The sequence below is a fragment of the Lithobates pipiens genome, unplaced genomic scaffold (assembly GCF_037356315.1).
Source record: "Lithobates pipiens isolate NorthernLeopardFrog02 unplaced genomic scaffold, aLitPip1_a1.2 Scaffold_13, whole genome shotgun sequence".
NCBI classification, from domain to species: domain Eukaryota; kingdom Metazoa; phylum Chordata; class Amphibia; order Anura; family Ranidae; genus Lithobates; species Lithobates pipiens.
Window position 1 is genome coordinate 223,302,474 of NW_027507718.1, and position 72,089 is coordinate 223,374,562.

Consider the following 72,089-nt stretch of genomic DNA (forward strand, 5'->3'; position numbering starts at 1 on the left):
TATATTCTATGAGGCATGGGCTGCAAATAGGTACTCGGTTACTCTGATGGGCTGCAGATAGGTACTCGGGTACTCTGATGGCCTGGTGACAGGTACACAGGTACTCTGATGGCCTGGTGACAGGTACTCGGGTACTCTGATCGCCTGGTGACAGGTTCTCTGATGGCCTGGTGACTGGTATTCGGGTACTCTGAAGGGCGGTGAAAGGTACTCATATGGACTGTGACAGGTACTTGGGTACTCAGATGAACTGTGACAGGTACTCATGAATTGTGACAGGTATTCAGGTACTCAGATGGACTGGGACAGGTACTTGGGTACTCAGATGGGCTGGGTCAGGTACTCGGGTACTCAGATCGGCTGGGACAGGTACTCAGGTACTCGGGTACTCTGATGGGCTGGGACAGGTACTCGGGTACTCTGATGGGCTGGGACAGGTACTTGGGTACTCTGATGGGCTGTGACAGGTACTCAGGTACTCTGATGGGCTGTGACAGGTACTCGGGTACTCTGATGGGCTGGGACAGGTACTCGGGTACTCTGATGGGCTGGGACAGGTACTTGGGTACTCTGATGGCCTGGTGACAGGTACACGGGTACTCTGATGGCCTGGTGACAGGTACTCGGGTACTCTGATCGCCTGGTGACAGGTTCTCTGATGGCCTGGTGACTGGTATTCGGGTACTCTGAAGGGCGGTGATAGGTACTCATATGGACTGGGACAGGTACTTGGGTACTCAGATGAACTGTGACAGGTACTCATGGATTGTGACAGGTATTCAGGTACTCATGGATTGTGACAGGTATTCAGGTACTCAGATGGAATGGGACAGGTACTCGGGTACTCAGATGGAATGGGACAGGTACTCGGGTACTCAGATGGGCTGGGTCAGGTACTCGGGTACTCAGATGGGCTGGGACAGGTACTCGGGTACTCTGATGGGCTGGGACAGGTACTCGGGTACTCTGATGGGCTGGGACAGGTACTCGGGTACTCTGATGGGCTGGGACAGGTACTTGGGTACTCTGATGGGCTGTGACAGGTACTCGGGTACTTTGATGGGCTGTGACAGGTACTCGGGTACTCTGATGGGCTGGGACAGGTACTCGGGTACTCTGATGGGCTGGGACAGGTACTTGGGTACTCTGATGGGCTGTGACAGGTACTCAGGTACTCTGATGGGCTGTGACAGGTACTCGGGTACTCTGATGGCCTGGTGACAGGTACTCGGGTACTCTGATGGGCTGCAGATAGGTACTCTGATGGCCTGGTGACAGGTACACGGGTACTCTGATGGCCTGGTGACAGGTACTCGGGTACTCTGATCGCCTGGTGACAGGTTCTCTGATGGCCTGGTGACTGGTATTCGGGTACTCTGAAGGGCGGTGATAGGTACTCATGTGGACTGTGACAGGTACTTGGGTACTCAGATGAACTGTGACAGGTACTCATGGATTGTGACAGGTACTCAGATGGACTGTGACAGGTATTCGGGTACTCAGATGGGCTGGGACAGGTACTCGGGTACTCTGATGGGCTGGGACAGGTACTCGGGTACTCTGATGGGCTGGGACAGGTACTCGGGTACTCTGATGGGCTGGGACAGGTACTCGGGTACTCTGATGGGCTGTGACAGGTACTCGGGTACTCTGATGGGCTGGGACAGGTACTCGGGTACTCTGATGGGCTGTGACAGGTACTCTGATGGCCTGGTGACAGGTACTCGGGTACTCTGATGGGCTGTGACGGGTACTCAGGTGGACTGTGACAGGTACTCGGATGGACTGTGAGTGACATGGGGGGGGGGGAGGCAATCAGTGTGATTGGTGTACACCGTAAGCGGTAACGAGATGTTACAGCAATCTCCGATCGTGTGTGAGCAGGAGAACCCGGTAACATCTCGTTACCGCGGTTTGTTTACATTTAGTGATCGACTGTGAAACGATCACAGCCGATCACGTGGGTAAACAGCCAGCCAATGGCTGTTTACCAGCATCGGTGATGAGCAGTGTTCCCAGGAACACACCGCCACTGACGTGCACGTGATCGTGCCGTGCACAGTGGCCGTGTAACCATCTATGATCAGCCGTGACTTCATCACGGCCGATCACGTGGTAAACAGCCATACCCAATGGCTGTTCACCCCCCCTCGGGGGCGAGTGTTGTCTCCATGACGCGCCGCCACCGAAGGAACAGGGATGCACACGCATTCCCTGTTTAAATGGGAGGACGTCATTTGACAGCTGCCGGTCGGCAAGCAGTTAAACAGTGTACTCTCTATAGCCTCTGGTGAGCCATAACATCTATCCAGTCTGTTCCAGATGTTTGCAAGGCCTATCTCAGGGTGGTTTATGTTAATGTCTCTGATCCTTTGGCATGTTCAACAGAATCATTGCCAAGCCACATTACGAGGAGGTTTATCTGGTCCCTGCAGGATAGATCTAGACCTTGAATGGCACTCTGGAAAGGGGATCACCGCGCCCTGTAGTGTTGGGGGCGATCAGTGAATTTGACAAGACTAACTCTCTTTTGGCGAGGAACTTGGCAAAGTCTACAGCAGGCTGATTGGCATAGGGGTAGTCTGCTGGGGTATTATGGTGCGGTGTAAAGGCATACCTGGTAGAAGTCTCTTCTTTAGGTGTGCTGGGTTCAAACTTGCATAAGGTTGGCAGTTTGTACCGGCTTGTTGCATACACCTTTGGAGTGAAGACTGGTGTTTGAGGTTTGTATGAAGGCTGGGTACCTTGTGGAGTAGAAAATTTGGTTGCGACTGGAAAGTCGTTGTCAGTTTTTTCTTGCTTGTAGCACTGGGTTTCAAGGTCGTCTTGTTGCTGCTTTATTTGATGTCACTCACTGACATCATGTTTAATTTCTTGTTTTGGGATGCTACTTGGGTCACAGTGCTGGCAGACATAATCTGATATGCATTGCGAAGAATCTTGTTGGTCCTCCTCTAGCCCTGGTATGCTGCTGCCTACTCTTGGCTCATCGTAGACGGCTGCTTCTAAAGCTTCTGCCAGCTTCTCCATGTTGGCTTCTAAGATAGCTTGCTGCAATTTCAGAGATGCCTCCTGTTGAGCTAGCTTGACCTCCAGGCCTATTCTTTGTTGTTCTCTCTTGTTCAATGAGTACTTTTTCTTGTTCAATGCGTACTCTTTCCTTCTCTCTCTCTCTTGTTCCCGTCTCACCCTTTCTGCTTCAAGGTGGGCCTTTTCTTTTATCATCTGCAGCTCTTGGTCTGTGAATATGGCCCTGGCTCTTGCTGCTTGAACGGGCAATAGCTGCTGCATTTGCGACAGATGACCTTGCTTGTAAACGTGTTTTGTAAGATGTTCCACTGTGAAACATGACTGCGGGGAAGAAGCTGTCTTGCTGTAGAGATCGTTCTAGTGTCGATGCTGCTTGACAGAGTGCATCTCTGTGTAGCGTGGCTGCAAGCTTTGCCTGCCGCAGGCCTGTTACTTTAAGGCTTCTGATTGTATGGATACTGCTTGGCCTCGGAACTGCATCTGGTGTGAACTGGCCCTTAAAGAAAACTTAAGTTAATTTTAGGGCACACAATGCCTCCAAGCACAAACTCTCCGGTGTCACTATTAAGCATGGAAAAAAAAAAAATGAAAAAAAAAGAATATAGTGCTCTCTGCCAGAATGGATATTTATTACGTATTAAAAGAGAATAAAACTTACAAGTGCGGCACTGTAACCCAGTGCCAGGTATACAGGCATATTCTCTTTTTATATGCACTAAATACCCATTCTGGCAGAGAGCACCATATACTCTCTTTATTTCATGCTTAATCATGACACCAGAGAGTTTGTGCTTGGAGGTATTTGTAATGTGCAGAAGATTTGTTTCTTCCATCAACCTATCCTGGTGAGTCTACACAGCATTACTCACCCCATTTGGGGAAGGGCTTGTGACCCTATTCCTACAGGGGTCCACTTTGGGAGGTGAGCTGCTAATGTTACCAGCGGTGGAGGTTCTTCACAAAGTCACCTTTATGATTGCTCAACATCAGCACATTATATGGACACCTATCACTGGTGCTTGTGATGTTATTTGATATTTTTAGATTTGGCACTGCACTGTTCTTATTTATAGGATTACTTTGTTGGATTTGATAATCTGACCTGAGTGTGCAGCAGCTTAAAGTTATGATTGTAATTGCACTGATTGATATTTATCTGCTTCAGTATGCCACAGTACATGTTGGTATTCATGGTTCCCTCAATGGACTGTAATTCCCCAGTGTTGACAGCACTCATGCAGCCCCAGACCATGACACTCAAACTACCATACTTGACTGTAGACACACTTGTCTTTGTACTCTCTTCACCTGGTTGCTTCCACACATGCTTGACACCATCTGAACCAAATAAGTTTATCTTGGTCTCATCAGACCACAGGACATGTTTCCAGTAATCCATGACCTTAGTCTGCTTGTCTTCAGCAAACTGTTTGCAGGCTTTCTTGTGCATCATCTTTAGAAGAGGCTTCGTTCTGGGATGACAGCCATGCAGACCAATATGATGCAGTGTATGGTCTGAGCCCTGACAGGCTGACACCCCCCCCCCCCCCCCTCAACCTCTGCAGCAATGCTGGCAACACTCATACATTAATTTCCCAAAGACAACCTCTGGATATGACCCTAAGCACGTGCACTCAACTTCTTTGGTCGACCAGGGCGAGGCATGTTCTGAGTGGAACCTGTCCTGCTAAACCACTGTATGGTCTTGGCCACCGTGCTGCAGCTCAGTTTCAGGGTCTTGGCAATCTTTTTATAGCCTATGCCATCTTTATGTAGGGCAACAATTTTTTTTCAGATCCTCAGAGTTCTTTGCCATGGAGGTGCCATGTTGAACTTCCAGTGACCAGTATGAGAGAGTGAGGGTGATAACACATCTGCTCCCCATTCACACCTGAGACCTTGTAACACTACCGAGTCACATGATACCAAGCAGGGAAATGGCTAATCTGGCCAAATTTGGAAATTTTCACCTAGGGGTGTACTTACTTTTGTTGCCAGCTGTTTAGACATTAATGGCTGTGTGTTGAGTTATTTTGAGGGGAAAGCAAATTTACACTGTTAAACAAGCTGTACACTCACTACTTTACATTGTTGCAAAGTGTAGTTTCTTCAATGTTGTCACATGGAAAGATAAAATATTTACAAAAATGTGAGGGGTGTACTCACTTTTGTGAGTATATACATATACACACACATACAGTTGTGCTCATAAGTTTACATACATAACATACCCTGGCAAAATTTAGGATTTCTTGGTCATTATTCAAAGAATATGAATGACACAAACTTTTTTTTTCACTCGTGTTTAGTGTTTGGCTGAAGCCATTTATTATCAAACAACTTCTCTTTTTAAATCATAATGGCAACAGAAACCAAACGACCCTGATCAAAAGTTTACATACCCCAGTTCTTAATACCGTGTATTGCCCCCTTTAAAATTAATGACAGCTTGAAGTCTTTTGTGGTATTTGTGGATAAGGCTCTTTATCTTCTCAGACGGTAAAGCTGCCCAGTCCTCTTGGCAGTTCCTGTAAATTCTTGGGCTGTCTTGCATGAACTGCACGTTTGAGATCTCCACAAAGTGGCTCAATGATATTGAGGTCAGGAGACTGAGATGGCCACTCCAGAACCTTCACTTTATTCTGCTGTAGCCAATGATAGGTCAACTTGGCCTTGTGTTTTGGATCATTGTCATGCTGGAACATCCAAGTATGTCCAGCTTCCTGGCTGATGAATGCAAAATGTTCCTCCACTATTTTTTGATAAAATGTATTTATCTTTCCAACAATTTTGACCACAATTCATGTGCCTTTGTAGCTCACACAGCCCCAAAAAAAATCAGTGATCCACCTCTATACCTTTCCTCATAGGCCTTGTTGACTCCTCTCCAAATGTAGCTTTTATGGCTGTGGTCAAAAAGCTAAATTATGGTCTCATCACTCCAAATGGCTTTGTGCTAGGTTTGAGGCTCGTCTCTGTGCTGTTTGGCGTATAGTAAGTGGGATACTTTGTGGCAATTGCGTAGAAATGGCTTTCTTCCGGCGACTCCGCCATGCAGCCCATGTTTCTTCAAGTGCCTCCTTATTGTGCATCTTGAAACAGCCACACCACATTTTCAGAGAGTCCTGTATTTCACCTGAAGTTATTTGTGGGTTTTTCTTTGCATTCCAAACAAATTTCCTAGTAGTTGTGTCTGGAACTTTAGTTGGTCTACCTGACCGTGGTTTTGTTTCAACAGAACCCCTCCTCATTTTCCACTTCTTGATTAGAATTTGAACACTGCTGATTGGCATTCTCAGTACCTTGGATATCTTTTTATATCCCTTTCCTGTTTTATACAGTTCAACCACCTTTTCCCACAGATCCTTTGACAATTCTTTTGCTTTCCCCATGACCCAGAATCCAAAAACGTCAGTGCAGCACGGGATGAAAGATGCAAGGGTCTGTCAGGAGTCCAGAAACTCATTGACCTTTTACACGCACACGCACGCTAAATTACAAGCAAACAGATCACAATTGAAGATGGTTACCTTTAAAAGCCATTCAAACCCCTTTGTGTCAACTTGTGTGCATGTTATAAGGCCAAAATCACCAGGGTATGTAAACTTTGATCAGGGTCATTTGGGTAGTTTCTGTTGCCCTTATGAATTTTAAAAAGAGTAAACACCATTGATTAATAAAATGGCTTCAGCCGAACACTAAACAATGAGTGAAAGAAATTTTTTTGTGTTATCATTCATATCCTCTGAAAAATGGCCAAGAAATCATAAATTCTGCCAGGGCATGTAAACTTATGAGCACAAATATATACACACACACACACTTGTCAAAAGTAATGGGACGCCTGCCTTTATACGCATATGAACTTTAAAGGCATTTTAGTCCGTAGGGTTCAATATTGAGTTGACCGACCCTTTGCAGCTATACCAGCTCCAACTAATCTGGAAAGGCTATACACAAGGTTTAGGATTGTGTCTGTGGGAATGTTTAACCATTCTTCCAGATGTGCATTTGTGAGGTCAGGAACTGATGTGGTACAAATCATTTGGTGGTGGTGGGTTGGGGTTCTTTTTCAGGGGCTGGGCCCCTTAGTTCCAGTGAAGGAAACACTCAAGGCATCAGCCTACCAAGACATTGTGGACAATTTCTTGCTCCCAACTTTGTGAGAGCAGTTTGGGCATGGCCCCTTCTTGCTCCAAAATGACTGTGCACCAGTGCACAAAGCAATTCATTGTAAAATGGAGATCTTCTTCAAGACACCTAATGTTCCGCAAAGTTCCATATTTTACGATAATCTTCGTTTAGTCACTTAATCTGAGCTTAAGGACTGCTATTTAATAACAGGTAGTACTTCCTGAAAAAGCAGAACTATAACTTTGCAGAAGGTTGATCCAATCCCCCCCCCCCCCCCTATTTTTGGTCTTCTAATTGAACTTGATGGATGTTGTCAACCTATATGACTATATGTAACTTTAGTAAAATTGGCTTGTTCACTCTTACTAGTGAGAATTGTATGCCTATAAGCAGTTTTTTTTAGATCAGGTCAGGCCGTCAGTTTTTCATACTGAACTGATCGATCCCTCCAGTCTCTTCTATGGGGCTGCAGATGTCCGCTGACACCCACCGCCATCCAATCCACAAAAAAACAGACAGATGGTGGTCCTATATTCCCCGTCTGGCTGATCGGATAGATTTTCTCAGAAGGAAAGTGGAACGGTGTCTGTGTCAGCTCTGCATAGTGGAGCAGACACAGACCTGTCATCCACCTGCTCAGCAGGGAGATCCCCCGCATGAAAGGGGCCTTAGAAGCGTCACGTTAATGTAGAACTGATGTGTTTAAAATGCACCACTGACCCAAGTTAGGAAAAAGAGAAGTTAGAAAGACTGGGATGCCATAGTTAGAAATTAGACACGCAAGAGACTTTTCATTTGGAAAAAAAAAAAAAAAAAAGTTTATGGAGTTGGAAAATGTAGCACAAAAGTAAGGTTAAAATGTACAAAATTTCACATAATGTCCCAACTCAACTCAAAAATGATCATTAGCATGAATCCTAAACATTTTGCATTATGCCACATTGAAAATAAGCCATCAGATCCATATAAAGACATATCAAATAAACACATTCTTTGTATAAGCAAACACAAAATATAATTACAGGTATTAAAAACCATACTGGCACAGCCTAAACAGTCTGTTCCCATTAAAGAAAAGGTATTCTTCTGTATTAAGGTTTCCAGAGTTTCAGAAGTCCATCCTCACTATAAGTGCCAATCAAATTCTGATGAGGATGATGTGCAATTCCTATGACATCCTTCTCATGGACCTGAAATAATAAAAGGCAGAACAACATGTAGTTATAAACAAAATCAGCGCTTTCAAAAAGCATACTGCATTTTTTTTCCGTTTTTGTTTGGTTTATAAAATACCTAGCCCATAAAATATGCTATTAGAAAGCAGTTTCTGTATTCCACTTCCCACCCGTAGGACGTCATATTATTTGCTTTTTTGAGTGGAGATATCTGAATGATGCCTGCAGCTACAGATACCTTTTTCAGCAGGCGATTCCCTCACATGTAAAAGCCATCTTAGCGGCTGTTTAGTCGGTTGATTGCTTTTGCAGATGGCGCCAAGAGGGTCTCTCCTGTGCAATCGGGGAGCCGGAGAATAAATCCGTCGGAGGCGGTTTACTACAGAGCTGGCTGTGGACCAGATGGGCCCTGCCATCTCTATGACCCTTAGAGGCCGGAAGAAACTTCCAGCTCTGGCAGATGTAAACACGTTTTAAAACAGGTTTTTTTTTTTTGCTGGAAAGCCTGAGAGATTGTTTTTTTTTTTCCCCTCCCAGGCTTTCCAGCATTGAGAGATGTGGGGACTTATAGACCCCCCCCAGATCTTTCCATAAAGAGGACCTGTCATACCGTATTTCCAGATCGGCACAAGCCACGCTCTGCAGTCTCGGCCTTAGGAAAGGCCACGGCTTCGGCCCATTTCCGAAGCGGCAGTCATCTTGGTGCACCCGTCTGGGTTTACAATGTGATCGCTGCGTCCAATGACAAACAAACCATCACAATCACCAACAATCATGATGACGCCGGTTCCTCTCCCCCCTCTGTGTACAGATCTGTACAGTGTAGGGGAGAGATCGGATGGAAGCAGCGCTGTGGGCTGCTCTGTGACAAGTGCAGTCACAGCCATCCCGCAATACCCTGCCAATACTCTGCAATGCAATACCTTGCAATGCAATACCCAGCAATACTCGGCTATAATGCTCAGCCAATATTACAGTGGGGGAGATGACGTGGATATTACAGTGGGGACTATATGGTGGTGGAATTTTCATAGGTTTTTGCAAATTCAATTATTTGCTGATCTGAAAAATGATCTGGTCCGTGACTCTGATCCGAGGAACGATCAGATCCGTGAGTTTTTTGATCCGTTGCACCCCTAGTGGGTATGGTTAGGAATTCCTCTTCTGCATTAAAAGCTGGGTGTGTCAGAGATGCAAACAAAAATAAAATTACTACAGAAATGTCGGGCCCAGTTGCTAAAAAACAAAAAACAACCAAATACTCATTGTAGGCAAGTGTACGTACGATTGTCCTATATATAGATTTTTTTTTTTACTTTTTTATTATTATTATGGCTAAGTGCAGTCTAAATGTAACATACTGGCACCAGAGGGTTGCGAGAGTAGCCGAGATACACAAAGCAGAGTGTACTTCAGCTAGACTCGGCTCCTCTTGCAGTCCCGCCCGACTGTGAGCAGAGCCGAGTCTAGCCGAAGTACACTCGGCTTTGTGTATCTCGGCGGCGATCGCTCCTCTCCCCTTGCAATCAGTGGAGAGGGGCGGGACTGCGAGAGGAGCCGGGTCTAGCTGAAGTACACTCTGTTTTGTGTATGCCGGTGGCGCTTGCTCCTCTCCTCCGATCGGCGCCAATTTTAAATGACACAAGGCTGCATTGATGGGCATTTAAACGTTTTTTCCCTTAATATTCCCTCCTAAACTTGGGGTGCGTGTTATACGCCGATAAACACGGGGTATGTATGTATGTATATATATGTATATATATATATATATATATATATATATATATATATATATATATATATATATATATCTAGCATATGAACCAATCAAGTCTATACTCACAGTCAATGTTCTTTCCAGCTTGCCAGTTACTGTGCTGAAACAGTATAGCACAAAATCCTCTCCAACACAGTAGATCCACTCTCCTCTGGGCGATAGTGTACAGCACACAAAGTCACCACCTTCTCTTTTACCAGAGCTGAAGCTTCTAACAATCTGATGGAACATGGGCAAAATAGATTCTTAGCAAAGAGCATACACCAAGCAAATATTTATCAGAACTGGTGAAATACAGTACTCGGCATCAATGGAGTACACCCCTTTTTAAAAGTAAGATTTTAATCAGTATCTCAATGAACACAAGAACAATTTCCCAAATTTTTACAAAACTGAGTTTTAGAGAACATTTGTTTAGCCAATTACTTGAAAGTAATGTTATTAAAATAACAGATTACAAAATCTTTCAGTTGACCTCCATGATTTGTAAGGACAGCACCAAGTCTTCTAGGCATGGAATGAACAAGTTGACGACATATTGCATCTATCCTTTTCCATTCTTCAAGAACGACCTCTTTTAGAGCCTAGATGCTGTATGGAGAATGATGCTCATCTTGTCTCTTCAGAATTCCCCATAGGTGTTCCATTGGGTTCAGATCAGGAGACATACTTGGCCACTGAATCACTTTCACCCTGTTCTTCGGAAATGCAACAGTGACCTTAGATGTGTGTTTTGGATCATTATCGTGTTGGAAAAGTGCACAACGTGGAAGAGCACAAAGTAATGGTAGCATCTTCTCTTTCAATATAGAGCAGTATATCTGTGAATTCATGATCCCATCAGTGAAATGCAGCTCCGACACCAGCAGCACCATGTTTCACTGTAGGCACCATACATTTTTTCTTTGTACTCCTCACCTTTGCCACACCATACAGTTTTGAAGCCATCAGTTCCAAAAACGTTTATCTTGGTCTCGTCACTCCAGAGTACAGAGTCTCAGTAGTCTTTCAGCATGAGCCCTGGCAAATTCTTGGCTGGCTTTTTTTGTGCACGACACCCATGCATGCCATTACTCTGCAGTGTACACTGTATTGTGTCACTGGAAACAACCACCCCAGTTTGGCTAATTTTGAACTCGCATGGCGATTTTCTTCAACCCTTCTCATCAGAAGGTACTCATGTCAAGGTGTAAACTTCCGTGGAAGGCCTGGACATCTCTGTGAGATGGTTGCAGTTCCATCTTTGTTAATTTTTTTTGTCACTTCTGCTACAGTATTCTGACTGCTTTGCTTTTTTTTGTGTAAAGAAATTATTTTCTGTTTCAGGCCTTGTGACATTTCTCTTCCATGTGGTGCCATTGCTGACATGAAATGGGAAGAGGTTTTCCTTGTTAACTAATGCCCTTTTATAAATCAATTGTCTGCTGGACAACTGTTTAATAAATAGGCTCACCTGTAGTTGAATTCTTGTTGATTAGGATTTTGTGATGTACATTTTTGCAACATGGTCTTGAATACTTTGTGTGTGCAAATTAACAAATCTTGGTTGCAATCAATGGCCCGCATTTGTGGGAGTATTTTGTAGCATGATGTGCCATAGAAAATGTTGATTTTGAAAGGAAAGTAAAGGTTTTCTGGCAACTCTTTAAACTTCAAACACATATCAGCCACAGAAACTGTGTAATTAATGTGTGTTCGGTTTTAAAGGGATGAGCTGGCAACCCCAATGAGGTAAACAGTGTGTTAATTTCTGTGCCTACTACCCATGAGTCTTCATTTGCAGAGTACTGTTCATAGGGATGTTTTAAACTTTAAATTACCCCTATTGATCAGAAATCTTCTGTGGGCTTCTATTGTTAGTACGAGTATAGGAACCTTGCACACAAGGGACCATCTGTCAGAAGTGCATTGGAACTTTGCAACTAAATATTGGGGGGGGGGGGGGGGGGCGGGAGTAATTAACCACATGCCGACCAGAGCACGCCGATGTACGTCGGCAGAATGGCACGGACAGGAAAATGGGTGTACAGGTACATCCCTTTAAATTTGTGCGCAGGTCGGGACCTCCGCGAGTCTGATCGCAGGTCCCATGGACTGTATCGCTGCGGGGATACCCACAATCATCTAATGGGGAGATGCTAATGTAAACAAGCATCTCCCCATTCTGCCTAGAGACAGCGTCACTGATCTCTGCTCCCTGTGATCGGGAGCAGAGATCAGTGATGTCTCACACGTAGCCACGCCCCCCCCCCAGTGCTCACTTAACTCCTACACTGCCACCTAGTGGTTAACCCCTTCACTGCCAGTGTCATTTACACAGGAAATCAGTGCATTTGTATAGCACTGATTGCTGTATAAATGACAATGGTCCCAAAAATGTGTCAAAAATATCCGATGTGTCCGCCATAATGTCGCAGTTCCGATAAAAAAAAAAAAAAAATAAAAAAAAAACACCATTATCGATGGCATTACTAGTAAAAACAAAAATTATTAACAATGCCATAAAACTATCCCCTATTTTGTAAACGCTATAACTTTGCTCAATAATCGCATATTGCGATTTTTTATTACCAAAAATATGTAGAAGAAGAAGAATACGTATCGGCCTAAACTGAGAGAAAAAAAATTTTTTTATATATTTTTGGGGAAAATTTATTATAGCAAAATTTTAAAACTACGTGCCGAATCGCAAAAAGTGCTCTGGTCTTTGGCCTGCAAAATGGTCTGGGGCTTAAGTGGTTAACACTACACTGGCCTGTTTATAAAGCAGTACTTTACACATTTCCTCATTATGTAAATATCATCCTGGTTTAAAAATACTATATGCTACTAATGATGAAAGGGTCCATGCAGGTACATTAACGCCAACATATTTCACTGAAGGCAGCAGTTTGCCTCATGCAAACGATTACTGGATTTTTCTTCTCACTAACAGGCTTATTTGAAGGCAAGCTCCACTCACAATATTTTAGCTTTCTATTACAGTTGACTCGATGATGCCAATGATTACTTATAGTGCCGAGTGGGAAAAAAAAAAAACACACTATTAGGATTATCAGTTGTCCTAAAGTATTGGGCATTTTGTAGTCCGATGATTGTTAAATGTAATAGCATGCCAATCATGGGATTGTAAAACAAACAATTCCAGAATCCATCTGTCATAACAATATTTTTTTTATGGTCTTGTGCGAGGAGATAGACCCAATCAATTCAATCAGAGAGGCGGAGAATTGTGTGTTAGAATTTATGTTGGTGGTCCTCAGAATTCAAAATTGTGAAGTTTAGCGGTCAGAGGTCCGAAAGGTTGGCAAACACTGCTAGAGTGTACACTTTAGAAACCAATAATCTCCCATTGTTTAACCACTTTAAGACCAGCCGCCGCAGTTGTACTGTGGCAGGTTGGCTCTCCTGGGCGGGTTGTGGTCATTGTACGTCGCCCGCTGTAAGAGCTCTAGGGGGTGCAGGAGATGCCGGAGCCAATGCACATGGCCGGCGGCCGTAATGTCCGCCTGCCACCCGTGATAACTCCTAAGAGACAGAATGGGGATCTGTCAATGTAAACAGACAGATCCTCGTTCTGTCAGGGGAGGAGAGAGATCTGCTGTTCCTAGTTATTAGGAACAGCGATCTCTCTCCTCCAGTCATTACACTCCCCCCACAGTTAGAAACACCTCCCTAGGGAACATTTAACACCTTGATTGCACCCTCAATATAAGTTTATTGCCATTTTTTACCAAAAATATGTAAAATACATATTGGCCTAATCTGAAGAAATGTGTTTTTTTCGCTTTAACTGGATATTATAGCAAAAAGTAAACAATATTTTTTTTCCTCAAAATTGTCATTTTTTCTTTCTAGCGGGGGAAATAAATCGCAGGGGTAATCAAATACCACCAAAAGTAAGGTCTATTTTGGTGGGGGGGGGGGGGGGAACACCAAAATAAAAGAAAAAATTGCGACCGCGCAATTGTCAGTTAAAGCCGGGTCGTATCGCAAAAAAAGGCCTGGTCTTTAAGGGGGCAAATCCTTCCGGTCCTTAAACAGATATAATAATTACGAATTCCAAAAATAGGGTTTCTCGTCATTGGTAAATAATCGCCCCCAACCTTTGCAGAGCTATCATAAATGTTACATTTTGTCGCCAAATAAATTGATCAGAATTATGATCTTACATACTACAGTAACAATGACGACATTTACACATGCCACTTACTTGTCCTTGCATATTCATAATCACAACTGTGTTTGAGCGATTGCACACGACAAAGTGCTCTGGATTTTTCGGCAAGAGGATGACACTGTTGACTGTGATGTCTGTTCCCGCAGTGCTTCCAAGTGACTTAAAGGTATTGACACACTCGGTTGTCTTCATGTTCCACATCTTTGTTAAAAAAAAAATAAAAGCGAACAAGTGTTATTATGAATAGCATTACCCCTTACTTGTTCACACGGTGTGGGGAAGGAGGATATCTGGTGGTCCTCTTATGTTAACCACTTCAAGACCAGGCATTTTCACCCCTTTCACCCCTTCCTGCCCAGGCCAATTTTCAGTTTTCAGCGCTGTCGCACTTTGAGGCACAGTTCACACTGGTGCGATGTCAGACATCGGATGTGAATGGCACCGCACTGCAGTACAAATCACATGCAATATCTGTGCGATGCAAACTCAGCCATACAGATTGTATGGCTGAATTCACATTACATTCAGAACTAACTCGCACAGGACATTTTATTTTTGGTCCGCACCAGAATCAGTGCTTGTGAACACCCATGCGATCCAATTGCTGTCTGAATTGACAGCACTGCAAACTGATTTGGGGGTGTCATTAACTTTCTATTGACACTCCTAGCAGTGTGAACTTCCGGCGAGTTGGGTGTGATGTAGGAACCTGCAGTGGATTCACAGGGTTCTCACATCGCACCAATGCGAACCGAACCTGAATGAAAATTGTTATGCAACACTGTACTCATATGGAGTATCGTGATATAGCTTTCTCTGTGGTATTTTTTATTTTAGATTTTTTTTAACATTTTTTTTTATTTAAGAAAGTGAAAGAGGCAGCTTCTCTTGGTGGTATTTAATCACCAATGGAGATTTTATTTATTTATTTATTTTTTTAAGCAAAAAAAATAAAAAAGGAAAGGGTTTTCTTAGTTGCGGTAAATTTTGCAACTAACCAATTTTTCTGCTTCACTAATGTGCGCTTATGAGGCTGCACTGGTGGGCACTGGTAAGGCTGCACTGATGATCAGTGTAAACAATCTGTCAGGTTCGCTGCTTAGACACAGCGCGTGAGGAAAAGACTGCAGATAACCAGCAAGTCTGTTTACACGTGATCAGCTGTGATTGAACGCAGCTGATCACATGGTAAAGGGCCACTGTGATTGGCCCTTTACAGCGATCTGTGAGCAGACTTTCAGCTATGGCCCAGTATTAAAGGGTTTCTAAGGTCAGAAGTTTTTTTCATCTTTATGTATTAAAATAAAAAATCTTCAGTGTGCAGCAGCCCCCCTACCTGATACTTAACTGAGCACTTCTCAATCCAGCGATGCTGCACAAGAGTAACGGCTGCCCAGGGCTCTCCCCCCCCACATCGGCTGAGACAGCAGCGGGGCACCATTGGCTCCCACTGCTGTCAAAGTCAGTGAGCCAATGAGGAGGACAGAGGCTGAACCTCAACTTTGTGTCTGAATAGACACGCCGAGCAGCGGCTCAGCTGCTCCCAGAGTAAGCAAAACCACTGCACAGAGCAGGCAAGTATAACATATTTGTTATTGTTAAATTTTAAAAAATTTGACTTAAGCATCACTTTAACGTGGTTAAAGGGGGCTTCCATATTGATAAACCCCCTTGCTCGTAAATCCAATCATTGAGGAGTAAGTGTATAAAATGCACATTAGAAGAAAGAAAAGGGGGGAAATTAAAACTGATGTCAACATGTTAAAAAAAAAAAAAAAAAAAAAAAGAAGAACTGGAATGCACAAATGTAAAATCATGTCTAGGGGTCAAATCTGCATGTTATTTTAACAGTTTGTATGCATATATGGTGTGAATTAGCCCTATGGAGTTATACTATATATGTGTCTACTGTACAGTTGGGAAAACTATAGATTTTGTAAGTTTGCCTGCTTACAAAGAAATGAAGGTGCTATCGCTATCATTTTTTAATCATAGGTGTATTTTAAACCACTTAAGGACCAGGTCTATATTTTTAAAGATAAAATAGTTTGTTTTTTGCTAGAAAATTTACTTTAGAAATGTTTATATATATATATATATATATATATATATATATATATATATATATATATATATATATATATATATATATATATATATATATATATATATATATATATATATATATATATATATATATATATATATATATATATATATATATATATATATATTTTTTTTTTTTTTTTTAGACAAACTAGAGAATAAAATGGCAGCCTTTATGTCACACTGTTTGGAAAAAAAAATAAAATACGGTCGGCTTATTCTGAGACTGGACGTCCTCCCAGAATGTTGTCCTCCGGCACGCTCCCGGAAATATCGCCAGGTCCAGAAGACACGGCGCATCACGGTAAATGGCCGCTGGTAGTGGCCGTTTACCACGAGATCGCTCCATTAAATGACAGAGTGATCTCTTGTAAACATGATATAACGCCGGTTCCTCCCTCCCCTCTCTGTACCAATCTGTACAGTGCAAGGGGAGAGAAAGTTTGTAGCAGCACTGTGGGCTGGATCTGTAGTGCCCACAGCGCTGCTCAGTGCCAATACTCTGCCAATATTCTGCCATAAATTTTAAACAGTAAGAAAGATTTTTTTTTTATTTATAGTGCAAAAAATAAACTCAGCGGTGATTAAATACCACCAAAAGAAAGCTCTATTTGTGTGAAAAAAGGACAATAATTTCATATGGGTACAGTCTTGCATGAGTAAGTAACTGTCATTCAAAATGTGAGAGCACCAAAAGCTGAAAATTGGTCTGGTTAGGAAGGGGGTTTAAGTGCCCAGTGGTCAAGTGGTTAAACATTTCTACAGGTTACCAGTTTCGAGTTACAGAGGAGGTCTTCTTGCTTGACTTATTGCTCTCGCTTCAGTGATTGCGGCGATACCTCACGTGTGGTTTGAACACAGTTTTCATAAGCAAGCACGACTTATGTATGCGTTCGCTTCTGCGTTCGGAATGTAAACATCCCTTATGATAGGAAAAAAAAAAAAAAAAAAAAAAGCATGACAGAACCTCTTAAATATGAGATTTGGGGTCAAAAAGACCTCAGATCTCACATTTACACTTAAATACAATAAAAAAAATAAAGTCCTCTTTAAGACCATTGGGCGGAAGTAATGTGCGACTTTGCTTCTGTCATCCAATGGTATGGAGTATAGTGGGGGCCATCATTCCCTCACTCGACTGCATGCCTCTGAGGGGACAACAGCGGATCGAATCCGCCACTACCATTGGCTCCAGTAAGCGGCAGAGATGACTGAGACACATGGGAGGGGGGTGTTCACCTCCCCTGCCGCCGATATAAAAGTGATCTTGCAGTGAATCTGCTGCAGAGACCATTTTTATCTGAAAGTGGACCGCCTGCCGTTTTTAAAAAGATACCAGGGTTATGGCAGCCAATTGCTGCCATAATAAGGGTATTCAACATCAAAGTACCGATGTATAACGACGGCGGGTGGTCTGGAAGTGGATAAAATGATAGACAGAATATCAACCAAAAATCCAGAAAAAAAAAAAAAAAAAACACAAAACACAAATGCTATAAATTAAGTTGCAGTTCAGTGAGTAAAAGAAGTATTTGAACCCCAAGCAAAACAAGACTTAGTACTTGGTAGAGAAACCCTTTTTGGCAAGCACAAAGGTAAGACGGTTCTTGTAGTTAGTGACCAGGTTTTCAAACATCTCAGGAGGGATTTTGACCCACTCTTTTACAGATCTCCAAGACCCCTTTTCACACTCACAGTGCAGCCGTGTTAGCAGCACTTTACGTTCCCCTTATGGCCGCTAGCGGGGTACATTTAACCCCCCGCTAGCGGGCGAAGAAAGTGTTAAATTCGCCCGAAAAGCGCAGCTGAAGCGATTTGGCAGCGGTTCCCATTCATTTCTATGGGCAGGGGTGGTGAAGGAGCGCTGTATACAGCACTCCCAAACTGCTCCAAAGATGGTGCTTGCAGGACTTTTTCCAACGTCCTGCAAGCGCACTTCAGTGTGAAAGCTCTCGGGCTCTCACACTGGGGCTGCCTGGTGAGGCGTTTAACAGGTGTTATTTTTAGCCCTTTAGCACTGGAAAAATACCTTTAGTGTGAAGGGGGTTTAAATCTTTAAGATTTCTTGGCTGTCACTTAGCAACTCGAAGTTTCAGCTCCCTCCATAAATTTTCTATAGGATTAAGGTCTGGAGACTGGCTAGGCCACTCCATGACCTTAATGTGCTTCTTGGTCTTTCCCATGATGGTGAGGTTTGAATAAAGAAAAATTCTGTGGACAGGTGTCTTTTATACATATAACGAGTTGTCATTAGGCGCACCTTCTTAACCACTAGAGATCCGCGCTATAGCCGAATGACGGCTACAGCGTGGACCTGCTTTGCCGGGACGACATCTATTGACGTCGTCCTGTGCATGAGACGGGGGCACGAGCGGCCTGCGCGCCCCCTGAGGGGCGCACGCAGCGTGCTCTGTGATCAGCGAGTCTACGAGACTCGCCTGATCACGGATCGGAGCAAGGGGTCGATTACCATAAGTCCCAATCACGGCCAGCTCATCAGTGCCCCCCTGCCAGTGCCACCTAATAAAAAAGTGGCCCCCCATCAGTGCCCACAGTGCCACCCATCAGTGCCCACAGTGCCACCACAACAGTGCTGCACCCCAGTGCCACATATCCGTGCCCATCAGTGTCATCTACCAGTGCCCATCAGTGCCACCCATCCGTGCCACCCATCAGTGCCCCCTTAGTGCCACCCATCAGTGCCCACCAGTGCAGCCTATAAAAATTTCATTTGGGTACAGTGTTTATGGCCGCGCAATTGTCATTCAAAGTGCATCGGCGCTGAAAGCTGAAAATTGGTCTAGGCAGGAGGGGGGTTAAGTGCTCAGTAAGCAAGTGGTTAAATTGACAGGACTAATCTATGTACCACATTAGCACATACAGTAGCCAGTCTGTGGGAGCCAGAATTATTGTTGGTTGCTTGGGGGATCAAATACTTATTTTACTCACTGAACTGCAACTTAAATTTATAGCATTTGTGTTTTTTCTGGATTTTTTGTCGATATTCTGTCTCTATCATTTAAAATACACCTATGATAAAAATTATAGAGCCTTCATTTCTTTTGTAAGCGAGAAAACGTACAAAATCTTCAGGGGGATCAAATAACTTCCCCCACTGTATTTTAAAACAGTTTCTACTGTGGTTCTGTACAAAGAAATACATATAATGTGGGTAGGTAGTACAGGTCAATACATAGGTTCAGTTAGTTGTAGATCAACACACAGAAATAAAAAATAAAAAAAAAACGGGAGAGAAAATTCCTGCTTCTACAAGCTTGAAATCTATTTAAATACATTTTTGCAGCCAACCTTAGCGGGAACCCGTCATTACAGATATTACCTTTCATACTCCAGCTCTCATTCAGGGATGGAGTATGCACTTCCCAACTCCTGGGCAGGCCACTCAAAAAAGGTTCCCTGAACTTTCTTGTAGATTACTTAAACCAGATTGCACAACAAATATGTCAACATTACAAAATAAAGTGCTAGTGCGCACAACCCTAAAACTAGAAAACTCCCTACCCTAATACTAAAACAAATGTTGAAGGAAGCTGCTAACATAAAATAGTGCTCTCCACACTATCTGATCAAATAAATAAAAAAAAATATGTAGCGCTACCCTCTTTTTAAATAAAGAAAACACCTATCAAGTGTAAATCAATAAACTATAATCAATACATATATTGCCAGTATTATTATTTTTATCACTTTAGTTATTTCTTTTTTGGATTTTTTTGCGATTTAGTCACATAGTGTTTTGCGTTATTTGCACATTCTACGCTATTTGTATGCATCACGCTAGATATAGGCGTTTTTGAACTTTTTTTTTTACACATAATTGTGTTTTGCATGTATATTTGCTATATTTGCACAGCAATATATGTATTGATTATAGTTTATTGATTTACACTTGATAGGTGTTTTATTTATTTAAAAAGAGGGTAGCGCTACATATTTTTTTATTTAAATATGTCAACACATTTCATATCTAACACACCGTGGCCTGTACTGTCCAGACTACACAGTATTCTCTGCAAACAGATTACAGAACTTATGTCTCATACATAATTTCATTTTGAATTAAAAAAAAAAATCGGAAAGAACACCTCCTCCATTCAACAATATCTGATGGCTTGTAGCGAATACTGGTATAGCTTTAGTTTCCTATGCATTAGGCTAAACAGGGAAATAACTTCCCTGCAGGATGTGGAAACCTTGCAAGAAGATCTGAACAAATTAATGGGGTGGGCAACTACATGGCAAATCAGGTTTAATGTAGAAAAATTTAAAATAATGCATTTGGGTGGCAAAAATATGAATCTATACAGTGGGGGGGGGGGGCTCTAGGGGAATCTAGGATAGAAAAGGACCTGGGGGTCCTAGTAAATGATAGCAGCAGCTTGGCATTGCATGCCATTGCTGAGCCCAACAAAGAAAACAGAATACTGGCATGCTTTAAAAAGGGGATCAACTCCAGAGATAAAACGATAATTCTCCCGATCTACAAGACTCTGGTCCGACCGCACCTGGAGTATGCTGTCCAGTTCTGGGTACCAGTCCTTAGGAAGGATATACTGAAAATGGAGCGAGTACAAAGAAGGGCAACAAAGCTAATAAAGGGTCTGGAGGATATTAGTTATTAGGAAAGGCTGCGAGCACTGAACTTATTCTCTCTGGAGAAGAGACGCTTGAGAGTAGAGGTCGACCGATATGGGTTTTTCTCTGGCCGATGCCGATATTTAGAAATCATGGCGGCCGATAGCCGATATATGATGCCGATTTTTTTGGGCCGATATGTTAGGCCGATTTTATTTTATTTATTTATTCATTTTTAATCCCCCTTGATCTAACACACCTTTCCCACTGGGGCGTTTTTCAGGCGCTTTTGGGCTAAAAATAGCGCCTGTAAAGTGCCTGCAAAATGGCTCCCCTGCAGTCTGTGTGAAAGACAGAGTGCTTTCACACTGAGGCGATGCGCTGGCAGGATCTTAAAAAAAAAGTCCTGCAAGCAGCACGTTTGGAGTGGTGTATACCACTCCTCCACCACTCCTGCCCATTGATATGAATGGGCACCACTGCCGAAGCGCATGCAATGCGATTTGGCAGCGGTGCTTCATGGGCGCATTTAACCTCTTCCTTGGCCGCTAGCTGGGTTATATGTGCCCCACTAGCAGCCAAATAGCACCGCTAAAACTTGCGTTTTACCATCAAAGCCTGCCCGCTCCAGTGTGAAAGCAGCCTTCATAAGTGATACAGAAAATTTCTTACATTTAAACATTTATTAAACAAAACAAACCTCCAATCAGTTTACTTGTATGTATGATTTAGATTTAAAAAAAAAAAAAAAAAAAACTATATTTTAAATAAAAACAGGTAGTCAAAACTTTTGGACAAAAAAAAAAAAAAAAAAAAATGGGCTAACTTTACTGTTTTTATTTTATTTTATTTTTTTTAAATAGTGTATTTTTTTCCCAAAATGCATTTGAAAGACCTCTGTGCAAATGCCGTGTGACATAAAATATTGCAACAACCGCTATTTTATTCCCTAGGATCTCTGCTAAAAAAATATATATCATTTTTGGGGGGTCTAAGTGATTTTCGGGCAGAAAATACAGGATTTTTACTTGTAAGCAACAAGTGTCAGAAAAGATTTAGTCTTTAAAATGGTTAAACTGAGAACTTCTACACACAGAGATGACTTCATTCATTGAAGTGTAAACATTGTATCATTTTGTTCTTTTCTTGGCAGCCTGCCCAGAGAGGAAGAAAGCGTTTCTATGAGGACTCAGGCAACTTACACTGACTTCTATACAGAAGTCATTTCAAAGTCCCGCTGTAGTTCTAAATCGGCTTTTTATCAGCACAATCGGCCGATGCTGATTATTTAAAAAAATGGCAAATATCGGCCGATATATCGGTCGACCTCTACTTGAGAGGGGATATGATTTCAATATACCATACTGGTAACGACACGACACAATAGGGATATAACTTTTCTGCCCGCTCATTAAAATTAGAAAAAAAAAAAAAAAAAGAAGAGGTTTAACCTTAAACTACGTAGAAGGTTCTTTACAGCAAGGATGTGGAATTCCCTTCCACAGGCTGTGGTGTCAGCAGGGGGCATCGATAGTTTCAAAAAACTATTAGATAAGCACTTGAACAACCGCAACATACAGGGATATACAATGTAATACTGACATATAATCACACATATAGGTTGAACTTGTGTCTTTTTTCAACCTCACCAACTATGTAACCACAGTGACAATGGCACCTCTTGATTTCATAAGTTATGTTTTAATGGCCAATTCTGATTCAATAAGCCTCCCCCCCCCTTATTTTTTCCCTTAATCTTGTTTTAGGATTTATAGTATCATATTGTCCATACCTTTACTGTTCCATCCGATGATGCACTGATGATATAATGACCATCCTGTGTGAATGTGGCCTCATTCACAAACGAGGAATGTCCTCTGAATTCCTTAAGTGTTTTGCCAGATTTCAAACCATGGATTCTACATAACAGAAGGGTTTAAAAAGAGCATTATAACTTATTACCATACAGATGAGTTGCATTGTAAAATAAAAACAGCAAAATTATATCAATTCGGAGTTTAGATACAATCTGCTGTTGGCAGTACTCATGGTGTGCCGACTTCCCACTGGCAGAACACAATAGCACTGCGGGAGGGATTCCTTCATCAACACTGAATGTGTTGATGGGGAAATCGGGCATTTTTTCTTTCCTGCAACCAAAATCGCATCATCTATGGCTTGTCTTAGACTGGAAGAATTAGGCCCCTTTCACACAGGTGGATAGAATTCAGATTTTAGCTGTGGATAGATCAAGTTATCTACTGCACCTAAACTCACAATGCTGTCCTATGGCCCCAGTCACACGCTGCATTTAGCAACAGTTTCATTACATGGGGTTTGGTTCAGTTAGAAAAAAATAAAATTTGGTCCGGTGTCCAGGACTAATTTATTGTAGCTATCTGCACATAATTGCAGTGTACCATTTCTCCTGCAGATAGCAGCGACAACAAGGAAAGAAACAGGAAGCCCATCAGAAATGGCAAGAATGTCCCACTGCAGCTAAATGGCAGCCGCATGCAAACGCTACTAATCGCAATGTACAACTGAAATTGATCGCTGTGCCTAGAGTCTTGGAATTTCAAAATAACAAAAATGAAGATTTTCTACCTTGAAGCGTAAATTTCTGGTGAGAAAAAAAAAAAAAAAAAAAACAGAAGTTCTCCCCCTTGTAGAAAGGAGACTACTGCTCGGATTGACCCCAATGCGAAAAGAATGGCTCTTTGAGATTCAAAAGGGGTCTGACATCACCGTACGGTTTTAAGAAAATAAAAAAATAGGATTTTTTTGGTACTCAAAATCCTTTTCTCTGTAGTTCACCGACAGCTCTTCTCAGCCCATTGGGTTGTTACGCCACCTTCAGGAGAGGACTAGGCAAAACATGTAATAATAAAACTAGAAATTTCTAGCTCCGCCCAAGGGGCGGTCCCTTAGGTAGCAACCCCACAGCCTGCACTGCAGCTTCAGTACGTCAACAAGCAGTATAACGTAAAGAAAAATATGATGGGCGAGTGCTGTCAGTCAGTGAACTACAGAGAAAAGGATTTTAGATTGATTGGCAACTTGGATTCCTCCACTGACCAGAGGTCCTGGGTCGACTGAACTCCCATTACTCCACCCCAGCCGGTTAGGCTGGCGTCCGTTGTGATCAATATCCATTTCAGAGGTAGGAACGACTTCCCGGGCCGAAGTGCCGGGGACCTCAGCCACCAGAGTAGAGAATCCTTGACTAACTGGCTCACCTGAATCTGCCGGAGATTTGTCCCATTTTGTTAAAATCTCCTTCTGCAGGACTCTGGTGTGAAACCGGGTGTACAGTACTGCCTCGAAAGAGGCCACGAGTCCCATGACTCGCATGCAGAAGCGCAGCGACGACCACATGCGGTTCATCAGCAGTTTTACCACGGCTCTAAGAGTGCAGCTTGTCTGAAGGGAGAAACACTCTCGCTTCCATGGAGTCCAGCAGTAAGCCTAGGTACTCCAAGCGCTGAGTCTGTACAATCACCAACTTTTTTAGGTTTAACAGCCACCCAAATTCCTGCAAGGTCTGCATGGTGATCGCCACATCCTCCTCTAATTCTGAGGCAGAAGATGCTCTCAGGAGGAGATCGTCTAGGTAACTCACAATTGCGATCCCGCAGCAATGTCAAAACAAACTGGTAGTGGGCTTCCCCAACTGCGAATTGCAGAAACCTCTGACGCCGAAGGCATATGGGTATGTGCAGGTACGTATCCTGGATGTCCAAAGACGCCAGGGAATCCCCTTGATGGAGTGCAGAGACTACTGAGCGAACTGATTCCATTCTGAACCTCTGTACTTTTACAAAGTAATTGAGGGCTTTTAGGTCCAAGATTGGACGTGCCCCTTCCTTTTTGGGGACTACAAACAGGTTTGAGAAGAACCCCTGGAAACGTTCCGATTCCGGAATAGGTACTATCACCCCGCGACTCAGCAGGTCCCTTACCGCCCCCAATAGGGCCTCCCGGAGAGCCGTGAGTATGGGTATTCTGGAGGGGAAGGATCTGTTTTGAGGCCAAGAGAGGAACTATCTTGTAGCCTGAGGAAATCAGATCGCAGACCCATTGGTCGGACAGCGGAGAGGCCCACCGATCTGCAAACTCCCGAAGGTGACCCCCCACCCGTGTTGCGGGCAGGGGCAAACCTTCATGCGGTAGCACTTTTGCTCGCAGGCTTGTTAGGCTTACAGTTCCAAGGACGCTTTGGTCCTTCAGAAGTCATCCTGTCGGGCTGGGGACGCTTCGCTGAAGCCCCGGGCAGACGAAAAAGACATTTATGAGCGAAAAATGAGGGCCCTTGCCTACGACGTGGCTCCTTAGCCTTCCTGGCCTGTGGGAGTAGTGTACTCTTACCACCTGTGGCATTTTTTATAATGTCATCCAATGAGGCTCCAAAGAGCCGGTCACCAAGGAAGGGAAGATCCGTCAGGGCTTTCTTAGATGCCTGGTCAGCAGACCAGCATTTTAGCCAAATCAGGCGCCTTAGCACCACTGCTGACACTGAAGCCCTGGACAACAGGGGGAGGGTGTCCAGGGCTGCATCCAAATGTACTTAAGGCCTTGCACTAATTGGTCTGCTAGTTCCACGCAGACAGGGGAGGCCTGTTGCTCTCCCAATTCGCGGTGCAAAAAGTTTTGCCCACTCAGTGAGTGTCTGTGACACAAGTGCGGATGCCAGTACTGGTCACATAGTTGACCCCACAACCGTAAACAAGGAGCGAGCCACTGCCTCGGCCTTCCTGTCCGTGGGGTCCTTAAATGCCGGAGTCCCCTCTACCGGGATCGTGGTTACTTTGTTTAACCTGGATACTGGGGGGGTCCACAAGCGGAGGAGCTGAGAAGGCTCTCCTCAAAAGGGATAACGCTCCGCCATGCATTTGGGGACCGAAAAGGTCAGTTGCGGTCGACCCCATTCCTTGTAAATTAACTTATAGAAATAAGTCAGATACGGGAATACCTTAGGTGAACGGGCTGGCTTACGGGACCCAAAAGGGACATCATCAGTGGAGGGATCTGCTGGCTCCTGAATTTTCAGGGTATCACGCACAGCTGTGATAAGTGCTCCAACAAACGCTTTGTCACGCACGGACCCGAACGGGGGACTCAGCCTCACTGTCAGATTGGTCCTGGTCAGCGTCATCTGAAACGGCAGAACAGGGGTCACCAGCCTCAGCAGGGCCCGAGTCTGCATCAGAGCTCTCCCCGTTTTTTACCACCTTTATGCCCACACACCACCTCCATCTTGGCAATGAACGAATTAAGGACCACTGACAAAGCGTCCAGAGGCACTGCACTGTCTGCAGGTGAACCGGTTGCAATTGCCTGGATTTTGGGGGAAGAAACACCAGTTTCTGAAGCCATGCTGACCCAACCTTGTCTGCCACCTGTTGGGGACTCAGGACAGTGATGGTCCCACCATCCTAACTGCTGCTGGCTGAGGGGCTCTTTCCCACAGCACTCACCACCCTGACTGGTTCTGCGCTGTCCAGCTAATAGTGCCTGTGTCAGCTCCCAGGTGCATAGGAGACCACACTGCGCTGTGCAGAGCTGCTCTGAAACTGACAGTGCAAGAAAAAGGCCGCCGAGCGTCCAGTATAAAGCACATAATCACAGGGAAAATGGCCACAGAGCAAGCTGCTCCTTGGTCACACCAAAAATGGCCGCTGAGCACTGTATACCATGAGGGACAGTGAAAAACAAGCAGAGAAATGGCGGTGAAACAGCTCTGCAGCGAACAGACACAGCCTCCAGACACCTCCAGGGAGAGACCTACACACACCCAGGGCACAGCCAGCCAGCGCAGTCCCCCCCCCCAGTGTGAGCCCCTGTCTATGACACACACACCGCTCAGCAGCCATGCAGCATCCCCCACAGGAAAGAGGGGAGAGAAGATAGGGACAGGGAGAGAAGAGAGGGAGGTGAGAGACCCCCGAATCGATCTCCCAGGGAATGCCCAGCTGCTCAGCCCCCACTGAGGCAGGGAGAGCTGTACTTACCAGTCCTGGGAGCCATTCCATCACAGACCCACTCTCCGATCAGTACAGGGTGGTTGCTGGCCCGGCACACTGACGCAGAAGCCCGGTCCTATGTGTGCCCCAGAGCAATTATGCTCACCGACCGCCTCTGGAGCTGAGGGATGTCGTGGCCGACCCAGCGCAGAGCTCTGGTCTGCACACGCTCGCTGGCCAGGCTGGAGAGACTACAAGGATAAGAGTATCCAGCCGGCTGTTGATAGCAGATCACAGGATCTTTAAACTTGATCAAAAAGCAAAGCTTCTGCAGGAAAAAAAAAACAAAAAAAAAACAAAAAAAACAAACATGGACCGATGGGCCCGTAGGGTTCCTAGGTCCTTCTCCTTCACTAGGCAGAAAAAAACCGAGGCTGCAATGCAGGCTGTGGGGTTGTTACCCAAGGGTCCGCCCCTGGAGCGGAACTAGAAAGTTCTAGTTTTATTATTACATGTTAAGCCTAGTCCTCTCCTGAAGGTGGCGTATCAACCCAATGGTCTAAAGAGAGGAGCTGTGTCAGTCGGTGAACGGAAGAGAAAAAAGGTTAGAAAAACCCCAATTCTTGCTCTACCAAGGGGAACACAGATATCACTCTTTGAGAAAAGAGATGATGATCCAAGCTAGAAAGACTTATTTTCACTGGATCTCTGGGAACGTTTTGATGTGAGAAAACAAGGAGACAGGAACTCTGACATTGTTCCTGCCAGACCCTTGAAAGCTGTAGAAGCCTAGCCCCCCACTCAAGCGAGCGGGGCACCCTTTCATAAAGCTTTAGTATTTTCTTTTGTGGGTTACCTCCCCCAGGTCCTTCTTTGACCCTGGGACTGAACCTGAGGTTTACCTCTTGAATTCTGAAGGTGGAGGCCGTTGTGACTGCCTGGGAGGCAGATGCCCCTGGCAAAAGGAGAAGAAGCACAGCTGCCGAGTGGCGCGCTGATCGCACTTGTTCCTGTCTTTTTTTTTTTTTTAAGACTGGCAGCTCCTTCCCCACCAAGGGGAGATTATATGCACAGGGAGGTGATAAACGGGGAGATGCCCTACTATATTTGTGTCTCCCTCCCCCTTCAGTTGGCATTGCTATGGGACACCCCACATAGTAACTACTATGGCTCTGTGTCCCGTGACGTACAATAAGAAACATACTTTTAACAGCGGCAGAACAGCTGCCTGTGTAAAAGAGGCCTTATGCAAGCTTTCTTGCAAGTTAGAATTTGTTTCTCCAGTACCATTAACAACCACACCTCTCATCTTATAGCAGTTGCTAGCAATAATCGCAGGTAAACCAAGCATGCTGGTTGTGCCCAAGTTGATTGATGAACTTGATACATTTAGCCTGCCCACACAGTCCGAATAGTCAGCCAGTTCCCACTGAACGGGCCCAGATTCAAACAAACAGTCTATGGCCTTGACTTCCCTGATGAGAAACTAACAGATTGCTTCCTCTGTACAGAGCTCTGTGTTGCTTGTCATAGGGCTGCGATTGCACACAGATGATCAGCAGGCCCCGGCCGTGAATCAATGGTCAGGACTTGATGACAGACTCCCGCTGTGTGCAATTGCTGAGAGTGCCAGTGGGGGGGGGGGGGGGGGGGGGGGCTAAATCTGGAAGTAGGCAGCGACATATGGTAACATCACTGTCTGTGAGGGCTGCCTGCCCAATTGGTTAAACAGGCTTTTGGTAAAGATATTACTTAAAAATAAAACCTTTTTTTTTGGCCAAAACAATAAGAGACAGCAAACAAAAAAAAACAAAAAAACTGTTACCTGATAGTTTGGTCAAAAGAAGCACTGAGGATCTGACTGCTGTCTTTAGAGAAGCTAAGGCATGTCACACCCTTACTGTGTGCACGTTCAAATCTCCTTAAACATTGCCCACTCTGAATCTTCCACACCTGTAGGACAAAAAAAAAAAAAAAAGTTTTTCAGACAAAATCTTGACACGTTCTAAAGAAGCAGTTCTGTCTTATTGCAGCCATATAGCTGCTGGGGGTTGGAAAGGGGAAACACACACACTCCACAAGTGCATGCATTTATAAAAGACCTGTGCAGTGCTTTACAAATGTACTACAAGTAAAGCCTAATAAAAACAAAATGAAAAATAAGGGGAAAAAAGTCAGAAGGTAAAGCGCTTGGATACATGACCTGTCAATTATGTGACAGGCCCTACTCCAACCATAAAGCATTCTCTGCATTGGGAAACAGAAAATATTCAATGAACACTATAGGCTCCACATCGTGGCTTGCCTTTCACAAATTACTGGTAAAATGCAGACACTGTGCATAGTAAACTCTGCCTAGTACATAACTGATTGGGTAGTAATATCCACCCTCTGTTAAGAACTGGCCACTTACTATGAGAAGGAATTTAACGTTACCTTGATTTTTCCATCCTGGGCTCCTGTAGCCAGCATTTCAGTATCCCTGCTAAAACACATGCACAATACAGCATCATCCATCATCATGAAGTTATCTTGAGCCTGGTATTTCAAATCCTAAAAAAAAAAAAAAAAATATAAAAAAAAAAAAATTTTTTTTTAGAATTCTGTGTCCACTGACACATTTGATATCCAGGTTTTTCCAACGTTGTACCTCAATGAAAGCCAAGAGCTTTTATTTTTAATTCTACACAAATAAAAAATGGTTATATCTGTGATTTCATTTTCTTAGGTTTAAGTGATTGTTTATTTTGATAACTGTATGGGACGTGTTAGGCTTCATGCACGCGAGACGCAGATGCAAACGCTGCTGGACACATGTTGAAACCGGCGTTTAGAAACGCGCGTTTTGCCACGATTTTTACTTCGATTTAGCGGCGTTTTACCGCGTTTGCGTCTAGAAGCGTTTAGTTAAGCTAACATCATAGACCCTCCCCAGCTCAAAAAAAACAGTATTATTAACTATTTCAGCAATTTTGTGAGACCAGAATGAGTAGCAGCAGCTGTGAGAGCTGCAGTGTACTTGTATTTAGCGTGTCACTTGCCACGGCACCTGCCACAAGTTGTGGATTGTCCACTTGCCACGTCCCTTGCCACGTCATCTGCCACAAGTTGTGGATTGTCCAACTGCCACAAGTTGTGGATTGTCCACTTTCCATGTCACCTGCCATGCCACCTGCCACAAGTTGTGGATTGTCCACTTGCCACGTCACCAGCCACATCACCTGCCACAAGTTGTGGATTTCCACTTGCCACGTGACTTGCCACATCACTTGCCACGTCACCTGTCACAAGCTGTGGATTGTCCACTTGCCACGTCACTTGCCACAAGATGTGGATTTTCCACTTGTCACATCACCTGCCACAAGTTGTGGATTGTCCACTTGCCACATCACCTGCCACATCACCTGCCACAAGTTGTGGATTGTCTACTTGCCACATCACCTGCCACGTCACTTGCCACAAGATGTGGATTGTCCACTTTCCACGTCACCTGCCATGCCACCTGCCACAAGTTGTGGATTGTCCACTTGCCACGTCACCAGCCACATCACCTGCCACAAGTTGTGGATTGTCCACTTGCCACACCACTTTCCACGTCACCTGCCACAAGTTGTGGATTGTCCACTTGCCACGTCACCAGCCACATCACCTGCCACAAGTTGTGGATTGTCCACTTGCCACATCACTTTCCACATCACCTGCCACAAGTTGTGGATTGTCCACTTGCCACATCCCCTGCCACAAGTGGATTGTCCACTTGCCACGTCACTTGCCACGTCACCTGCCACAAGTTATGGATTTTCCACTTGCCGCGTCACCTGCCAGGTCACTTGCCACGTCACCTGCCACAAGTTGTGGATTGTCCACTTTCCACGTCACTTGCCACAAGTTGTGGATTGTCCACTTGCCACGTCACTTGCCACCTGTTGTGGATTGTCCACTTGCAATTGTTTAAAATATTTTTCTAATGGTTTTTCATCATTTGCAATCATTTTTGAGATTTTAAATGTAAAAAAAAAAAGGTCACCTTTAAAAACGCATATAAACGCAAACGCGGCTAAACGCGGTAGAGGCGTTTTGCTGCGTTTTACGTCTGAAACGTGGAAATTTTTGCTTCTGAACGCATTTTTTTGCTTCTGGAAAAACGAGATTAAACGCAACTGCATAAAAAACGGGAAAAAAAACGGGACTGTGTGCATGGACACATAGGATAACATTGAATGAGTTCAGGGGCAGTTGAAAAAACTGTCCAACTGCATCTGAACGCGCGTTTAACTGCGTCTCGTGTGCATGAGGCCTTCATTTCAGCGACAAAATGAACACTATTTTAGTCAACTAAAAAACAATTCAGATAACTAAAAGTACAACTAAAACCAAAACAATTTAATTTTAGTCAAAAGACTAGGACTAAAACTAAAATCGAAATTTGACGTCAAAATTAAACATGGCACTAACACATAAAGTTGGGGGCACCTACTAAGCTTCTGAAAGAAAAAAAAAAATTTCTCAATATTTAATGTTGGTAACATCAGGTACTATGTACAATGGCCTTACAACCAATAGAGTTTTTGGGGGCTTTTTATATTTTTAAGTTGCATTTCTGTTTGTCAAAAAAGCAATGTTCTTGTAACGAAACCTGGTTTTAAATTTATAAAGATGTTCTGACAGCGGCTAAATCTGTGTCTGTAGCGTATGTTTAAGCCTTAATACCATAAATAACATGTTATTAGATTTTAACTTCAGGAGTATACGTGTTTGGCAATTCTAGAGAAATGCTTGAATAATGCATTACAATTTAACTCATCAGATTTTAGTATACTAAAATGAACTTTCAGTGGTTTTGATTTTTGTGGACTAAAAAACACATCAGAAGACTAAAATATGACAAACTAAAATAGCATTTAAGGCGAACGACAATGACTAAAACATATTCGAAATTTGACGTCAAAATGAACACTGGTACTAGCAGTATTCCGTAGACACGTTATATTTTGTTAACATTTTCAACCAAGGTGTTCAATAAAACTGACAAAGGGCACGACAAACTATGAAACCGTCAATACACAAGCTATACCACTGTACTCTGAAAAATAAATCTGTAATAGCACTTGCCTTTCTGATCTTTCCTGTAGTAAAGTTCCACACCTCGATAAACCCATCTACAGATCCGGTAACCAAATACTGACCATCGGGTGAAAAGCGAGCACATTCCACGTGCGATTTCTGACCAAACTGTAAAAACACAAAATTAAACCGTGTTATCAAACTAAAAGTAATAAAAAAAAAAAAAAAAAATATTATATATATATATATATATATATATATATATATATATATATATATATATATATATATATATATATATATATATATATATATATATATATATATATATATATATATATAAATAAATATAAAAAAAGTATACACCCCAGAAGCAAATCTTTGTATTGCACATGCATTTGATGAGAAATTACATTACACACACGGTCTGTTGCCAATCTCCATTTTGCAGGTATAAGGGTACTTCATAGGTACTCAAAAGGACACGAAGGCACCAGAGTTTACAAATGACAAACAAAACAAATTACCTTGATATGCCTGCTGAGCTGAGTGGGGAACTTCTCCTCTTCTACATCTTTCACAGCTGCTTTACCTCTAAACAAATCAATGGTCATTCCTGGAGGCAGAAGTCCCTGATGTTGCTGCCATTTTAACGCCTGAGAAAGTAATGAAGGTGGTGAAATCAAAGACTTAACCAAAATGAATGAAGAGAAGAATTTCAAAAGGTAATAAAATGTACATTATGTCATAACACCTTGAATTCCAAAACACATTAAATTTTAAAAGGACAAAAATTGTATAATCAAAGAGGAGCAAGTGCAGCAATCCCTGGACTTTTTTTGAGATAGAGATAGATATTATATATAGTAAAAATGTAATTCCTACAGATCTAAGACCCCTTTCACACTGGGGCGTTTTTCAGGCGCTTTAGCGTTAAAAAAAGCGCCTGAAAGAAGCTGCAACTGCAATCCCAATGTAAAAGCCCGAGTGCTTTCACACTGAGGTGCTGCGCTGGCAGGGCGTCAAAAAAAAGTCCTGCAAGCAGCTTCTTTGCAGCGCTTTTGGAGAGGTGAATACAACGCTCCTAAAGTGCCCCTTCCCATTGAAATCAATGGGAAGCGCCTGTAAAACTATTGGCAGCAGTGTTTTGTGGGCGCTTTTAACTGTTTATTTGGCCACTAGCAGGGGTTAAAAGCGCCCCAATAACGCTCGAAAAATGCTGGAAAAGCGCTGCTAGTTTAAGTGGCGCTTTACGAGCGTTTTTCGGGCGCTGACATTGTGAAAGGGCTCTTAAAGCACTTGGGCTTTCACACTGGGACTGCAGATGAGGCTTCTTTCAAGCGCTTTACAGGCGCTTTAACGCTAAAGCGCTTGAAAAACACCCCAGTGTGAAAGGGGTCTAAATATACAACACCATAGAGTCATTTAAATGCAGGCTCTTATTCTTTTCTCCCATGCATTTTTGTTTGAAATGAGAAAAAATAAATAAAAAAGAAATAAAAAAAAAAAAAAAAAAACACACATTTGTTTGCATCAATATTATGTTATTACCTGTCCCAGAAGCGCCATGAGACGTGATGGAGGCACGACACTCACTTCTCCAGCAAGGGCCTGAGCTATTGCTGCCCTTCTCTTTTCTTTGCTGCTGCCATCAGGATAAGCCTTTGGGAAGCACAAAAAAATATTCAATTTACTTGTCATTTTAGGCAACTAACCATTAGTCATATGAGTTTATATTTTTTCTAACATGACTCAAGCCAACCAATGAGAGCCATTTTACCTGCCAAAGGATAAGCATTTGTATCCACCCAGTCGTGAGATTTTCACAGTTCTGACATACCACAGAGCCTTGTCAGGAAAGATGGGAGACCCAATTTTAACCACTTCATGCAAATTGCCGTACCCGTACGTCGGTACTTTGTTAGCGGCCATAACCCCAGTATTTTCAGCGTCTTTAAAGCGGTGTTCCAGCCACGTGTTTTTTTTTTTTTTTAAGTCAGCAGCTAAAAAACACTGTAGCTTCTGACTTTTAATAAGGGCACTTACTTATCCAGCAAGTCCTTGATGTCGGCCCCGCCATCTTAAGGAAGAGAAACAGGCAGTGGAGCCTTGCGGCTTCACTGCCTGTTTCCTACTGCGCATGAGCGAGTCACACAGAAGGCAATGGGGCAGTTCACTGAAGAGGAGCAAGCGCCGCAGAACAGGAAGAGGCAGATTAGGAAGACTGCCTAGCAACAGGGGTTTCTGGTAAGTAAAATTTTTTTATTTTTACATATATATTTTTTGAGAATGTTAATGTTATTTTTTATTTTAGGGTGGCCCTCCGCTTTAAGATAAAGGTGGTCTCTGCAGCGGATTCGCCACAAGTTCACTTTTAATCGGTGGCAGGAGAGGGCCCCCTCTCGCCGCGCTTCGGTTGTCTCCATCGCTTACCGGAGCCGTCGGTAGCGGCGGAGGCGATCACGTCCGCTCCCCTCACTGCCTGGATGCGCAGTGGGGGAATGATGGCCCCTGCTCGGCTCCACAGCATTAACGTGTTCATCTTATGGTTTTAGCAGCTGCTTTATTTTTTGTTTTTTCCTTTTTGGCATTTAGCACGGTCTTTTCTATTTTTAAAATCTCAAAGCGAGGCTCAGGGCTAAAATGGTTAATCTGCTGCAGTTAAAAACAACACCCACCAGGTCTTGTTCATTCCCTAACCTGGGATTGGACAGTCACCGAAAAGCAGACCAATCAACTCATCTCTCTATTACTCTGTGAAACTGCTGTGCTGCTTCTTTCTCTCCCAGTCTGCTGTTAAATACATTTTAGGAGGTTGATACCAAGTCAAATTCTGGAAGTTGGATTGTTTTTTTTTTTTTTTTTTTTAATGCAAAGACTGCATTTGAGAATGGAATAATGAATACAAAGCTGTAATGATGTGTCCTTTATATCAGATGGAAAATGAGATTTAAAGAACTACAGCCAAAACAGATATTTACTCATTTGAAAGGTACTAGGGGAATGAAGTACCTGTCATCTTTTTCATTTAGGGACTCCAGTGCTGAAATCTCACCACAGCTAAGGTCAAAGTGAAGTTATCCCTGAACTGGGTTCAGAGTAACATAACACTATTGTATGGTCACTGTTTGAGCAGCTTAAAAAGGAGTACAAGGCTCGCTTGGCTGTACTTCTCCTGCGGATCACAGGAGTATAGTATGTTTTGCACTCCTGTGACCCGTTTTCAGCAGACAGCAGGCTGAAGCCCACTGCTAGCTCATGTCACAGAGCCAGTCCCGCCTGGGGAAAGATTGCGACCATAAGGTCAGGATCCACTCACAATACTAGACCGCCAGCTGATCCTACCCTCTCCACAACTCCTGAAAGCAAGAGGGGCAGAGCAGAGAGCCGGTGATGGACAGTCACCAATTCTGCTCACGGAACTCTGAGAATAAAAATTATAAAGCCTTGTGTTTTTTTTACCTTAATGCATGAAGGTGAAAAACCTTCTAAAGTGCAGCACCCCCCCCCCCCCCGCCCGACCCCTCCTTTTACTCACCCGAGCCCGGTCTTTCTAATGCAGAGAACGAGCACACCAGCTCCAGCCAATGTCTCGGGCCCTAATTGGATAGATTAATAGCAGCACAGTCATTGGCTCCTGCTGCCGTCAGTCAAATTCAAATTCAATGACACGGGAGACGGGGCTGAGATCCGATATCTGTGTCAATAGATGCAGCAGGACACGGGAGCACCCCCGCACGAGTGCTCCGTGGGAGAACGCTTCTCCCACGGGGCACTGGAGAAGAGGAGGAGCCAGGATCACCGCTGAGGGACCCCAGAAGAGGAGGTTCTGGGCCACTCTGCAAAACCAACTACATAGAGGAGGTAAGTATGACATGTTTGTTATTTTTAAACAAAGGTTTAGTTATCCTTTAAGCGATCAGTGGTCTCTGATCACTTGGTTCTCAGTCTTCGAGTAGGCGGGGGGACAGATGCAGCATTGGTCTGATGCTGCATCCATCCAAGTATGATTCTTGGAAAACGCACGCAATTTTTTTATTTTTTATTTTTTTTTACTGTCTGTTATAAAAAACACATCCCATAAAAATTGTTCATGAATTTTGGCCTACTACGTCTGATTTAAAAGAAAAAAAAAAAAATATCCCAATAAGTGTATTATATTGCTTGGTTTGCGTGAAAGTTTATAGCAAATGCAAACTATGATGTGTATATACACCGGAATTTTTTTTATATACTACTTATGGCGTGATCAGCGACTTATAATGGAACTGCAATAGTGAAGCGGAAAATCTGACACTGATGCTGGGGGGGGGGGGACGACGACTAACTATCACCAGTGACACTAACGCAGTGATAGTATTATACACCGTCACTGTATTAGTGACACTAGCTGGGAAGGGGTTAAATGTGTGCCATACTATGTGTAAAGTTTATCGCTTTTACTAATGGATCTCTAAGTTTTGATGACTTAACCCATAAGTAGGCAGCGACATGAGGGTACCACCTGTGTGGGTCACCCATCCGCAGTACATTGCATGTGGTCTGCAAGTGGTTAATGGGCCGACGAATGTTAACAAATTTGATATTTTTACAGTAGTTTTAAGCAGAAATCGTACTACTTTGTTGACATCTTTTACAGCGATCATTTTAAAAAGGTTCAGTCCACCTGTTATTTGACACCTGAAAGACTCAAAGATGGTGAGAAATAAGACAAAACTTTTTGGCCTTAATTCTAAGCGGTATGTGTGGAGAAAACCAGGCACTGCTCATCACCTGTCCAATACAGTCCCAACAGTGAAGCATGGTGGTGGCATCATGCTGTGGGGGTGTTTTTCAGCTGCAGGGACAGGATGACCGGTTGCAATCGAGGGAAAGATGAATGCGCCCAAGTACAGGGATATCCTGGACAAAAACCTTTCCCAGAGTGCTCAGGACCTCAGACTGGGCTGAAGGTTTACCTTCCAACAAGACAATGACCCTAAGCACACAGGTAAAATAAAGAAGGAGTAGCTTCACAACTCCGTGACTGCCAGAGCCCTGACTTAAACCCAATTAAGCATCTCTGGCGAGACCTAGAAATGGCTGTTCACCAATGTTTACCATCCAACCTGACAGACCTGGAGAGGATCTACAAGGACGAATGGCAGAGGATCCCCAAATCCAGGTGTGAAAAACTTGTTGCATCTTTCCCAAAAAAAAAAACTCATGGCTGTATTAGATCAAAAGGGTGCTTCTCCTAAATACTGAGCAAAGGGTCTGAATGCTTGGGACCATGTGATATTTCCGTTTTTCTTTTTTAATAAATCTGCAAAAAAGTCAACAATTCTATGTTTTAAGTGTGTATATCAATGAAGAAAAAAAAAAGAACTTAAATGATTTTAGCAAATGGTTGCACTAGAACAAAGAGTGAAAAACTTAAGGGGGCGAATACTTTCTGTCCCGTGTGTGTGTGTGTATTTTTTTTTGTATATTTTTTATAGCGCAACAAAATGAAACTCAGTGGTGATCAAATACCACCAAAAGAAAGCTCGACTTCTGTGGGGGAAAAAAAAAAAAAAAAAAGATATAAAAATTTTGTTTGGGTACAGCGTTGCATGACCGCACAATTACCAGTTAAAATAGCGTAGAGATAAATAGCAAAAAATTCCTTGGTCATGAAGGGGGTGAAATCTTCCAGAGGTCAAGTAGTTAAAAATGACAACACATAAATCCAATTGGTTTCAAGGGGCTCATATATGTCAGTTGTACAATTCTTAAGATATACCTATATAAGTCAACCTACTTTTGATCAAACCTACCTCACGTGGGTCAAAATATGATCTAGCCAAGAGGTTTTCCAAGTGAATGTATCTTTCAGGCTGGGTCTGTTTTAACATGATCATGGGGTCGGTTTGCCTCAGGAGAGATCTAGCAGCTCCCAATTCACGGAGTTCAATCAATTCCAATACAACCTGACAAATGAGAAAAAAAAAAGTAAGAGATCACATATATATCATAAGATGTTAAACAAAAATATATATATAAAAATAAAAAACACAAGTAAAATTTATATATATTTTTTTAAATTACATATCACATATCGATATATATCACGTTCCATTCTGGTTCCTCAAGGGAGCACCTCTATGCAAACTAAGAAAAGAGAACAACGATATATCCCAATGCCCATCACCCACCAGCTTTTAGTTCAACAAAATACCCAAAATTCTGATATTTCTGAGGGGCTCCTCTACATTCATTTTTCAAATGGAAGTGCACATGTGAAATATTTCTGAGTGGAGAAAGCTGTGTATTTGGCTTTCTTTGGATTCTGTAGTTCAGAATATGAACTTTCAATCCTGTGTCTGGGTTTTGCTAGGCACCTGCAATATGTCTGAATACACAGGTGTGCAGGATTTTTATATACTTAGAGCATCCAGTTTGGAGACCACTCCCAGCGAGAGACAGGTCTCACCCAGGGGGCCCCAGCCAGAAGCCACAAGACAGGGGGTCACACGAGGGGTCAGAAGTGCCCCAGCCAGAAAACACAAGGTCTCAGGAATCAGATCGGCTCCTATCAGGGTGCAAGAAGAACCCAAATCCATAGGCCAGAAGTGGGCCATGCAGCAAGGCACTGGGCCTAAATGGTAAGAGAGCCAAGTGATCCAGGATAGCTGGACAACAGTCAAGGTAAACCTGTAAGAAACGTATCGGTGCTGCCAACAAGCAAACAAGGTGGCTCTGCATTTTCATTGTTTGGATTATGGCGTGGAAGAAACCCCTGCTTGGGAAACTAATGTGTTTGTGAAGTTTTCCTTTATTTAACCCCTTGCCGCCGCGGCTTTCAGGGGTTATATCGGGATGACGCCCGCGGGATGATCGGCTTTCCAGCGATAACAACCGATGCGGCTAAAAGCCGCTAGGCTGTTATACCGGAGGAGCGGGAAGTGACAGCCCCCCCCACCACTCTTACCAGGCCTCCCGTTCCACCGAGAGCCCCGATCAACAATCTGATGCCTCCGGCGGCTAGGGACAGACTGGAATGAAGCCGTAAGCTGCTTCATTCCAGTCTACTGATTGTAAACACGGAAGCGACAACATGACGTCACTTCCCATTTACACGGCTGCCAATGGCTTGGGTTTAAAAAAAAACAAAAAAAAACAGTATTCAGAATTGCCAAAAACGGCGATCTGAATACTTCGAAGTGCAAAGAAGGGATTAGAGGTCTTTTATACCCCCAATCCCTCCATAAAGGAGCACACGTCACCACTTATTACCGTCAGAAGGGATGTTTACATTCCTTGTGACAGCAATAAAAGTGATCAATTTATTTTTATTTATTTTTTTAAAACAATATTAAAATAAATAAGAAAATATTTTTTTTTTAAAGAGCCTCGTCGGCACAAGCTCGCGCAGCAAAGAAAACGCATACGGAAGTTGCACCTCCATATGTAAACTGTGTTCAAATCACACATGTGAGGTATCCCTGTGATCGTTAGAGCGAGAGCAATAATTCTAGCACTAGACCTCCTCTGTAACTCTGTAAATGCACCTAGCACTTCCTCTTTGATTCCCTGCAAAGGTGAAGCATAATGGACTACTATGCATCGCATAGTAGTCCATTATGTGTCACTTACCTGACACAGGAGCCAGCGAAGTCACTGCTTTCCCCTGTAGTCCGGAGCATCTATCTTCTCGGTGGGTCTTCACTCCCGCGCATGTGCACGGGAGCCGTCACTCACGGCATACCACCGTTGACAGCGGCGCGCTCCGTGCACCACTGTCTATGGCGCATGCGCCGTAGACAGCGGTGCCTGTATTTTGCCAAATATCTCCTAAACCGTGTAGGTTTAGGAGATATTTCTTGGACCTACAGGTGAGCTTTAATCTAGGCTTACCTGTAGGTCAAAGTGGTTTGTAAGGGTTTACAAACACTTTAAATGCAGCAACAGCTGTGGGCTTGGTGCCAGCTTCAACAGTCGGCAAAGGGCTCTAGAGACACAAGAAACTGCTTCCACAGTGAAAGCAGGAGGAACACGTGGAACATCCATTCCCTGATCCCTCCTGCCACTAATGATCCTTGTGTATTATGTTGCTTTCAGGGCCACAGCTGTCATTTCACGACTAGTGTAACCTAGGATCTGTTCTTAAAAAGCTGCAATGGAGGGCAGGGGAGACATTAATCCACTAATACCTTACCTGTTCATATAGATCTATGAGTGTCTTGTCTGGCAGCTTAAGTGACTGTATGGCTTGCAGAACTGTATCCCAGTGCCCACTGTTAATGTCTGCCACAAAACTCTCAATACTGTCCACTGTGTTTAAAGACACTGTTGTTTCCTCTTGCAATGTAGCCAGCGCACGATGCAAATTATTTTCTTTTAGGTATTGCATGATAAGACGTATGACGCTGAGGAGACAAAGCAATTTTGTTTGTTAAACCTTCATTAACACATTTTAGTCCAAAGAAAATTGTCAGTGAAATTTCTCATTTTGTATACAGTGGAGATTAGGGTTAGAACCTCCATCAGTTTAAAGAGTTTGCGAACCCAAAAGTGTAAAGCTGTGCCAGCCCCTCTATTAGAGCCTGGCACAGCACACCATACAAGTCTTTTAAAGAAAACTAGGCTTGTAAACACCGATTTAGGGTGATCTTCAGGCCGCGTTATACCTCCGATATATGGCTTCTGCAGGAGGGGCCGAGATCTCCCTGTGATGTCAGTCAGGGAGATCACAGGCCGCTCAGCCCCTCCCGCAGTAGCCCTGCAAACCAGCCGAGAGTCACATGACGAAGATGGTGCTAAATTGGTATTTACAAGCCTCGTTTTTATAAAAGATTTATAGTGTGCTATACTCTAATACAGGGGCTGGCAGTGACAAATTATAAACTTTTTTTTTTACTAATAGTGATAGGGGTGGAGACAGAGACACAGACACGGAGTGACAGGCAGGGAGGAGGGGGTGAGAGAGAGACGAGCAGGGCTGCTGATGAAGGGACATACACTGACCACGGTGGCAGCTCAGCTGCCCTGATTTTTGCGGTCAGCGCAAAGAGGGGGACACAGGAAGTGTCAGGATCAGCCAGGTTTTTTTTTTTTTTTTCCCACAGTTTAGAGGAGGGGCAGATTACATAGCACAAGCACATAGCTGTTAAATCAGCTTTAAGGGACCAGGAGGGGGTGTTAAACATTTCAATCTTCTCTTTACCCTGTTAGAAAGAGTGGGGGAAGCTTCAACAGACAGTAGCCTAAAAACTATTTTAGAATAGAGTTATGTAAAAAACAGATGCATTTTGAAAAACTAAAGCATATTCCACATTTGAGAAAATGTGCCATGGGCCATTTCACAACTATGTGCATGCAGTAACAAACATCTGTTCATGCATTATACAAGGCGCCAAGAAGAAAGAAAAAAAAAAAAAACACACATGCACAACAGCAATTTTCTGACAAATGCATTAAACAGGACAACTGAATTTGGTACATATCCTATTCAGTTAAAGTGGTTGTAAAACTTACAAACCACTTTGACCTACAGGTAAGCCTAGATTAAGGCTTACCTGTAGGTTCAAGAAATATTTACCTGAAGACAGCGACGCGCAGACGCACTGGGTAAGCCGCAGATCGCGGCGATATGCCGCGAGTGTCAGCTCCCGTGCGCATGCGTGGGAGTGACGTCATCGCTGCTCCGGTGAATCACAGCACCGGAGCGAGACCCACCAAGAAGGTGGACGCTCAGAACTACAGGGGACAGTGGTGACATCGCTGGCTCCTGTGTCAGGTAAGTGACACATAATGGACTACTATGCGATGCATAGTAGTCCATTATGCTTTACCTTTGCAGAGAATCAAAGAGGAAGTAAACCCATCAGGGTTTACTTCCTCTTTAAATGTACCTGATGGAATTGAATCTGTGCTCTGCTGAGCAATCAGAAAAAAAATTAAAAAAAATAAAAAAAAAGTTGCATTTCCATGAATTTGCAAAACAGGCTTATGTAGATGGGCTTTTTTGGTGAAATTATAATTTTCAATAAAAAGCATATGATAGGGTGATGCTACGAGCTACTAATGATATAGTATTTTTGTCAGTCTGATGTGCACACTCCTACTTCTGAACTAATGAAAATGTACCTATGAAAAGTGTAGGATATGAGAGACTAACTCTTGCAGGGAAATGTCACATGGGAACCTGGTAGCGACATGCCAGAGCCATCACCGGTTCCAGCTTCCACCCTGCCTTGGTCTACAGAAGAAAGATTAGGGCGGTACAGTGGCTTAGAGGTTAGCACTTCTGCCTTGCAGTACTAGAATCCACATGGGTCTTCAAACTATGGCCCTCCAGTTGTTCAGGAACTACAATTCCCATCATGCCTAGTCCTGTCTGTGAATGTCAGAGTTTTACAATGCCTCATGGGATGCATAGTTCTGCAACAGCTGGAGGGCCGTAGTTTGAGGATCCCTGGTTTAAAGCCTGGCCAGAAAACTGTCTGAATGGATTGTGCTTATGAGGATTCCTCCCACACTAGAAGGACATGCTGGTAGGTTCTTAAAGCAGAAGTAAACCCACAAATCTAAACGGCCTCCCAAAATACTGTATTTATTGGTGTATAACACTCACTTTTTCACAATTGGGTGCAAATAGCGTGTGCGTGTTATACGCCAATACTTCAATTTAGCTGCATCAGAGGGAACGGGGGCGGGGCTGGGACGAGCGCCGTCAGATTACATACAGTGAGAATCTCCCGTTTACTTGGTGGCCCCTGTAATATGAAGTTCTGCCTCCTGGGCAGCCATTGGACCAGTGTTCTGTCTATCATAGGAGATTCTCACTGTATGTAATCTGTCAGCAGTCGTCACCCCCCCCCCCCCCCCCCGGCTGCAGATGGGCATCGATAAGGCTGCACAGATGTGGACTGATGAGGCTGCTGCACTGATGAGGCTGCTGATGGGCAACTGACCCTTATTTTGCTTCTAATCTTTTTTTTTCACAAAACTTCCCTCTTCAAATGAATGTGCGTGTTATACGCCGATAAAGACGGTAGTTACATTGCAGGCATACCATTAATGATAACCGATACAGTTACTAGTGTGCTTATGCTAGCTCTCAAACGAACGGTCAAGCCATTAAATGGCTGGTGTCAGTTGATAACATGTGCAGCACTATGGCAACTCAAGGTAAAACAGAGGCTAAAATGGCATCTTTCTTGGCTGTAAAGGATAGGAGAGTTTAGTTCCACTTTAACTGACCTTAGTATTTGAGCGTATGCATGTGAAACAGGAACCTTCAATTTTAAAGTTCCTTGAGAGACAGATTTTTAATTACACTCATAGGGGGTGTAAACCCTCAGCGTTTTTTACCTTAATGCAATTCAATTGCTTAGGCAGCACAGTGGTATAGTGGTTAGCACCCTCACCTAGCAGCAATAGGGTCGCTGGTTTAAATCTCGACCATGACACAATCTGCCTGGGGCTTGCATGTTTTCCCTGTACCTGCGTGGGTTTGCTCCGGTTTTCTCCCACACTCCAAAGACATGCTGGTAAGTTAAATCAGATCCTGTCTACAAATTGGCCCTAGTATGTGTTTGTAAGCACGTCGGGACCCTGCAGGGTAAAGGACCACGCTATATCAAGATGCAACTCAACAATTGTTAATCAGTCAACTACATGGCAGCAACTCATTACATTTATGCATCTAGACATAGGGTTTGATTTACTAAAGGCAAATGCACTTTGCACTACAAGTGCAGTCGCTTTTGAGGGGAAGATCTGCTTTGACTGCACTTCCAAGTGCACTTGTAGTGCAAAGTGCATTTGCCTTTAGTAAATAAACCCCATAGTGAAGACGACTTGCTGAAATTCAAACCAGGCATCAGAATGGGGAAGAAAGGAGATTTACACCGTCTTGAAACAGTATCCATACCGCTTGAAATTTTTCACAATTTGTCATGTTTAGGGCTGCAACTAACGATTATTTTCATAATCGATTAATCGGATAAAAAAAAAAAAAAAAACTGAAAAAAAGGGGAGAAGTACACACATATAATAGAATATATATATATATATATATATACACACACACACACACACATATACGTTCCCCCCCCCCCCCCCCCCCCCAGTATAGATGACACATTCCTTCCCTCTCACATGGTGTCATTGCCCCACCTCCTCTCAGTGCTCCCCCTCCCCCCCCTCCGGTGTCTCGGGTTTTCTCACCCCTTCATGGTGACAGCGGCTACTCCTCGGTGTGCCGGGGTGGTGTGGGGCGGAGTCTCAGTCCGGACCCGCCACATGTGACTCGGCCGACTCCTCCAAATGGAGCGAAGGGCACCCCAAAGCCGGGAGATGGATGCACGCATGTGCAGAGCACAACCTCCAATCACGGCAGCGCTGGAAAGCGGCCCGGCGAGGGCTTGCCGCGCCTGCGCTGGGTCTATCGGAAGGCTGCTGGGTAGAGGGGGGGGGGGGGGGGGAAGAGGAGCCGAAAGCAGCGCAGGCGCGTTGCTGGCGGGACGTCAGCTGCGTGGAGAATGCAAGCAGGCGTAGCTGCGTGCTCATGGACGTGGTGCATGCGTAGGACACGGGAGGATACACAGGATTCTAACAGACCGGCAGGGGGGAAGGTGCGGACTAGGGGTGCAACGGATAAAAAAAAAAAAAAACACTCACGGATTGGATCGTTCCTCGGATCAGAGTCACGGATCGGGTCAATTTTCGGATCAGCAAAAAAAATAACACTATCCCCCCCCCACAGCCACATTTTTATTTAAATAAAAAGGTATAACACTATCTCCCCCCCCCTCCCCAATAAAATACAAGCATAAAAACATAGTCAGCATATCACTGATGATTTGCGCCAAGCTCACCACCGATCAAAGTTCCTCCAAACAGACCGCCGTGATGAGACCCGGGATGCCTATTGGCGCAAATCGTCAGTGATATGCTATGTTTTTATGCTTGTAAGGAGCTGCATTTTATTGGGGGGGAGATAGTGTTGTACCTTTTTATTTAAATCAACAATGTGGCTGTGCCGAGCAAGTGGAAAGGCTTAGATAGGATTAGATAATAACTAACTACTATCTAATAGATAATAGTTATTAGGTTAGATTAGGTAATAAATGTAGTGGTACCTGCATAAAAGAAGTTTTGAATGAGGGCAGGCAAGGCATCCAGCGTGACTCCTCCAGAATTCCTTCACTTGGGCTGACACAGGCTGAACAATGCGCTGGGGGTGACGTCAGCGCGCAGCTCGCCGCGTGTACCAAGATGGCCGCCAGCTCCGGAGCTAGGCCGAAGCCGCTGCCTTTCCTAAGGTCGCGGCCCGCTCCACGGATCGCATGGTGCGGACCAACGAATCGATAATGAAAATCGTTCACAACGATTTTCATTATCGATTATTATCGATAATATCGATTAATCGTTTCAGCCCTAGTCATGTTACAACCAAAAACATAAATGGATTTTATGTGATAGACCAACACAAAGTGGCACATAATTGTGAAGTGGAAGGAAAATGATAAATGGTTTTCATTTTTTTTTTTACAAATATCTGAAAAGTGTGGTGTGTATTTGTATTCAGCCCCCTTTACTCTGATACCCCTAAAACCCAGTGTAACCAATTGCCTTCAGAAGTCACCCAATTAGTGAATAGAATCTGTGTGTAATTTAATCTCAGTATAAATGCGGCTGTTCTGTGTAGCCCTCAGAGGTCTGTTAGAGAACCTTAGTGAACAAACAGCATCATGAAGGCCTATGAACACACCAGACAGGTCAGTGATAAAGTTGTGGAGAAGTTTAAAGCAGGGTTAGGTTATAAAAAAATATTCCAAGATTTGAACATCTCACAGAGTACTGTTCAATCCATCATCAGAAAACGGAAAAAGAGTATGGCACAACTGCAAACCTACCAAAGACATGGCTGTTCATCTCAACTGACAGGCCGGGCAAGGAGAGAATTAATCAGAGAAGCAGCCAAGAGGCCCATGGTAACTCTGGAGGAGCTGCAGAGATCCACAGCTCAGGTGGGAGAATCTGTCCACAAGACAAATATTAGTCGTGCACTCCACATATCTATTTTTTATGGAAGAGAGGCAAGAAAGCCATTGTTGAGGCTGGGTTAACACTGCTGTGCAGAGCAGCACACAGCAGAGTTCCGGAGAGTCCCTGTTCTCCGTTTCAGGGATGAATCAGGTCTGGATTTTTGGCTGAAATAGACCAGAAGACACACAGAACTCTTCTACAAACCGTTCCGCAGCTGTCCTGGAGCTGTGTGAACCGACTCCATTGAGAGCTGGTCACAGTCTCCTGACATGCGAATTGGATGCAGAGGAAACCCGCATCCAATTCACAATAGTGTGAACCCAGCCTCAAAGAAAGCCATAAGAAGCCATGTGGGGGACACAGCAAACATGTGGAAGAAGGTGCTCTGGTCAGATATGACCAAAATTGAACTTTTTGGCCTAAAAACAAAATGCTATGTGTGGCGGAAAACTAACACTGCACATCACCCTGAACACACCATCCCCACTGTGAAACATGTTGTGGGGATGTTTTTCCCCAGCAGGGACAGAGAAGCTGATCAGAGTTGATGGGAAGGTGGATGGAGCCAAATACAGGGAAATCTTAGAAGAAAACCTGTAAGAGTCTGCAAAAGACTTGAGACTGGGATGAAGATTCACCTTCCAGCAGGACAACAAACATACATACAACCTAAACATACAGCCAGAGCTACAATGGAATGGTTTAGATCAGGGGTCTCCAAAGTAAGGCCGGCTAAGCAGTCTTTACTGGCCCACAGCTAGAGTCATCAAACTTGCCCCAGGGACAGTCTCTCTGCCAAAGTATTGTTGGGTTGTAAAACCTGTGATGCATACCCCTGGCAGTATGCAGCACAGGTTTTACAACCACTCCTGGCCTCAGCCAATGAGATATTTCAGTGCAGATCGGCTGCACATCTCGGCTCCCACCCTGCTGTTTACATCAGTGTAATTTTGCATATAGCGTGCCTGTGCAACAGTATGGTGGGAGTAAAGACAGGGAGGTGCAGAAGTTTGATTGAGAGCACAAGCAAATGTGACAGTTAGCAATCCCAGTATTCTGGGAAGGTAACTTTTTTTTTTTTAAACGTTAAATCGATGGGTTTAAATTGCTCTTCAGAGGGCCTCTCTAGTGTAAACTAGCCCTAAGGCTAGGTTTACATTAGTGCGGATGCATGTAAATCACACACAAAACACAGACCGCCCACCTCACATATACTGCGGAAGGGCAGCCCAGCTGCACAAAATCACGTACCTGTATGTGATTTTGTGAACTGCGGTCCTACATTAAACGGCGCTGAGGCCCATACGCTGTGTCCACACAAACATATTGCACTGACGTGAACCTACCCTAACAGTGCGGAGAGTGGAGGATGAAGTGTGACTGCTTTTTCAGGCCCCCTATAAACCACCAGTGAGCAGGGGGCAGCCTCATAATAAAGGAGCACTTTTCCTTTCCCTGAAGTACAGCTTTATTTTGCCTTTCCTTACTACTCAAAAAAGATGGAGACATTCCAATAAAAGGTCATGATTTTCACCAAAAAAATCATTTTTTTGATATGTGTTGATTTCTAACCATCCCCAGACAACCAAGCACACACCACACACGAGAGCAACCTAAACAGAGCCGATTCCAGCCCTAGTCATGTAGCTGACGGGTCCTCCCCGAACACACACACGACGTGATCGGAAAATCCATCACACCGCCCCAATTTACTCACTCGGACGACTCGATCTCGATGGACATCTTTGCGGCGGTTTCTCTCTATTCAGCAACAAACCTCAACCAGAATACCTCACACCTTCCGTCACCTCAGCTGCGCCGTCTACAGGTTTATACGTCACTTCCGCTTTTCAGCCACGTTGAGGATATTCGCTGTGAACAGAAGAGGGCGCTGAACGGAAGTAAAGCTTGGAGACGTGACTGCTGCTGCTGCAAGTTTATGGACTTGTTTTACTTGGTTATTTAAAAATATCCTTTTGTAGGGGACATAGTTATCTAGATTATATGCATGAGCTCTTCCCGTCGCGACATGTTTTGGCTGCATATATAAAGCCATGAATAGAACTGTAAAGTGAGTGTTTAAAGTAATAAAGCTTTTTTTTAACCACTTGTCTACTGGGAACTTTCACCCCCTTCCTGCCCATGGCAATTTTCAACTTTCAGCTCTGTCGTACTTTGAATGACGATTGCACGGTCACGTAACACTGTACCTAAACTACATTTTTATTATTTTTTAAAACAAATAGAGCTTTATTTTGGTGGTATTTAATCACCACTGTGTTTTTTATTTTTGCCAAACTAAAAAAGACCAGTTTTTGTTTTTGTAATTGAGTAATTTTTCTCCTTCACTGATGGGCACTGATAGGTGCCACTGATGAGGAGGCACTAATTGGCGGCACTGATAGGCAGCACTTATGGACACTGATAGGTGGCACTGATCATCAGGACCTTGATTGTCAGTGCCGATGTCCCCACTGAGGAATTACGTTTACCGCCTCTCCTCTCGTGCTGCCAGCCTGAGGAGAGGAATGCCGATAACCAGCATTTCCGGTTTACACTTTGATTGGACACAGCTGAACACATGGTAAAGAGTAGGGATGAGCTCAGGCGTGTTCGCATGGAACACGTGCAGAGCCCGCCAGGAAGTCAGCGCTGCGCTAATCACAGGCAGTGAAACATTGCCCCGATGCGCGGCTGCAGAGATCGGGCAATGTCTCACTGCCTGTGATTAGCGCTGCGCCGACTTCCTGGCGGGCTCTGCACGTGTTCCATGCGAACACGCCTGAGCTCATCCCTAGTAAAGAGCCTAAGTCATAGGCTTTTTGCCATGATTAGTGATGCCCTGTGTTCCAGGGATATGGTCCACCACCAATTGCATGCCGAGAATGGGAGGGCGTCCTAGAACGAGAGTGCTCCTGCCTGTCCCTCATTTTACTATACGGCGGGTGGGAAGCAGTTAAGTAAAATAAAAAACATTATACTTACCTGATCTGTTCAATGGTATTGCACAGAGCAGCCCTGAGCCTCCTCTTCTGGGGTCTCCTGCTGACTCTCCTAGCTCCTCCTATTCGGCACGTGCCCCCATAGGAAGCTGCTTTCCATTGAGCACTCACGCAGGCTTTCTCCCAAACCACCCTCTCTGTGTCCATATACACAGACAGGGTGGCTCGGCCCTGCCTCCCCACTCCCTCATCGCAGAATTTATTTGGCAGCAGCAATGGCTCCTGCTGCTGCCCATCTGTCCTATGAGGAGAGAGAGAGAGAGACACTGCTCTCAGGACATCGCTGGATCGAGATCGGGCTCAGATAAATATAGCAGGGGTCGGGGTGGGATTCTTGTACCACGGAAGGTTTTTTACTAAGGTAAAATACTTAAGAACCATTGGAACACTGAACTCCATAAATTCAGCTACTTAGTAAAATGTGCTGGGTTACTAGGAGTTCACCTTTAAAAAAATAAATAAATGCCCTTTTTTTTTTGGTAAAAAAAAAGTGTCCATAATTTTTTTTTTCTTAGGAGTTAATAAAGCATTGCACCTGCGATCAGTAGATCACGGATGCAGTACCAGGATCCTGCAGAATGTCACTACACTGTCTGCCCCTCCGATAGTCCAGGAAGATTACGTATTTATGAGGAGGCTCAATGAGAACTACAAGCCATCAGCTGCATTGGCAGATGGTAATTGTAGTTCATTCACATAATTAAGTGAAGGAATGATGAGGCTGTGTGGGCGGAGCCCTGCACTGCTGCGCTGTTTTTAAATGGCGACAGTGGGTGCGGAGAGAGGATCCCCTGCCTGCTGTCACAATGGGGGATTAGGTCAGGGTGTCAGCAGGTAATTATGTTACATGTTACACCCTAAATATGAGTGTAATATTTAACTAAAGGTGCATGCCACCTGGTGGACTTATCTCTTTATATTTGTGGAGGGCTTACATTTGTGCATGAGCAGGGGGCTAGGGAGCCCTCTCATCTCCTCAGCACAACTAGCGGAAGCAGTACCAGGCTCCCTGATCCATTGGTAGAGTATGGAAAAGGTGGCAGTGGGAGGGGGCGTCCCCCTTCTGCCATCTGTAAAAGTGATCCAGTAGCTGTGCAGCAATTACCTAGATATCACCCTTCCCCTCTGAAGACGTGTGTATATGATTGATATATAAATCTCAAACTTTGGGCCGGTTACCTCCTTCTCTTATTGCTTGAAGTTTAAATAAGCACTGTCACTGTGGAACTTCCAATCCTCCACTAATTAATATTCAGGAAAAACGATGGGACTTGTGCTTATGATGCAAAATCTTCATTTAATCCAAATTTTTAGGAATAATTACATAGCAGTATTTGCAAAAGCCACTGTACAGTGCCAAGCAAACAATCGCTCTTCGTCAGGCTATCTCTGGCATGTGTAATCTCCTACTATTCACACTACCTTATAACTACCAACCCTCAACAGGTATACTGCTCAGGTGTGTAACTCAAATCACCTAGTCACTATAATCCTAATGGTCAAGTCTTAACCCCTTCATATTCAACCCACACCTAGGAGTCACACTCTATCTTCCATATAAAGGGCGAAAAATAAACATTAATGTTCTTCATTAGAAAACACAGTATGTCATGTTTCCAAATTCTTCCAATCTCGTTTTATGACTGTCCAAAGTCTAGAAAAAAAATTGCAGTGTAAAAATAATTAACCATATGTTTATCCTAGCATATCTATCAAAGAAATTGGTATAAATCATAATCTTTATTCATACCATTCGGGCTTAATGAGTCTAATCTATTGATCCACCAGACTTCCCTCTTTTTAAGCCTCATAATTTGGTCACCTCCTCGTCTATCCCTAGTAATTTCTTCCAAGACCATAAACCGTACTTCTGAATCACTATGTCCTTTCTCAGTAAAGTGTTTAGATACCGGAAACCAGGTTGTTTATGCCTGATTGAGCTGCGATGTTGCGCTATTCTATCCTTAATTTTTTGGGTTGTCTCCCCAACGTATATCAAGCCGCATGGTCACAGAAGAACATAAATAACATAAGATGTTTGACATGTATAGAAGCCATTAATAGTAACTTTGTCTCCACGTCCGGGATGTATGAAGCATTCACCTTTGCACAATAAGTCACATTGTATACAATTTAAACAAGGGTAACAGCCCTTTCTTTTGCTACCAAGAAATGTCATCTTCATACCCCTATATTCCGATTTAACGAGCCAGTCCCGCAAAGTTTTATTGTGTCGGTAAGCCTTCAGGGGAAGTTGTTGAAAAATTTCCACCTGGAGATAAGATCTCTTTAGCAGCGGCCAGTGTTTTTTAATGATCCGAAAGATCTTCTCACTAACTGTTAAACTGGAAACTAAATGGTAACCTAGGTTGTGAATTCCTACAGTGCTGTTTATTTGTGTTTCTTTTCTCATTTATTACAAAATGTAATTCTCGTTTAACCCCTTCCCGCCGAATGTACGCAGATGTGTGTACTCGGCTTCCGGGGGTTATACCGGGATGATGCCCGCACCTGCAGGCATCATCCCGGTACCGTTTTTTACAGCGGGCGATTGGCTATACAGCCATAACAAACGAAGCGGCTAAAAGCCGCTCTGCTGTTATGCCCGAGGAGCAGGAGGGGACGTCCCCCCTCCCGCCGCCTCCCGCCGATGTTACCGATGCTCCCGCTCAATCGGGAGCACCGATTCACGATCAGATGCCTCCGGCTGCTGGGGAGGAACTGGAATGATTCCGTAAGCGGCGTCATTCCAGTCTCCTAACAGTAAACACGGAAGCGACGTCATGACGTCACTTCCCATTTACTCGGCTGCAATGGCGCTGGTTTTAAAAAAAATATACAGTATTCAGAATCGCAGTTTTCGGCGATCTGAATACTTTGAAGTGTAAAGGAGGGATCGGGGGTCTTTTAGACCCCCGATCCTTCCATAAAGAGTACCTGTCACCACCTATTACTGTCACAAGGGATGTTTACATTCCTTGTGACAGCAATAAAAGTGATCAAATTATTATTATTTTTTTTAAAACAATTTATTCATTTTAAAACAAATAAAATAAATTAAAGATCTCTTTAGCAGCGGCCAGTGTTTTTTAATGATCCGAAAGATCTTCTCACTGTAACTGTTAAACTGGAAACTAAATGGTAGCCTAGGTTGTGAATTCCTACACTGCTGTTTATTTGTACCTGCAGGCATCATCCTGGTACCGTTTTTTACAGCGGGTGATTGGCTATACAGCCATAACAACCGAAGCGGCTAAAAGCCGCTCGGCTGTTATGCCGGAGGAGCGGGAGGGAACGTCCCCCCTCCCGCCGATGTTACCGGTGCTCCCGCTCAATCGGGAGCACCGATTCACGATCAGATGCCTCCGGCTGCTGGGGAGGAACTGGAATGATTCTGTAAGCGGCGTCATTCCAGTCTCCTAACAGTAAACACAGAAGCGACGTCATGACGTCACTTCCCGTTTACTCGGCTGCCAATGGCGCCAGTTTAAAAAAATATATACAGTATTCAGAATCGCCGTTTTCGGCAATCTGAATACTTTGAAGTGTAAAGGAGGGATCGGGGGTCTTTTAGACCCCCGATCCCTCCATAAAGAGTACCTGTCACCACCTATTACTGTCACAAGGGATGTTTACATTCCTTGTGACAGCAATAAAAGTGATCAAATTATTATTATTTTTTTTTAAAACAATTTATTCATTTTAAAACAAATAAAATAAATGAAAAAAATATTTTTTTTTAAAGTGCCCGCCGTCCTCGCAAGCTCACGAAGCAAAGAAAACACATACGGAAGTCACGCCCGCATATGTAAAAGGTGTTCAAATCACACATGTGGGGTATCGCCGTGATCGTCAGAGCGAGAGCAATAATTCTAGCACTAGAACTCCTCTGTAACGCTAACCTGGTAACCGTAAAAACATTAAGCGTCGTCTATTGAGATTTTTAGGTACCGTACTTTGTTGTCATTCCACGAGTGCGTGCAATTATAAAGTGTGACATGTTTGGTATCTATTTACTCGGCGTAACATTATCTTTCACATTATGCAAAAACATTGGGCTAATTTTACTGTTTAGTTTTTTTTAATTCATGAAAGTGTCCCTTTTCCCAAAAAGTTGCGTTTAAAACACCACTGCGCAAATACCGTGTGACATAAAATATTGCAACAATCGCCGTTTTATTCTCTAGAGTCTCTGCTAAAAAAAATATATATATATATATATATATATATATATATATATATATAATGTTTGGGGGTTCCAAGTAATTTTCTAGCAAAAAATATGGATTTTAACTTGTAAACACCAAATGCCAAAAATAGGCTTAGTCATGAAAGGGTTAATCAGCTCATCGGGATAACCCCATTCCAGAAATTTTTGTCACATCTCCTGTAATCTTTGCCTCCTCACTATCTCATTACTGACAATACGTTTAACCCCTAAATAATTGGCTTCTCACAATGGATTTAAAAACGTGGTGATAAAATTCTGTCCCCTCTAGTGAAAAACACTAAATCATATATTAGAGATACACAGCATTTTCTATCAAAGATTAAGCAAGTATCTACATGTCAGGGAGGAGAGATCCTTGTAACATAGGACGTGACTAGTCTATACACATCCATACCACATCAAGCTGGGATCAATGCAGCGATAGGGCTTATCAGAAGTAGTGGTTTATATTCGGATGGGCAGATTACCCTGTTTAAGAGCCTATTGCATATTTTGTTACATAACAATTATTTTCTCTTCAAAGACCAGTTTTTTATTCAGCAAACCAGGGTTGCGATTGGCTCTAATGTTGCCCCGCCATATGCTTGTGCTTTTATGAACGAACTTGAATGTAAATATATCTTTGAAAATGAACTTTATGCAACATTGTGCCACCTGGTGGCGGTATATAGACAATGTATTTGTCATATGGTGGGGCAACATTGAATCCCTGATGCTTTTTGATGAGATGATTAATGGGTGTTTCCCTGGTATACAGATTAAGATCAATATTGGTGGGGATTCCATTACACTCAGATTTATATTGATCAAGGTCAAATTGAGTCTGATTTATATGTGAAGCCAACAGATAGAAATCAGTTCTTGATGTTTAAAGAGGAAGTAAACCCTTCCAAACAACTTGGACCTATAGGTAAGCCTAGATTAAGGCTTACCTGTAGGTCCAAGCAATATCTCCTAAACCTATATGGTTTAGGAGATATTTGCCCGAAAATGGGCACCGCTGTCTACGGCGCATGCGCCGTAGACAGCGGCGCGCAGGCGCACTAAATGCGGCAAATCCAAGAATGGATTTGTCTAATTTGTCGACTCCCGTGCGCATGCGCGGGAGTGACGTCATCGCGGCTTCGCCATATGGCAGCGGCGGAGCTGCGAGACGCGACTCCCGTGCGCATGCGCGGGAGTGACGTCATCGCGGTTGCGCCGCTGTGATTCGTCGGAGCTGCGAGACGCCACCAGCAACATGGATGCGGCGGACTACAGGGGACAGCGGCGACTTCGCTGGCTCCTGTGTCAGGTAAGTGACACATAATGAGCTACTATGCGATGCATAGTAGTCCATTATGCGTTACCTTTGCAGGGAAAAAAAGAGGAAGTAAACCCATCAGGGTTTACTTCCTCTTTAACAGCTATCACCCACCACATGTTTTTTAAATCCATTGTGAGAAGCCAATTATTTAGGGTTAAACGTATTGTCAGTAATGGGATAGTGAGGAGGCAAAGATTTCTGGAACAGGGTTATCCCGATGAGCTGATTAAACGAGAATTAGATTTTGTGATAAATGAGAAAAGAAACACAAATAAACAGCACTGTAGGAATTCACAATCTAGGTTACCATTTAGTTTCCAGTTTAACAGTTACAGTGAGAAGATCTTTCGGATCATTAAAAAAAACACTGGCCGCTGCTAAAGAGATCTTATCCCCAGGTGGAAATTTTTCAACAATCATCAAAGAAAAATACCATGCTAGATCCAAATACATGAAAATATTAAAAAAGGTGCAACTAAACACCATCAAATATCCTTATGGCAAGCATGAAATAATATAAAAATAAAGTTGTGCTACTAAATGTGAAAGTGAAAGTCACAGTGAAAAAAAATGAACAACAATAAAGAAAGTCAAATTAAACCTATCAGGGAATTAGCAGACCAGACTGTGTGGACTACACAGAGGAAACCCAAAACGCATGTAGGTGAGAAAACAATAGTGTTATTATAACATTTATTATAAGTGACAAGAAAGTAAAAACAAACAGTGCACTACCAACCACAAACAACAAGTAATATATACAATAAATGGGAGATACCAGAGTCGTAAACAAAAGCCAGGCCGAGGTCATACACTGGGGAATCAGTAGATGGGTAAGGATGGGAAACCAGCAGAAGAGGGAGAGGATGGATGGATGGGCTGCAGAGCAGGGATCTATAGGTGACAAGAGGGACAGGTGCAGGATGGGCTCAGGATCGGGAGGGATCGGGTCGGGTAGATGCAGGCTCAAGGTCCAAGTAAGGCAACAAGTTCAGGGCACATGGAGAAAGCAATACCAAGGCAAGCATGTGAGGGCTTACCGTGTATTTATAAGACTACCAATGATTAACCTCACGTAACAGCTAAGCGCAGAAGGTGCTGTCTGCTCCACACTGCCGGAGTACACCCGCTGATGGGCACCAATACTACAGCCCAAGGATCCAACAGTGCCACCAGGAGGTAGGTCCTCTTATTACAGGCCCTGGCTGTTAGAAGACACCCGCTGGTGGACACTGGTACTGCAATCCAAGAGACCAACAGCGCCCCCAACGGGTGGACCTTTTCGTGACAGTACCCCCCTCAAAGGAGCGGCCTCCGGACGCTCCAACTAGATGTAATTGTCCAAAGTTAATGGCCTCAAACTGCACAACGGATGAGGGCACGTCAAGCTGGGCACCGGGAACTTCAAGCTGGGCAGCGGATATGTCAAACCAGATAGCGGGCACATCAGGGCAGACAGCAGGCTCCGGGTCGTCGAGCTGGGCAGCAATCTCCGGGTCGTCGGGCTGGGCAGCAATCTCCGGGTCGTCGGGCTGGGCAGCAATCTTAGGCCAAACAGCAAGTACCGTAAGGGCTCGTAGAAAGCAGGCAGCAGGACAGACTGGAAGGCTGGCACGTTGGACTGGAAGGCAGGCAGCAGGACATCAGACTGGAAGGCTGGCACGTTGGACTGGAAGGCAGGCAGCAGGACATCAGACTGGAAGGCTGGCACTTTGGACTGGAAGGCAGGCGGCAGGACATCAGACTGGAAGGCTGGCATATTGGACTGGAGGGCAGGCACTGGGATGTCAGGCTGAGTAGCTGGAACTGGGACGTCAGGCTGGGTAGCTGGAAATGGGACGTCAGGCTGGGTTGCTGGAAATGGGACGTCAGGCTGGGTTGCTGGAAATGGGACGTCAGGCTGGGTTGCTGGAAATGGGACGTCAGGCTGGGTAGCTGGAACTGGGACGTCAGGCTGGGTAGCTGGGCAGCAATCTCCGGGTCGTCGGGCTGGGCAGCAATCTTAGGCCAAACAGCAAGTACCGTAAGGGCAAGCTGGATCACAGGCATCGGCTCAGCAAGCTGGGTAACGGGCCCCGGCCCAGTGGACTGGGTGACGGGGCCCCGGCTCAGCGAGCTGGACACCAGGCACTGGTCCGGGAAGCCGAATAACGGGCACAAGCTTAACAGGCCAGGTGACGGACTCTGGCTCCGCAGACTGGCTAACGGGCACCGAAACTTCAGGCTGAGACACCAATATCAAAACATCAGGCTGGGAAGCTGGCACATCAGACTGGAAATCCGGCACATCAGACTGGGAGGAAGAGACATCAAATTGGAAGGTTGGCACATCAGACTGGGGCGCTGGCACATCAGGCTGGGACGCCGGCACGTTGGACTGGAAGGCAGACAGCAGGACATCAGACTGGAAGGCTGGCACGTTGGACTGGAAGGCAGCAGGACAGACTGGAAGGCTGGCACGTTGGACTGGAAGGCAGGCAGCAGGACAGACTGGAAGGCTGGCATGTAGGACTGGAAGGCAGGCAGCAGGACAGACTGGAAGGCTGGCATGTAGGACTGGAAGGCAGGCAGCAGGACAGACTGGAAGGCTGGCATGTAGGACTGGAAGGCAGGCAGCAGGACAGACTGGAAGGCTGGCATGTAGGACTGGAAGGCAGGCAGCAGGACAGACTGGAAGGCTGGCACGTAGGACTGGAAAGCAGGCAGCAGGACAGACTGGAAGGCTGGCACGTTGGACTGGAAGGCAGGTGGCAGGACATCAGACTGGAAGGCTGGCACGTTGGACTGGAAGGCAGGCAGCAGGACATCAGACTGGAAGGCTGGCACTTTGGACTGGAAGGCAGGTGGCAGGACATCAGACTGGAAGGCTGGCATATTGGACTGGAGGGCAGGCACTGGGACGTCAGGCTGAGTAGCTGGAACTGGGACGTCAGACTGGGTAGCTGGAAATGGGACGTCAGGCTGGGTTGCTGGAAATGGGACGTCAGGCTGGGTTGCTGGAAATGGGACGTCAGGCTGGGTTGCTGGAAATGGGACGTCAGGCTGGGTTGCTGGAAATGGGACGTCAGGCTGGGTTGCTGGAAATGGGACGTCAGGCTGGGTTGCTGGAAATGGGACGTCAGGCTGGGTTGCTGGAAATGGGACGTCAGGCTGGGTTGCTGGAAATGGGACGTCAGGCTGGGTTGCTGGAAATGGGACGTCAGGCTGGGTTGCTGGAAATGGGACGTCAGGCTGGGTTGCTGGAAATGGGACGTCAGGCTGGGTAGCTGGAACTGGGACGTCAGGCTGGGTAGCTGGAACTGGGACGTCAGGCTGGGTAGCTGGAACTGGGACGTCAGGCTGGGTAGCTGGAACTGGGACGTCAGGCTGGGTAGCTGGAACTGGGACGTCAGGCTGGGTAGCTGGAAATGGGACGTCAGGCTGGGTTGCTGGAAATGGGACGTCAGGCTGGGTTGCTGGAAATGGGACGTCAGGCTGGGTTGCTGGAAATGGGACGTCAGGCTGGGTTGCTGGAAATGGGACGTCAGGCTGGGTTGCTGGAAATGGGACGTCAGGCTGGGTTGCTGGAAATGGGACGTCAGGCTGGGTTGCTGGAAATGGGACGTCAGGCTGGGTTGCTGGAAATGGGACGTCAGGCTGGGTTGCTGGAACTGGGACGTCAGGCTGGGTAGCTGGAACTGGGACGTCAGGCTGGGTAGCTGGAACTGGAAAGTCCGGCTGGGTAGCTGGAACTGGGACGTCCGGCTGGGTAGCTGGAACTGGGACGTCCGGCTGGGTAGCTGGAACTGGGACGTCCGGCTGGGTAGCTGGAACTGGGACGTCCGGCTGGGTAGCTGGAACTGGGACGTCAGGCTTAGGTGGGCCATCGGGTTCAACTGGCATGCATGCAGGCTGGAACGGGTTGGTTGGTGCGGAGGCGGGTTGGGTTACTGGCAGGATTGTGCGGGTTGGAAAGAACTTTTGTTTCTTTTTTGGCTTAGCCACTGCAGCTTTGTATGTAGGTGCAGGGCTTTAAGAAAAGAAAGTATCTGGGCAAAAGGAAGACCAAGGAACAGTGGCAGGAGGAGGGTTTTGAGGGATTGTTACAGGTGGATTGAAGGCAGGATAGGTGCTACACTTGGTGACAGGATAATAGTATTTGGTAGGAAGTGGAGTAAACTGGGCTGTAGCTGAGGTTGCCATAGGCAATGGGGAGATAGATACTTGGGAAGGCAGGTGATTCATGACAGGGCTGGAATGTTATGGCTTAGCTAAAGATCTGACCATGCTTGTAGCACAGGTTAAACAAACGCTGATTTACACACAGCCTGATTAACCAGAGATTGCACTGAATGGATGCAATCAGACAACACCTGCTGTGGACAAGAGGAATAACGTTCTATGAAAACGGCTGGATCATCCTCTAACAACCATAACAGAGATTCCACTTGGCCATAATTGAAGGGGGGAGAAAAATCATCACTTCCTTCGGGATAACATGACAGGGCTGGCTTTGCACATAATTTGATTAAGGGCTGAACATCCTCAAATGACATGTAGCCCTGATCCACCAGGGAATGAGCTGATCGGATGGTTTCCATCAGCTGGTCACTAGTCCACCTTTTTAGAAGCTGAGGACAATATTCACCATCTTCTGCCAGCAGAGAATAATAAGTGATTTCATTGAAATCCATATTGGCAGACTAACAGATCAGGATGGTTCCTCAATGCAACCACGTCTGGTCAGGGATGGCCTTGGTATATTTTCAGGGAATTAGCAGACCAGACTGTGTGGACTACACAGAGGAAACCCAAAACGCATGTAGGTGAGAAAACAATAGTGTTTATTATAAGTGACAAGAAAGTAAAAACAAACAGTGCACTACCAACCACAAACAACAAGTAATATATACAATAAATGCAAAAGCCAGGCCGAGGTCATACACCGGGAAATCAGTAGATGGGTAAGGATTGGAAACCAGCAGAAGAGGGAGAGGATGGATGGATGGGCTGCAGAGCAGGGCTCTATAGATAACAGGAGACAAGAGGGACAGGTCCAGGATGGGCTCAGGATCAGGAGGGATCAGGTCGGGTAGATGCAGGCTCAAGGTCAGCAACAAGGTCATGGAGAGAGCGATACCAAGGCAAGCATGTGAGGGCTTGCTGGGTATTTATAAGACTACCAATGATTAACCTCACGTAACAGCTGAGCGCAGAAGGTGCTGTCTGCTCCACACTGCCTGAGTACACCCGCTGGTGGGCACCGATACTACAGCCCAAGGATCCAACAGTGCCACCAGGAGGTAGGTCCTCTTATTACAGGCCCTGGCTGTTAGAAGACACCCGCTGGTGGACACTGGTACTGCAATCCAAGAGACCAACAGTGCCACCAATCGGTGGACCTTTTCACGACAAAACCCATCAGTTAAATTGTCCTTTCTGATTAACGTGCAATAAGCCCAAAGAAAAAGTGATTATAATGTCCTTGATAGAAACACTACAGATGGGAGAGATATGCAGGTAAACCCCGGCAGCGGTAATCAGCAGGAAACAAATACTTTCCATAATAGTATCTAAGGGTCCTTACCGGATCGGTTGGACTCCCGTATGAGCGGAGTCAACTGGGCAGGCAGACACAGTCCTCTGCGGGGACACCTGGAGCTTCTGAAGGCACAAACTCCGCTGACAGAATCCGGAAATGAACAAGGGGACACGAACGGCGGTGGGTGGTGCGCTGAAAGATGGACAGACGGACTCACCAATCGCCACTGCAATCCAACGTGATCCACCAGGAAGGGATCCAAGTTGCTCAGCCAAACGAGAGACAGCTTGTCAGCTGGTAAATCAGCTTAATCTGAGAAAAAAAACGCACACACACACACACTCGGACCAGCCGGCCAGGAGTGTGGGTAGAAAGGGGGAAAAAGAAAACTGACTCCAATAGCCAATTACCGTTGATATAAAAAAAAACATTTTTATAGAAAAAAGGACCGATGGTTTAACCCACTGACGGCCACATTACATAGTAATATTGCGCAGAAAACATATATTCATAAAAAAAACGGTTAAATAGTAAAATCAAGCAAAAATAAAACATATAACACCCATGCATGAGGGTCACATGAAGCGTGATGGAATCAACATATTACGCCCGACATGTTTCGTAATACCTTACGTCTTCCTGGAGCACAGGTGATATGTTGATCCATCACTTAAATACATTCAGGCCAGCTCACTCAGGCCCGACTTTCGCAGATCAACCAGAGAGAGTAGATAATAATCAATACAGACCCCCACCTAATCAACAAAATAACTCCGTAAATGTAAGGAGAGTGTCATATCGGTCACCAGAGAGGTATTACAAACCACCTCAGATGAGACCTAAGACACCGGGATACCCCCCTAGAAACCTTCAGAGGAAATCACTGAATAGAATAAAAAAAAAAAAAAATAAGAATAATAAAAAATCTTCCAATCATATACTACCAGGAAATTATTATCCCTATGTTCCAATCCAGAAGGAACCATATGCCAATGATTATCGCTTTTATGGCCCCCCTAGAAAACCTTTCGCTGAGGAACGGTTTTCGGAATATAATGTCCCCACCTATAACAGATTCCAGCCCTTTAGAGAATCAGATCGTCAATACGATAATAGACAAGAACATTATGGGGAATACCGTACACCAAGTAGAGGGGGAGAGAATGAAAGACCCCCTGGTATCAACCCTATTACTCACAAAGGAGAGAACCAGAATGGAGACCCCACAATACCCCCAATGGGAGGAACATCAACAGTCCGAACAGTGGGGTTTTCCCAGGGCAGAACAAAACCCAGACAGACCACTAGAACAAAGAGAAGAAGGAGAGGTGGACGGAGATCAAAAGGTAAAGGGAATAAAGGGACAGGGAATATTCAGTCTCAGTAAGATCACACGTGCCGACGCTGAAATTTCCATTCTTGACAAAGGACTCAAGTTTGCACCTCCAAAAACACTTAATAAATTCAAAACATATATGGATATACACAAATATACAAGGAAATTGAACATCAAGCGATATATGTCGTCGAGTATTTAGAGACGTAGTCCTCAGAGACCTGGAAATATTGAAGGTAAAAGAAGCCAGAATGAATAAAGAATTACAAATGGGATTGGATCAACTTTGCAAGCAAAAAGATTTAGATTTAGTTATCAACGCTGAAGACCGGGGGGGTTATGTTCATCCTGGATAAATCAGATTATCTTGCTGAACTTAATAAAATTGTGGGAGATATCGAGACTTATGCCCCTTCCAGGTGATCCATTGTTTCAAGTTCAAAAAGGATTTGGAATTAATTGTTAACTCTGGTTTTGATTCAGGTGTTCTTAATAAAAAAGAGAAATCTTTTCTGATACCAGTCTCTTCCAGGATCCCAATCATGTATTACCTGCCTAAAATTCATAAGGACCCTGTTCATCCGCCTGGTAGGCCTATTATCAGCGGAATAGATTCTTTGATGTCCCGGGCAGGTAAATACATAGACGGGTATCTTCAGCCTGTAGTGAAACTGTTGCTAGCCTACATTAAAGACACGAGACACACTATTAACATACTTAAAGATTGTGATTATAAGGAAGGAGTGTGGATGGTTACAGCAGATGTTACATCTCTGTATACCATAATTCCACATAAATGGGGGCTGGCAGCCGTTAGCTATTTCATGGATAAAAATTCAGCTTTACAGAGGAAACAAAAGAGATTCATTATGACTCTCTTAGAATATGCCACTATGCGTAATTATTTTTGGCATGCTAATAAATTCTATCTCCAGAGGAGGGGGGTCAAATTTGCCCCCAGTTTGGCCAACCTTTTCATGGAGAAATGGGAGGAGGACGTCATCAATACCGATAAGAGACCAGAGTTGCTTCTCTGGGCCAGGTATATTGATGACGTCCTCCTCCTATGGAAAGATAGCCTTGAATTATTGCAGGGATTCATGGTGGAACTCAATACAAATGAAAGGGGTATAGAGTTTAAATATACAGCGAGTCTACATACCATCAACTTTTTGGACTTAACTATTTGGAATGAAGGGGACACTCTTGTCACCTCCACCTATTTTAAAACTACCAATCGTAATGCTTTCATCCCAAGGGATAGCTGTCATCATAACGCATGGTTAGACTCAGTTCCCAAGAGTCAATTTAATCGCATGAGACGGAACTGCGCACAAATAGAGGATTATGATGCACAGGCTAAAATTCTTTCAGATAGATTGTCCGTAAAAGAATATGATGTTGCGTCTCTGAGCGACAAACGGGCAGAAGTCCGGGAACTCGATCGAGAACTTCTGTTAGTGGAGAAACTGGGAAGATCCAGCCAAGGGGATAACAATAAATTTCAATGTCCGTTTATTATGCGATACTCCCAACAACATTTTTCCATTAAAAAAATCATACAGAAACATTGGTACATTGTTAAGAACGATTCAATATTAGGGGTATCCCTCCCTGAAAGACCGCAAGTGGTATTTAGAGGTGTCCCTTCAATTAAACACAGCGTGGCACAGAATGTGTGTGACCCACCAATTAATAAACCTATGCTCTTTCAGAACATGATAGTTTTTTTTAAATGTAACAATTGTGCTGTGTGCTCAATTCTATTAAAGCAAAGAAAACCACACACTTTCTTCTTTTAATACTAAACAGACTTTCCCCCTTAAGTCCTTTATAACATGTTCAACGACAGGGGTGGTATACCTCATGACCTGTCCGTGTGGACTTCATTATGTGGGGCGGACTGTCCGCCCACTCCAAGTCAGATTTGGAGAACATTTGGGGAACATCAGACGGGGATTTAAAGGACATCTGGTCTCCAAACATTATTTAGAAGTACATCACCAAAATCCCAGGGGGACATCAATGATTGGAATCGATAAGGTAAAATTACCATGGAGGGGAGGACCAAAAAGGAGAGCAATCTCAAAACTCGAAATGAGCTGGATTTACAAAATAAAAAGTCTTAGACCCCTTGGCTTGAACGTAGACATCGAAATAAATGTGTTTATTGACAATGCTTAATGCCTGGGGAAGGGACCGTAATGATAAAACATAAGAATAAAAAATAAAAAACTTTTTTCCATGATGGAATTAGATCTAGTGGGGATTGTGTGTATAATTTTTTCAGTTTCATTTTTTATTTCATTTTTTTTTGTTTCATTTCTCTTTAATTTAATTTAAGGGAATGAACCCGATTGGGGGGTTGAGATCCATAATGCCCTATAAGATGTCCCGACAGGGGTTCCCCCCCGCTTTTGGCTGGGGGGAGGGGCCTATGTCATTGGGAATTGTTCCTAAAAACGGAGTAGACCCATGGGTTTCTGGGAGTCGTAGTTTGGGTTGTATCCATTTCCGCCGCATCATTGGATGTGATTGACAGCAGCGCGAGCCAATGGCTGCGCTGTCTTCAATCCATCCACTCCAACCAATCAGCGGCCAGGCTGAGTGGTGAAGAGGAAGTCGGGAGCGAGGTGAGTAAAACGGGGGGGCTGGGGGCGCAGGCACTGTCAGATGTTTTTTCACCTTAATGCATAGAATGCATTAAGGTGAAAAAACATTTACCTTTACAACCCCTTTAATGTTTATTTTTCGCCCTTTATATGGAAGACAGAGTGTGACTCCTAGCTGTGGGTTGAATATGAAGGGGTTAAGACTTGACCATTAGGATTATAGTGACTAGGTGATTTGAGTTACACACCTGAGCAGTATACCTGTTGAGGGTTGGTAGTTATAAGGTAGCGTGAATAGTAGGAGATTACACATACCAGAGATAGCCTGACGAAGAGCGATTGTTTGCTCGGAACTGCAAATACTGCTATGTAATTATTCCTGAAAATTGGATTAAATGAAGATTTTGCATTGTAAGCACGAGTCCCATCATTTTTCTTGAAAAAATTAATAAAAAATAAATAAATATATATATATACACACACATACAGTGGACAGGAAATGGTTAATTTACAATGTACATTTTTCCTGAGCACTGGGAGTACAGCTATCACTGTACTTCAGGCACTCTGACTCTGGACATTCTGGTCTCCGCTCATGAGGCTGCAGAATTGCATGCAGCCACTGTGCCCACCCATCCCCTTCTCCTGCCCAGTCACAGAGTGCTTTGTAATATTTGATGCCAAAGAAAAAGAATAAGCTATTGTGCTGACTGGAACCCAACCGTCATTAAACAGGGCACATATGAGAGTCAGGAGTGTAGTAGATAACACCAGGTAAAATGGATGCAGCTCCTCTCATATTAGGTCTTGAGATCCTAATGCACATATAAAAAACAAACACAAGAGGGCGCCTCCATTTCGGTGTAGCGAATTTAAAAAAAGCATAAAAGACAATAATCAATAAAAATGCACTCACTACATAAAAGTAGATCAATGCTTGTCATAGACCAAATATACAGTGCCTTGCAAAAGTATTCAACCCCCCTTGGCTTTTTACCTATTTTGTTACATTACAGCCTTTAGTTCAATGTTTTTTGTTTAATATGAATTATATGTGATGGATCAGAACGCAATAGTCTAAGTTGGTGAAGTAAAATGAGAAAAATATATACATAAAACTATTTTTCAGAAATAAAAACAGATACATGGCATGTGCGTATGTATTCACCCCCTTCGTTATGAAGCCCATAAAAAGCTCTGGCGCAACCAATTACCTTCAGAAGTCACATAATTAGTGAAATGATGTTTACCTGTGTGCAAGCTAAGTGTCACATGATCTGTCATTACATATACACACCTTTTTGAAAGGCCCCAGAGGCTGCAACATTTAAGCAAGAGGCGCCACTAGCCAAACACTGCCATGTAGACCAAGGAACTCTCCAAACAAGTAAGGGACAATGTGGTTGAGAAGTACAAGTTAGGGTTAGGTTATAAAAAAAATATCAAAACCTTTGATGATCCTTAGGAGCACCATCAAATCTATCATAACCAAATGGAAAGAACATGGCACAACTGCAACCTTACCAAGAGACGGCTGCACACCAAAACTCATGGACCAGGCAAGGAGGGCATTAATCAGAGAGGCAGCACAGATACCTAAGGTAACCCTGGAGGAGCTGCAGAGTTCCACAGCAGAGACTGGAGTATCTGTACATAGGACAACAATAAGCCGTACGCTCAACAGAGATGGGCTTTATGGCAGAGTGGCCAGAAGAAAGCCATTACTTTCAGCAAAAAACAAAATGGCACGTTTTGAGTTTGCGAAAAGGCATGTGGGAGACTCCCAAAACGTATGGAGGAAGATGCTCTGGTCTGATGGGACTAAAATTTAACTTTTTGGCCATCAACGAAAACGCTATGTCTGGTGCAAAGTCAACACATCACATCACCCAAAGAACACCATCCCCACAGTGAAACATGGTTGTAGCTGCATCACGCTTTAGGGAGGTTTTTCAGCAGTCGGGACTGGGAAACTGGTCAGAGTCGAGGGAAAGATGGATGGTGCTCAATACAGGGATATTCTTGAGCAAAACGTTTACCACTCTGTGTGTTATTTGAGGCTAGGACGGAGGTTCACCTTCCAGCAGGACAATGACCCCAAACACACTGCTAAAACAACACTTGAGTGGTTTAAGGGGAAACATGTAAATGTGTTGTAATGGCTTAATCAAAGCCCAGACCTCAATCCAATAGAAAATCTGTTGTCAGACTTAAAGATTGCTGTTCACAAGCGCAAACCACCCAACTTGAAGGAGCAGGAGCAGTTTTGCAAGGAGGAATGGGCAAAAATCCCAGTAGTAAGATGTGGTAAGCTTGTAGAGACTTATACAAAGCAACTTGGAGCTGTGATAGCCGCAAAAGGTGGCTCTATAAAGTATTGACTTTAAGGGGTGAATAGTTATGCACATTTACTTTTTCTGTTATTTTGTCCTATTTGTTGTTCGCTAATAAAAAATAAAAAAAAACTTCAAAGTTGTGGGCATGTTCTATAAATTAAATGATGCAAATCCTCAAACAATCCATGTTAATTCCAGGTTGTGAGGCAACAAACCCAAAAAATGCCAAGGGGGGTGAATATTTCTGTAAGGCACTTTAGACCTCCATAGGATCACCATGAGACTACAGAGCTCAGCAGGCATGTGGCTAGTTGAAGCAGAGTTCTTGATGGAAGTGCAGCTGTCAGACTTCAGGCTGAAACATAAGCATCATCCGCTTCCAGAAGTTGCAAGATGACTGCGGCTCTCTTGGTTGGGTGATGGCAGCAAGTGGAGAGGATGTGGCTACATGTTTCAGGGCAAACAGGAGAGGCCCTTTATCAAATCATAGGAAACTTGGTAGGATATGAATCCTATGGTTTGATAGGATGTTAACAAGTGAGTAGGGATGAGCCTAACACCCCCCTGTTCGGTTCGCAATCAGAACATGCGAACAGGTAAAAAATTTGTTCGAACACCGTTAAAGTCTATGGGACACAAACATTAATAATCAAAAGTGCTAATTTTAAAGGCTTATATGCATGGTATTGTCATAAAAAGTGTTTGGGGACCTGGGTCCTACCCCAGGGGACATGTATCAATGCAAAAAAAAGTTTTAAAATGGCTGTTTTTTCAGGAGCAGTGATTTTAATAATGCTTAAAGTGAAACAATAAAAGTGTAATATTCCTTTAAATTTCATACCTGGGGGTTGTCTATAGTATGCATGTAAAGGGGAGCATGTTTCCCATGTTTAGAACATTCTGACAGCAAGATGACAGTTCTAAAGGAAAAAAAGTAATTTAAAAGTTCTCGTGGCTATAATGAATTATCAGTCCGCCAATACACATAAAAGCTCATTGATAAAAACGGCATGGAATTTCCCCACAGGGGAACCCCAAACCAAAATTTAAAAAAAAAAGCGTGGGGGTCCCCCTAAATTCCATACCTGGCCCTTCAGGTCTGGTATGGATTTTAAAGAGGAAGTAAACCCTGATGAGTTTACTTCCTCTTTCATTCCCTGCAAAGGTAAAGCATAATGGACTACTATGCATCGCATAGTAGTCCATTATGTGTCACTTACCTGACACAGGAGCCAGCGATGTCACCGCTGTCCCCTGTAGTCCGGCGCATTCCATCTTCTCGTGGGTCTCGCTGCTCCGCCGCTGTCATTCGGCGAAGCCGCGATGACGTCACTCCTGCGCATGCGCACGGGAGCCGCCACGCATGGCATATTCGCCATTGGCGGTGCCGCGCTCAGTGCTCCTGCGCGCTGCTGTCTACGGCGCATGCGCCGTAGACAGCGGTGCCTGTCTTTCGGCAAATACCTCCTAAACCGTGTAGGTTTAGGAGATATTTCTTGGACCCACAGGTAAGCCTTAATCTAGGCTTACCTGTAGGTCAAAGTGTGTTTGACCTAAGGGCAACCCCGCGCCAATTTTTTTTTAAAAATGGCATGGGTTCCCCCAAAAATCCATACCAGACCCTTATCCAAGCACGCAACGTGGCAGGCCCCAGGAAAAGAGGGGGGCGAGAGGGCGCCCCCTCCTGAACCATACCAGGCCACATGCCCTCAACATTGGGAGGGTGCTTTGGGGTAGTAGCCCCCCCAAGCATCTTGTCCCCATGTTGATGGGGAGAAGGGCCTCATCCCCACAACCCTTGCGTGGTGGTTGTGGGGGTCTGCGGGCGGGGGGGCTTATCGGAATCTGGAAGCCCCTTTTAACAAGGGGACCCCTGACCCTGGCCCCCCATGTGAAAAAAAGTGTCAAAAGGGTTAAAAAACACAAGAGACAGTTTTTGACAGGTCCTTTATTAATTTCTTCTTCTTTACACTTCTTTCATCTTCTTTCTTCTGTTCTTCCTTTGGTGTTCTTCTTCCTCCATCTTCTTCTTCGTCATCTTCTTCCTCCGCTCTTCTCCTCCCGCATTTTGCTCCCGCTTCTTCTCCGCTCCGTCTGCACGATCCGCCTCAGTGGGATCTTCTGCCGTGTGATACTACTGTTCTTCTGACACTTCTTATATAACGGAGGGCGGGGCCACCCGGTGACCCCGCCCCCTCTGACGCATGGCGACTTCCCTATGGCTTTCCCTGTGTTGTTTACGTAAATGGGGTGACCCCACCCCCCTCTGACAACACAGGGAAAGCCATAGGTAAGTCCCCGTGTGTCAGAGGAGCGGGTCACTGGGTGGCCCCGCCCTCCATTATATAAGAAGTGTCAGAAGAACAGCAGCGTCACGCGGCAGAAGACTCCCACTGAGGCGGATCGGGCGGACGGAGAGGAAAAGAAGCCGGAGCAAGATGCAGGCCGAGAAAACTGGAAACTTTTAAAGGGATACACTTCCCTGCCTGCATACCACCTTACGCACGATCAGATTGCCTATTCAATCCCTCATGCCCTCCAAAGGCAAATCTGCAGCTAAGAAGGCACCACCGCAGCCTGCGCAGTGCCCTAGTGACTTTTTGAATCAATTTAAGGCGCTGATGGCAGACATGGAGCAGGTGGCACCGCAGGCGGCAACCCCTCAAGCAAATGACACCACTGTTATCCTTGCGGCAATTGAGCAAAGCAGAACCTCATTGCTGGTCTGCATAGATCATCTGGAGGAGGAATGCAATCTCATAAGAACAGACTTGGACAAATTTAGGGGCAGACTTTCTGAAACCGAATTGCGAATCTCAGCAGCGGAGGACGCTACTAACCGCCATGATGAAGCTATTTATACTTTACAGCGTACTGTTCAAAATCTGGTGGCTAAATCGGATGACGCAGAAAATCGCCTTCGGAGGAACAATGTCAGGGTCCTGGGCCTTCCGGAGGGGGCCGAGGGGGAGCTGAATTTGCAGAGGGTTTCTTTAAGGCACTCCTTCACCTGACCGAGGTCCGCCCAACCTATGTGGTTGAAAGGACTCACAGGGTTCCAGCTAGCCGGGGTCCTCCCGGGGCCCCACCTAGGCCCTTCCTTGTACGATTCCTCAATTATAGGGACTGGGACAATATCCTACATGAGGCTCGTAAACGCCAGACCCTTCCCTTTGAGAACACGGTGGTGCATCTTTACCCAGATTTTTCAGCAGACCTGCAGAGACGGCGCTAGACCTTTACAGACATCAGAAGAAGGCTCCGAGAACGAGATATGATATATTCCATGCTCTATCCTAGTCGGCTGCGGGTGCAGCACGGGGGTTTGGTAAAGTTCGTTGATTCTCCTGCTGAAGCAGATGCCTGGCTACAGTCGCTATGATAGGCGAGGCCTGGCATACCTAGTTTACTCCATGGCGGGTTTGGATTCTTCCTTCCCTTTGTCTTCCTCTTCGGCTTCCTTCAAGAGTTCGGCTGATTTGGATCCTGGCGGTTGGAAGTTCCCGCTATGCCGATATTAAGTTCACCTGCTGATGAAGTTTGATCCCCCTGGTTCGGGGTGGGGGGAAAAGTTTGGAAGTTGTTACACCCTCCTCATACCCACATTTATGTAAGCACTTTGTTATGGGGTAGTGTCACTCTTATTTCATCATATGTTCTTGTCATTTTGCTGGACACATCAGATCCTGGGAACTGAGGAGGGGCACATACTGTCCGGTTATTTATAACAAGGACGGGCGGGTCACCAAGCAGAGTTGGGAGCTCCGGGGACACAGGCACTATGTCTATAACAGTTAGACCTTTTTGACACTTTTTTGGGTTCTGATTTTTTCTTTTTTGTCTTTTGGTCCTTTTTGACCTTCCCAACGGTCATGCCCTCCAGGACTTTTTTTGGACATGGTTTGGGGAAAAGCTGCGTGTGCCTGTTTTTTTGGTTCGCTACACAGCAGCAGGGTGTTTATGGGGTTCAAGGGTTGGGATGTTTAGTAAGTGCAGCCCTACAAGTCAGCCTTATTGCTTTTCATATAAATAGTTACATGAATGATTCGAATAATCAACTGTATTTCCCTCTGTTATTGTATGTATCTGGCTTCATATCTGACAGGTTAAATGGGGGATGATAGTGGGATCAATGTTTAATGTGGTTTCCTGGAATGTCCGAGGCCTTAATGACAAATTCCGTAGAGCTTTAATGTTTAAATTTTTAAAACCGATCAGTCCTCATGTGGTGTTTCTGCAGGAGACGCATCTGGATGAGAGCAGGGTGCTGGCCTTACGCAGAGCCTGGATACAGAGGGCGATACATGCAACATACTCCACCTACTCCAGGGGGGTGCCAATCCTAATCAGTAAGGCGGTACCTTGCACCATACACCATGTGATCTCAGACCCAGGTGGTAGGTTTTTGATTGTAGTTGCTGATATAAGTACTTGCAAGATGGTCTTAGTTAATGTTTATATACCACCCCTTTCCAGATTCAGATCCTGTACGACCTTCTGGGTAAATTAGCGCCTTACATGCATCTTCCTCTACTTATAGCTGGGGATTTAAATGCCATACTATCTACCGCTCTGGATTCCTCAAATGCATCTAGAGTGGCATCGGCTGACCTTTCTGCCTGGGCAGCTGCGGCTTCCCTGACAGAACTGTGGTGATGGAAAAATCCCACTACTAGAAGTTACTCACATTTGTCCAAAACGCACAGGTCCTCCTCGAGGATCGACTTGGAGTTTGCTAATGCATCAATGCTGCAGTTAGTGGGTGGAGCCAAATATCTGGCAGGTGGTATCTCAGATCATACACCCCTGTCGGTACATATTGGTCCCACCTTGGTCTCTGGGGGGGGGGGATAGAGGTTAAACCCTGGCTGGCTGGAGGTGGAGGAGGTGTCCTCTCAGGTAGCGCCACACTTTAGTAATTACTGGGAGGATAATGTGGGGTCCGCGCTGACCCACAATGGTTTGGGATGCGTTTAAGGCTTTCATGCGCGGTCATTATATTTCAGCCATTAAGCAGGCCCGCAGGTCTTATAAGCCCTTGTACACACGGTCGGAGATTCTGATGGAATGTTTCCGATCGGACCGTTTTGTCGGATATTCCGAATGTGTGTGGTCTGCATCGGACTGTTTCCGTCTGAATATTCGACGGACCAACTTTTCCAACTTGCCGGTAAAATTTTCCGACAAAATGCTCTGATCGGACATACTCCGATCATGTGTAGCCTACTACGACGGACAAGGTGCCATGCATGCTCACAATCAAATTCGGACACGGAAGCGCTCGCTCAGGTAAAACTACTGCTTGTAATTGATATAGCACATTCGTCACGCTGCAATGTTAAAAATTCTTTCATAAATCGCATTCTCTTGTTCTTTACAATGCTGCAAGAATGAACTTGTTTTGATGCTCATATTCACACACACTTCTCCCGAACGTATTTCTTGAGTCTTTTTTACTCATTTCAGCAATACAATATTTTAAATCGTCACATCTACACATTTAGTTTTTTAGTGTTTGTTTTTTTTGGGGGGAATTTTGTGGTTGGTTTTTTCATCAACATCTCCTTTTTTGACATCTTTGCATTTTTTGGGGTGTGTTTTGTGTGTCAACTTACCACAACACCATTATTATCTTTTTTGTATTTTTTCTTTTTTAATCTACAGGAGGTTGTTTAGTGTTGGTACCCCTTGTTATTCATTT

At 44.5% G+C, this 72,089-nt stretch overlaps 1 protein-coding gene across 1 annotated transcript; it reads right to left on the reverse strand.

Annotated features, from left to right (window-relative positions):
* Nucleotides 1-7,965: 7,965 nt before the first annotated feature.
* SMU1 (SMU1 DNA replication regulator and spliceosomal factor) lies at nucleotides 7,966-47,909 on the reverse strand. The gene is made up of 12 exons (XM_077476262.1): nucleotides 47,762-47,909; nucleotides 40,205-40,415; nucleotides 37,824-37,976; nucleotides 33,577-33,687; nucleotides 32,553-32,681; nucleotides 32,074-32,193; nucleotides 29,398-29,514; nucleotides 28,787-28,914; nucleotides 22,791-22,917; nucleotides 14,330-14,497; nucleotides 10,183-10,335; nucleotides 7,966-8,354 (listed from the first exon to the last, which is right to left on the reverse strand). The coding sequence occupies exons 1-12, from the start codon at nucleotides 47,785-47,787 to the stop codon at nucleotides 8,256-8,258; spliced, it is 1,542 nt and encodes a 513-aa protein (XP_077332388.1). The 5' UTR covers nucleotides 47,788-47,909; the 3' UTR covers nucleotides 7,966-8,255.
* Nucleotides 47,910-72,089: the final 24,180 nt, after the last annotated feature.

Excerpts from the sequence above, each read along its gene's own strand:
- SMU1 (XM_077476262.1), bottom strand. The coding sequence starts at position 47,787 with ATGTCCATCGAGATCGAGTCGTCCGA. Across the intron at positions 10,336-14,329 it reads TTATGAATATGCAAGGACAA|ATTGTTAGAAGCTTCAGCTC; the intron begins GTAAGTGGCATG and ends ATGTTCCATCAG. Across the intron at positions 8,355-10,182 it reads AGCTGGAAAGAACATTGACT|GTCCATGAGAAGGATGTCAT; the intron begins GTGAGTATAGAC and ends TTATTATTTCAG.